This window comes from Equus asinus, chromosome 4, assembly GCF_041296235.1.
Source record: "Equus asinus isolate D_3611 breed Donkey chromosome 4, EquAss-T2T_v2, whole genome shotgun sequence".
Classification (NCBI taxonomy): Eukaryota; Metazoa; Chordata; class Mammalia; order Perissodactyla; family Equidae; genus Equus; species Equus asinus.
Window position 1 is genome coordinate 138,380,434 of NC_091793.1, and position 72,089 is coordinate 138,452,522.

The following is a 72,089-nucleotide window of genomic DNA, read 5'->3' on the forward strand; positions in this document are numbered from 1 at the left end:
TTCCTCCCCTCCCCTTGCCCTTCCCAGTTCCTGCTGAACCGCTAGGAGGTCTCAGAAACCCCCTTCAGCACCCTGATCCCGGCAGATACCCATCAGTTGGAGTTGATGTAAGAGATTAAACCTATTTGAAAGCCTGGATCTGGCAGGCTGATGTCTCCTAAGTCTAACAGCAGCCCAGCCTGTGCGCTGAGCCACGTTGTGAGGGGTCCTTACTGTCAGTTCAAAGAACAAACTTCTTGCCACGGCACGGCCGGCTGGCTGCCTGTCACCTCCTCAGTGTTCCTTCTGTTCCAGCCACACGGAGGTTCTCCTGGTTCCCTAAGCAAGCTGCATGCTCTTAGGCTTTTGCAAATAGTGTCTGCTTTGCTTGGAAGGAAAGTCCAATTCTTCCTCACTGCTGGTCTGGCCAAATCGGCTTTTCCTGCAAACCACAGCATCCAGCCTCGAGAAGCCTCTCTGGGTAAGTTAGGGGCTCTGCCTCGGTGTTTCTCCCAGACCTGAGTTCCCTGGGGACAAGGGGACTGCCTTGGGATCCTCAGCGGGTAGATCAAGGCCTCCTCCATTGTGGGCACTGAACACAGCTTTGTTGGGTGAATGAGTGAATTTTCGAGGTCACCACAGACTTTCCTATCCTTGCTTGTTCTGCTTCGAAGTCCCCTAAACAATTCCAATTTTTCTAGAAGATTCCTATAACAATTTGGAGTAGCAAAGGTGGGCAAATTTCATACAATGAACACCTAAGTAGCTTATATTCCTGATGTGGATGAGATTTTCCCTCGGTTTCCAGCATCGGTCCTGGCCCCCCGATGAAGAGAAAGCCCGGTTAGGTTTTAGTCTCTCCAGGTCTGAGCAGCCTATAATGCAACAGAAGCTAGATGCTGTGAGAACAAGTTTAGCCTGGAGTTTTCCTCGAGACCATGTATGAAAGACACCACGCGCACTGAGGTATAAGTGGATATTTCTGGACGGATTCTTAGACTAGTGCTAGATTCGTCTGGACCTTGCCTCGGGCCTTGCCTCTTTGCTCTTGCTCCTTAAAGTCAGTATTGGGCTTCTGGTAACATCTCAGTTATGGCTTTTTTTTCCTCCTCAAGTTCCTCGTTTCCCCCTCCAATAATTCTAGGAGAAAACACAAAATCGTCAATTTTATCATCTGTATACACGGGAGGTTAGTAAAGTCTTTAGTGTGTGTGTGTGTGTGTGTGTGTGTATTAAGATGGAAGTACAGTGACTTAGAAAGAAAGTACTGCTTTTTTCTAAAACTTAAAGGAAAAACTAAGGCTTAAAAACTCAACATGCTTTTAGCTTTTTATTATATCTGGCACATAGCAATGCTTACTAAATTCTAGCTACAATTCTTATTCTAACTGCTAATATTATTATCAGTAGTAATAGGATCCAGTGCTCGGAAGCTAGTGTGGGAGCCTCCTCTGCTGCCCCAGAGTCTCCATAGGAAGTGGAGATCGTGTCTATGAGCTGGAGCTCACCCAAGCTACTTTTGGGACAAACAGGATCATGTGTTTGGGACAGAGGTCAGCAGCTGTTCCCCCTCCATGGCATTCCAGAGTTGTGGACAGATGTATTCAGATTGACCTTCCTTATTCGATGAGTGTGGGAACCGGTGGGGAAGGTTAGAGGGAGGGAGATACAGCAGGAGGGCGGGTGAGAAGCTTCCCAAGGGGGCCCAGTGACATGCGAGACTGTTGAAAGCAATGCTGAAGTTAACAGTTCTGTTTCCTGGAGGTTCTATGCTAGGAAACATGTTAGGGGATGAAGGCCCTTGCGATTTTTCCAAAGGAGGAAAACCAGGCCTGACGGTTTTCCCAAGGCCAGGATGAGATTGTACTTCCTGAAGAGGTCAGAGGGCGCCTCCTTACCATTCTGCTGATTGCACAGCAGGGAACAGAAGAGGGTCAAGGCAGGTTCACTGCAAGATGTGGAGTGAAATACATTCCTCACCTTGCCCTCCCAACCCCAGTCATATTTAATTAACATTCCTGTTTCTAGGAAATCTCCACATGTCCCAGCGGCTTCAAAAAATTAAAAATTCAGCCTCACACAGGGCCCTTGGTACTTTTGTGCAATTCCAGCAATACAACGGGCAGCTGGTCTTCTATGAGACCAAAAGAACGTGGCTCTGTGAGACGGTCAGATTTTCCAAACAACAGGATTTGAGAATAGCACAGTAGACTTTCCTGATTTCTTTGGGTCCTGAGACTTGTAAGTTTCCACTGTCATAATGGTTTAGTCAGAGTCTGATTGGTAACAGTCTTTCTCACCTTTAATGATGTTGGTTGGTGTTTTCTGTATCTGCCACGCCCCTTCTGCTTTTTTTCCAGATTACCAGGAGAATGAACCCGTCGTCAAGAACTGTCCTGAAGCTCAGATCGGCATTGCCTGGGCTCATGATGCGTCCTTGCTGACAGTACACAAATTCTTGGTCTCATCAGGGGAAGTCCTGTAGGATGATGTCAAAACAACAGAAATCTTGCTTCTTCTTCTTGCCTGGGTCTGCATGAGTGCAGGCTCAGCAGGGAAGCAACGAGAACCACATACTCCTTACTGAAGGAATGTTTTGCAAGTGACATTTGGAATTCTCGCTGAATCCTTATGAAGTTGGTGCTGAAGGTCACATGCACCTATCAAGGAGATACATTCCTCTTTAAAAACTTTGCTCCTAACCACTGCATTGTCAATCACATAGTCAAGCTGTTGGCTGATGGGGATGGGGTCTACTTTTCCCGTGATGCTCGAATCTAGAGATCACTTTTTTGAGTCAGACCACATTGAGTTCAAATCCCTGCTTTGCTACTTGCTGTGTGATTGTGGGTAAATCACTTAACCTCTCTAAGCTTCTGTTTCCTTACCTATGAAATGGAGATACTGATGGTACCAACCTCCTAGAGTTGCTGTGGCGATTCAATGAGATGATGCATGCATAATGCTTCGCACAATACTGGGGGGCAGGGGGCCTCCAGCGAATGTTAGCAACTGCTTTTCCAACTTGGAGCCATAGGTCTGCCTCCACAGGTGGTTAAATGGTTTTTGGGTAATTGTTTTAAGCTACTTTTCATCATATTTTTCATGCAATCCTTCATAAAGCCTCCTAGATTGTTCCTGCAAATACATCTTTGTGTCATACTTGTTTACTCTGGGATTAGTCAATCAATATGGCAGTTATTTTGTGCTTTCATTTCTTTTAGGCATAGTGCAATGTTCGTCAGGCTTCAGTCCTGCTGGCTTGTGATATGCATGACTGTCTTAATTCATCTTTGCCTTTTTTTTTTAAAGGAAGATTAGCCCTGAGCTAACATCCGTGCTCATCTTCCTCTACTTTCTGCGTGGGACACCTACCACAGCATGGCTTGCCAAGTGGTGTCATGTCTGCACCTGGGATCCGAAAAAGTGAACCCTGGACTGCCGAAGCGGAACGTGGGGACTTAACCGCTGCGCCTCCCGGGCCGGCCCCCATCTTTGTCTTTGTCTATTTTTTGAATAAGTGTCTCATACCAACAGCTGGGTAATACCACACTACTCAACGAGAGAATCTCAGCGTCATTATTTTCCCACAATCACCATGTGAGCATTTGAACCTCTGTAAGGCAGAGCTTTGGGGAAAATTAGAAACTCAAATGAAAGGCAAGTTTCTAGCTGGAATTTAGATCAAAGAAGATCTTATCCTGGTAGGCTTGCTCTCCATGAGTTAGAGAGAGACACGGGGCCATCGTCGACTGGCTTGACAACTGCAAATCTTGAAGACTCTACAGTGATCCTTTGTAGTTTATACTGGTATGTGTTATTATTAAAGCTTGCGCATCAAGGAAGAATATTCTGCTAATTCTCAAACAGGGTTCTGGCGGTACTGATGCTGTCAAGTAAAATCAATCCATGTAAATACATGGGACGTATATTCAATGATCCATTTTGATTGATCCACCAAACATTTATTCAGCCCCTTATAATAAGCATGAAATAGAGATTCATTAAAGCTTGTTTTTATCTTAAGGGTGGAGAGATTCACACATCATGTGAGATACGAACAACTTATTGAGTGAGGTATTTTCATCTCCATTTTACACACGAGGAATCGTGGCTGTGACTTCCTAGGATCGTATGGCTACGAAATGGCCCAACTGGAATTTGACTCTAAGTCCAGGGGGTTCAAGTCCTATGCTTTTAGCCACTGGAATTCCCAGATGTGTGGTTTCTTCCCCATACCAACCAATCCTCTGACGTCAGCTCAACGTCCTTCCGTTCAATTCAGTTCTGACGCTATTTACCTGGAGCTGGTGTCAGATCCCACAAGTTAAGGGCTCAGTCCAACAAAACCACTCTCATTTCAGATGTCAATTGCAAATCCCAGGTTGTCACTTGTACTTCTGACTAACTGGCTATAAATTGGGTTCCCTCAACCCTCTCCTCAGGTTCAATAATTTGCTAGAGTGGCCCACAGAACTCAGGAGAACACTTACTTATGTTTACCGGTTTATTATATAATAAAAGATATGATAAATGATACAGATGAACAGTCTGAGGAAGAGAAACCCAGGGCGAGGTCTGGATTCCAAGTGCGGGAGCTTCTGTCCCTGTGGAGTTGGGGTGGACCAGCCTCCCAGCTCGAGGTGTGCTCGCCAACCCAGAAGTTCCCTGAACTCTGCAGGTCAGGGATTTTTTATGGAGGCTTCATCACGCAGGCATGATCAATTACTACCTCAATCTCCAGCCCTTCTCCCCTCCCCAAAGGATAGGAGGTGGGGCTGGAAGTTCCAGGCTTCTAATCATGGCTTGATTTTTCTGGTGCCTAGTCCCTATCCTGAAGCTATCCAGGATCCCACCAAGAGTTGCCTCCTTACAGCAGAAGATGCTCCTATCACCCAGGAAATTCCAAGGGATTTAGGATTTCTGCGTCGGGAACTGGGGTCAAAGAGCAAATAGTAAAACAAAAGATGCTCCTAGCACCTTTCTTGATTAGAAAATTACAAGGATTTTAGGAGCTCTTGCCAGGAACCAAGGACAAAGACCAAAGTATATGTTTCCTATTATATCATATTGTTATACTGTCTGAGATTCTTTTGTTTTCTTTCAGGATCTTACCCCCGGTGTTAGTTCCCATTATGTTTCAAACAGGCTGTAGAATTTGGTCACTTGTATTTTTCTCTGGCAAACCAAGTAGTCAGGACTTAGTCTACTTGTTGACTGTCAAGGTCATTCCTTCCATCATGATGCATTTGTCCTTGAATTTCAAGAGCATGTGTGCATTTAAGGAATCTGGAATTTCTCTAGAAAAATACAGGCACATTTTTATGAAACACAGTGTGGGTATGTCTCCCCAGGGCCGTCTGGGCCACTATCTGCTTTTCCTCTCCACGCTTCCGTGCATAGGCTCAACTAAGACGTCGAGGTAGATGCCTTCCAATGGAAAGGTAATGCATGTCCTCTTCCTTTTGTCCTGAAGAATCTACAATACTGGGCACGGTTGACAGGAGGGAGGCAGGATAGTGCTGTGATCAAGGCACGGCAGTTCAAATTAGAAAGATCCAGTTTCTAATCCTGGCTCCACTGCTTCCTGAGTCTTCTTAACTCTCTCTCAGAGTCAGTCTTCTCATCTTTAAAATGAGATGATAATAGCATCTTCCTTACAGGCTGTGTGAGCATTAAATGAGATCAGGCATGTGGAGTGCTTGGTCCATCGATGCTGATGCTGATCTATCCCTAGGGGAAATGCCTAGGCTCTCAGTGCTCCTGCACCAATAGAGTGTCCCTTAGTTCACCTCTATCCTTTCTACTTCTTAGTGTATGTAGATGCTATGGAATTTCAAGAGCAACTGTGAAAGGACTCTAATGAACTGAGTTGCTCCTTCAGTATGATGCATGTTAAAAAAAGGAGGGCAAATGGTAAAATTTGTGTTTCTTTTTATTCTAAAGAATGAAACCCAAATAGGATTGGTCAAGTAGTAAAATCAAGGACATGTAATTATTGTTCGTGACTTTGTATAAGTCAACTAACCTCTCTGGGCTTCAGCTTCCTCCTCCACAAAATGAAGGAATTAGGCCAGATAATTGCACGTTTCTTTCCAGCTAAATTTGATTCTATTAAGCACTACTATATACATAACATGAACTAGATGCTGTGCAGTCATCCTTAATGTGCTTAAAGATAGTTATGAACTTGCTCCTTAGCCTTTGTTATCCATCCTAAAAATGTTTGGGGAGTCTTTGTTTCTACTGTACGTATTCTTAATCTCTGTGATGAGTTTCAGAGCCTCTCATAGATCTGGGTGGTCCGGGGCTCCAGAATAGGGGTAACCTTTTAGAGAAGGGTACCCTACCTTCTGTAAATTGTCCTTGGAAAGACGTCAGGCTCTGGGTAAGATATAGTTTCCGCTGAGTGGAGAGAGCGCCAGAGGCAGGAATACGGGGTCAGATTCTAGAAGTGAATCTGCTCCAGGACTGGGGACATGGCTTCATCACTGACCTTTAGTTCAGAAGTGTAAGTGAATCATTTCCAAAGACAAATTGCTCCAAAGGGCAGAAAGATGTGCCAGTGTGGGAGGGTCACAAAGACTGTGTTTGTGAGAAAATTGAAATGTGGACAAGGAGGTCTATCAGGGGCGGAAACACTTCTGATCTGTCCTTTGTCAGATCAGAGTAGAGGGATGTGAAGCCTCCCTCCACTTAGAGCCAGGTCGTCAAAGATGTTCACTCTAGCATTTTAAAATAGCAAAAAGTTGGTAGCAACACCAGGGGATTGTTAAACAATTATTGATATGATTATAGGATGGAATATTATGCATTGATTACAAGTGATATTTATAGAGAAAACCTAAATGTCATGGGCAAATGCTCAAGGTATAACAGATAACAATATGCATATGTTGAAAATTATACATAAAACATTATATTAAATACGTAAAAATCTTAATAGAAAAACACATGGAAGGCAATGGACCAGAATATTAATGGTGTTTATATCAGGGTGATAAGCTTACGGGTGAGTTTTGTTTTAATGTTTATTTTTAATATTTAAAAAGACAAAATGTATCTTTCTCAAATTTTCTATAGGAAATATGTCCTACTTTATAGTCGGAATAAAAAACAATACAAAGTATCTCTTAATAAAACAAATACGCAATACCCCAAATTAGGGTAGTGACATAAAGCTTAGATTATCAGGAAAGGAGAAAAAAATTACTGGAATGGTTTTGAGAAAGCCACCGAGTACAAGATCCTGACCCAGGCTCCAGAGGATGAGGGCGGAGTCGGGCACACGGGTGGAATGACCCCAAGTGCAGAGACCCGGCCAGTGGGAGAGGGCTGCGGGGCCCGGTTGCCCGCCTTGGGGAACCTGCTCTGGGGCCTTCTTCCTGCCTCTTACTTAGCCTGGAATAATCGTTGTCCCCCTGAAGGACAGAGAGAGCATGAGATACCAAGGGTCTTTTGCTTACGTTACTATCCCATGAAAGACACACGATGTTTTCAACTCTCCCTTTGCTTAGGGATCCCCCTCCAGATGCTCCGTGGACATGGGTGTGTTCCTCAAAGTTCCTAGAAGTGAGTTGGGGGAGGTTGGCAGTGTGTGCTAAATGCTCCATAGGGCTGCATGTCCAACACAAAAGTTCAAATCCCAATCTTTAGGACTCCTTTCAGCACCCATAGGGATGTTTCCCAAATCCTCAATATTGTTCTCACTGTTGTCTCTTTGACACAGTCTATCCCATCCTATGAAAATCTCTCCTCTGTGCTTGGCTTTATCCCTTCTTTAGAACACCTTGTTTGTCTACCCTTAAATTCCTGCTGGGGTTCAAGCACCGGTCTTTCACAGTGCTGATACCCATCCCTGGAGAATAATTCTCGTGAGCCCATCGTAGAGTGACCACAGTCTTTTTCAGTGACAAGAAAAGGCTTGCCTTTAAAAGAAGAGGAAAAGTCTAAAGTCATCAAAACAATGTAATATCCTGTGTGAAATGTTGCAGTCACGATGCCTTGTGGTTTGGGTCCCTTGATCATGTGCCCGGAGGGAAGTAAGTTGGCGGTGACGGAGACACTCGGGCTGGGCAGGTGCGTCTTCAGCTCCCCTCACACTCGGGCTCCTCGAGGAGGAGGGGCTGCAGCCCTGGCCCACCGTTAGCACAATGATCCTCAGGCTGCTCCTGGCTCTCAACTTCTTCCCCTCAATTCAAGTAACAGGTAAACGATTTGGATTTCTTTCCTTCTTTAAGTTTGTCTTTAGAGGTCTTTGAATGGCTTGATTCATTTTAAATTTCAAGCAACTTGTAAAATTTGGCCATTTGAAATGTAGTTTTGCTCTCACATGTGACATGTTACTTAGAAACTCACCGATTCTCAGACTACAGTATATATCATATTTTAATGAACATTGTTTGGAATTAAATAGGATTTATTTAACTATTAATTAACAGTGCCCCAGGAATTTCTAGCTTATGTATATAGATATTTGTTTGCTGAAGAAAACTGCTATAAGTAGGTTGGCTCTGAAAGCTCTGGATTTAGATTGCCTAGGTTCATATCACAGATCCAGTTCTTACTAGCTGAGCTTAGGCTGGTATTCAAACTCTCTAAGCCTCAGTTTCCTTATCTGTAAAATGGAGATGATAATAACCTCATCTCAAGGGCATTGTGAGGATAAAATGAAAGAATCCATGTGAAATCCTTAGTGTAGTCAGTGTTTGGCCAGCAAGATAAACGTTGGTTGTAACTATTGTGTCTACCCGAATTGAATGAGTGCCAAAATGAATTCTGGAGTCGTCACAGAAGCTGATATGATATAAATGTTTTCTTTTACAGTTGGCTAAAATCTGTTTTCTTAGATTAAAATCCTTTAAGTTCCCAGTGATGATGATAAGGAGGATGATACGCCCGACAATGTTACAGAACCCCATTTCAGATGAAGAGACCACGGGGCAGGAATGTTAATTTGCTCAAGGATATACAGGTTCTAGTTGAGGAGGCAGGGCCTGGACCACCTTCGCCAGCCTCTCCAGCCTGTGCTCTTGACCATCATGCTATTCCTCCTAACATGATATGGTTTGTCATTTCCTAGCTCCAGATGTGTCCAAGCTGAAGGCATCTTTGGGAAGTCACAATTCTGAACAGAAAGAGCTTTGCTGGCCTGGAGTTTTGTTTAACTTGTTCTTGGAGTTAGAAAAGGGTCCCACTTGGCTCAAAAATTGGACTCATTGCGGTTACTGGACACGTTTCAATGAGGATAGTTATTTTTCCCTTGAAGAGACACTGAAAAGCCAGCGTCTTCAGTTTTCTTTCTCATTTATGTTGGTGACGTGGAAGCCACATTACTTCTTGTTGTTCTTAAACATCAAGTGCATGTGCTCCAAGGGGGATAGTTTCCCAACCTGCACAGTACAGTAGTTACACATGTGCCCACCTATTTCATCGTCTGATGTGCCAGTGAGCACATTACAAACTGTGTGTGTTTGTAAAAGGCGCTGATATCGTGAAAGAGGAGCTGGCAATGAGACAGGTAATGCCCCAGTATCGGGCGCCAGGCGTTTAGAGCTACCAAATAGATTTTAAAAGAAGCTTTTAAAATTTATTTTAACAGAGGTCTTTAAACTTTATTTTTAAGAGATCTTTAAAATGTATTGTTAAAGAATACTTGAAATTTCTTAATTCATTGGACAGTAAAGGATAGGCAGAAAGGAAAGTGAAGGCTTGCTCTGACAGAAAACTATGTAAAATTGGTAATTGTGCACAAGATACTTTTCTGATGTGCTTGTGGTCCACCATCGCCGGCAATTCATTCATTCTCTTTTGAAGATACTTTTTGTAAGACTCAAAGCTTTATATTTTTTCTTTAGCACATTTGTTAAAAGGGGAAGAGCCAAAGAAGCCGTTGGGGGGTGCCCGCATGCGGCAGCCTTGTCTTCTGCTTTGAGATACATTTACTTTTCAATGCCAGATCACCCTTGGCATAACTTGTAAGATTTGATGCTGAGAGGCCATCTAATGGAGCAGGAGACAGATTGGGGTGGAGGGGGCACTTCTGAAATGCCTCTTTCAGCAAGAAAACTTAAGAGAAAGAAAATAATTGCAACATACAAAAAGGTCTGATCCATTCTAATCAACAGGGCCAAACTTTCCATGTGCTTTTTGTTTCTCTTTCTGCATTCACCCTCCATGGAGAAATTATAGATCAGAGGATTCTCTGGTCAAAGTGTAATTGTCCTCCCTAGGCGTGTGAGAGACCACTGTATGTCTGTGCTGAGATGTGTGTGTGTGTGTGTGTGTGTGTGTGTGTGTGTGTATAAATGAAGGACAGTTCTTTTTTCCCTTAATTCAACAATTCTAACTCATTGGTTCGCAGCATAGCTTAAAATACTTATTCTATGAAGGTTAAGCCTGACTTGATTCTTCATGGTCTGAATGACACCGTAGGAAGATCTTTATGGCTAAATTAAAGAGGTATGATTTGGAAGAGTGAGGAAACATTAACTTGGACAATTCCTTTACCAAAGTTACATGTTCTGCACCAGATTTGGATAATTGTGCCACTGACATCCACAATAGAGGACTCTGCTGGACTTTGGGACATGGGTCCAGCTTAGAACTGCTGGCCCATGGAAGGGATGCGATTTGTGACTCATGATAGAAGGAGTGTGCATGTACTGCATGGCATCGTTCATAGGTTTTCCAGCCAGTATTGGTTATTTTTCAGCAAGCTAATCATCCAGCATGAAGACAAAATTCAGGAGAACACCACTTATTTTCCCACGGGAACCTTTCTTTTCATTTCTCCCCAAACCTTAGCAAATAAACCGTCAAAATGGCCAGTTGAACACGATTGATTTGTCCAGTGCTGCTGCATTTCCCTCAGCACTTCTTTTTCTGAGAGAGGCACAGAAAGCAGGAAAATGATTGGTATTTAATAAAAACTCATCAGCAAAGCAAGGTAATTAAACACTTTACTTTTAGCTGAGCAAATGACCCCTCTGAGGTAGTCATACACAAAGAGAAGTAATTTACGTCTGGTGGGCTTGGGAAAGCACCGGACAAAAATGGACTGGAGAAATGCAACGTAGTCAGCGGTTTGCTGTATCTTTGCAAATCCAGTACATGGCAGCCAGATTTTCTCACCGTTAAAAAATTGACTGGGTGTTTTGTCATTTCAAGTAACTTTGATGGGCATTTCAAAAAGTATAGACATTGCTTAAGAATCTGTTTTACTCTACTACCATAGCCTACCATAAGATACTACTTTTTATTTTATTTTTTTGAGGCAACCATGCAGAAAGGACTTTTACGTTAACGACTGTAAAATTAATATCAATGTATCAATACCAGGAAATAGAATGAGTCATTTTCACAGATAGATTAGAAATAGAAATGAATCTGTGGTCATAACGCTGAAGCTCTCACATTCAAACCTTTACTATAGGTGGGGGCACAGGGATCTCACTGCCTCTCCTTTAGACATAGACTGTCCTCCTTTTTAATGTCTTTATTCTATTTTCTTGAGTGGAGAAATGCCATATGACTACCATTCAGCTTTTATCGTGTGTAGATATCTTCCTTCAAGTGTTTCCTGCATGCAGTGTGCTGACATTTACAAAATGAAAATTTTTGTGCCACCAACATCCCAGAAGAAAATTCCGTTTGTGGTTTATCTTCTCTAAAACAGTAGCTCTTTACTAACTGGTATAGGTATTGATAAGGATACACAAGTCATTGCAGACATTCTTCTCTAAAAATCAGAGGGCAGGCACACCTTCAAAGCACATTTATTTCACAGCAGGTCATTGAAAAGGATAAAATCTTTCTTTTCTCCTTTTCATCTTGGTGGAATTTTTGTTTGCCTTTTCCTTCAAGATTTTATTATTTATGGAACTTTACAGAGGCTGGAAATTTTCTTCTCAGTGGATAGTTTAGCTGAACTTCAGGAGAAGTGACATCTCGGTGACTTTGTGATTAACTGAAGGGATCTCTGGTTTTTGAGCTGTGTTAAGGACTCTACATTTTTTGATGCTGATTTCTTTGACTCTTTTTGGTCAATGACATGGTATTGTCATCAAAAAAGTGTACATAGAACTTTCAGTCTGAGAGTTGTTGCATGAGTGTTGGTGCCTGAAGCTGGAGGGTAGGTAACCCAGGCCCCACGAGAAGTGGTTGGAAAGTAGGTGTCTAACTTCTTGCCTGTTGCTGTCATCCTGATGAGTGTGAACACTGGAAGAGGGGTGCGCCGGGTGGCGTCAAGTGCTACTCAGTTGCTTGTTCAAGGATGTGGAAAAGAGACTTTCAACTTCTTTGGCCTTGGCATCTCAATGCTAATTTCACAGGCATCTTGATTTAGTCTGTGTCGCCATGCAAGTTACGTGTGTTTATGTTTTCGGTGCTGGAAGGGCACCTGCACTGTGGTGGAGAATTTCTTACTTAACTTTGAGCTGCAACTTTATCTCTGCATCACCGTTACCGTCATCTTTTTCATTTGTCATCATCTTCATTATCTTGGGGACTCTGGCTGCCAAGGTAACTGGGTCACTGGTTCCTGATGGTGTCATAAGAGTCACCCACTCACAGTTCAGTCTGACCTCTGATCTAATCGTGAGCCCCTTTCTGCAATATCTGAGTCACGCTGTTGCTCACAATCCACCATGTAATGCACTGATTAGGGCTGTGACTTCTACTCATCACCCACTCATTCACGTAAGAATCTGAGTTATTGACATGCCTTACATTTCAACAATGACATAGATTCCCTCGTTAAGAACTTAGGTGGATGTTTGATTTTTTTTACTTGCTGAGAAGGTAGAGGGTTGTGCTTTTTATTGCTTGGGGATACTTGACACTTGATGAAGTGTCAGAACATCACCGTGGCTGTATTTGCAGCTTCATGTGACCTGATGACTTTCTTTGCTATTGAACACTACTAATAATAAGGGCATATAATTTAAGACCAGCTTTAGGAATGTTGAGTCCAGGAGTATTCCATTTCGGATCCACAGACTCTGTCCCATACAAGGTGGAAAAGAATGGGCACCTTTGAAGATAGTGTTTCCTTCCATCGTGAGGCTCTTAGGGGGACTGAAACTAGGTCTTAGCAGGATACTGTTCTCTAAAGCACTGAGTTCCTGTCTCTAAAGTGCCAGCTTCTTCTAATGCTTTGGTAAGACAGGTCTTCATTCATGTGCTCGTTCAGTAGGTATTTATTAATATCTTCTATGTGCTATTCTAGGTTCTCTGACGGAAACAAAAACCTAGTTTGAGCTTCAATGAAGTAAAAGTGAGAATTGTGAAATCTTTCTAGAAATATTTTTTCTTTCGGTTTAGGACCACTGTGAATGATTCTCTATTAACACTAATTTATTTTATGGAGAAAAATTATAAACAGAAGCACCCATACAATTGTTGAATTCAACCACAGACATGTAGAGACAGGAGGGAACTTAGACATCTTTCAACTGAGAGAAAAGGAAGCTGTGTTGATGGTTTCTAGAAGATGCTATAGAAAGATGACATTGCAATGTTTCCTGGCATTTTTGGATGCTTTTAGGCTGGGCCCATCTTACGTATCCAACTTATCTCCTTTCACACCCTAACATAAGATCCTCAACCCCAATATTGCCTCACATAACTGCACTCTGTGTTTACGACCTTTCTGATGCTCTTTCCCTCTTGGAATTCCCTCTTTCTCCCTTCCCACCCATCTAAATCCTATTTGCCTTTCACTTTTTGTTTTTAATGCCAGATCCACCTCCTTGAGGAAGCCTTCCCTGGGTAGTCAGCCTTTACTATGGACTTGTAAGAGGCATTCCAATGGGAGTGTAATTCAATCTAATAAATATTTATTAAATTGTCTGTTATATTTTAATCTCTATTGGAGTCTAAAGAAATATACAAAGAGGAAAAGAAAGAAAAAGACTTAGCACACAAGAACTGCTTGTGTAATTAATCAAATTCTCTCTGCTTTCACAGACTTTATGATCAGTTGAGAAGACTCTATGTGACAGGATATAACAGCTGGAAACAGATAAATCACACTTGGCAGTCCCTTACCCCACCATGCTGTTTGGTGGCTTAATGACTTTGCATATACTATTCTTGTCATCTGGAATGTCCCTTACATCACTCACCTGAAGAAGCCATCTCTGAGCCCCTAAATGGCAAAGTGAGGGACTTCTTTCCTTCTCAGGATTCCCAAAATTGTTATTGCGTGTTGATGCATCTCTTGTTCTCCTAGACTGTGTGCTGCTTGTGGGCGGGATCGTATCTCATTCATCCTCATAACCTCAGCACCACGCACAGCACTGGCAGCATTGTAGGTGCTCAACAAATATTTGTTGAAGAGGAAATGAATGGATTAGTACTAAAATAAGGAAACATAAATACTGCAGTAGAATTACTATAGAATAAAAATCCTTTATGGAGAGTAGGGATTAAGCTGGACTTTAAAGCTAGATAGGACTTGAATGGATGACGTTATTAATAATAATTGCTAGCTAGTATTTATTTTGCACTTATAATGTGCCAGGTACTGTTCTATCTGGCTTTCCCTGTATTAAATAATTTATTCTTCCCCTAAATCCTTTGAGGTAGTTGCTCCGATTATCTTACTTATAAGATGGGGACACTGAAGCGTGGAGCAGGTAGACCAGCTTGCCTGGGGTCACACAGCTAGTGGGTGAGTAAATCCAGACGCTCCTGCTCCAGGGTTCATGTTATTACCAACGCCATGTTGCCTCAGGATGGAGAAGCAATACAAGTAAAGAAATGAAACCAGGAATACGGTTCCACGTTCTCGGAACAGATGGCCAGTCTGAGTGTGTGGAGGCTTAGAGAGGTGCAGTAGAATCAAGTCAAACAAAGGACTGCATACTGGGAACAGAAGTTCACACTTCATTTTCAAGGTGTTGTGAAACAGCTGAAAGTTTTTGGAAGTGGGATGATCTAAATGAATGCAGACTAACGACAAGGAGCTCATGTGATAACACTCGCCACTTTGCCAAGAAGAGGGTAGTAGATTAGGATTTGGATGGCAAAGGTGGGAATAGAAAGAAGTGACTATTCTGGCAGATGTTTTGAAAGTAGAAATTCCAAGACTTAGTGACTGGTTTGTGAAAGAGAGAGGAGAAATCAAGCATGATGCCAAGGTTTTTGGTTCAGTTGGTATCACCAACTGAAGTCAAGATGTTGCTGTGCAGCTGAGTTTGGGAGAAAATAGTGTGTAGTTTCAGACACATTAAGTTTGAAGTAAAGGCTTGAGATGTCAGGAAAAATGTCCAGTATAAAGCTGAAGATACGGGAACTGGGAAAGAAGAAAATAGTTGGGAATCTTCATCCTTGGAATGAAGCTGGAGTCATGGGGATGGATGGCTGGTAGAAATTGCAGAAAAGCAGAGAGTTGAACTGAATCTGGAAAATAGCTCTAGTTAGGAGTCAGCTGAAGAGGATAATGAGCTAATGAAGGAGACAGAGAATGTGTCTGAAGAGGTAAGAGGCTAACGGAATGTCCCCAAAGCCGAAGGAGGAAAGTTTCAAAAAGAGACAGTGGTTACTAGCATTAAAGGTATAAGGAAGGAGAAGTGAAGAAGGGCTTTGGAAAGCCACTGGTTTTGGCTAAAAAGAGACCAGCTGGGACTTTTGAGTTTAGGCAGAGTAGAGGGAAGGAAGATAACGCTTCAAAGGGTTAAGACAAAGTAAAGGGGGACACAAGAGAGACAGTGAAAAGTAGAGGAAACTTCTCAATAAACTGAAGGCAGTTAGGAACGTCTGTCACCCAGAATGTCTCCTGTGTTTTATACAAAGCAGGTACGTAATGAATGTTTGCAAACTGAGTGATTTAATTGTGTTTCACATGTGGAAGGAGCCGAGTGCTGGTCTTGAGTGTGTGTGTGTTGTGTGTGTGTGTGTGTGTGGTGTTTCAGGGGTGGAGGGGTGAGAAGGCCATTAGGAAAGAGAAGAGGAGGAAGGAAAGGAAAAAAGAGAATGGAGGCAGTTTTCTTGAAGAGATAGTGGGGGAGATTTGGGACACCGAGGATGGGAGTTTTAGAGAAAGGAAGACAAATCTCTAAGAAGAATGGGGAGGAAGAGATGAGAGTCATGGAGTTTGCAGAGGTATGTTAGGATGAAGCCAGGGTGGATGAGTGATTCCATGCTGGCACACCTGATGGTAAAAACTTTTGTTAAATGTATGTGTGTATATACGTATGTATGTAAATCTCTCCGGACAGGTCATAATGTTAAACCTATATCCACGAGGGCCGCTGGGATAACGCAAGCCTTTACTTTGAAGACTCAGCCAATTATTTGTGCTTTAAATTTGCTGAGTCTTCAAAAACACACACTATGGCTGGGCTTGGCCTCAGCTCACGGCTGAGATAACAGGGTCACCAGGTTCACACCAACCCTGCCCAACATGGCAGGCAGGGCTCCAGTTTCCAGTTAGGGAAGTTAATCTCAGCATCTCCCTGTGTTTTTCAGAACAAAGGTGTGGCTGCTGGCCTTTGGCTTTGGGGAGGCCATGTCTGTTATTCCTTTTCCCTTTTGTTTTTCAAACTCAAAAGCTAAAGCCACTGATTTCTCAAGGTAAGGGAATGTGATGAGGAGTTTTAGTCTGTCACACCATGACTTAACTTTTCTAGGCCTTTATTTCCTCGTCTGAGATAGGAGAGGGTTGGACTAGAAGACCTCTTGAGTTATTTCTGGCTTGAAAAATGCTACTTAAGTGGAATAAAAACCTTGCGCTTTCATCAGCTCTAACAAGGCAACTCAACACCCCGCCCCTTTGTGGATGCTCTTATGATCTGATAGAGAAAATACGAAGAATTGTAAACCAGCCGTGGCTGAAATCATTTGGAGAGATTGTGAACTGGGATCTTAGACACTGATATGCTTAGAAATGACCGCAGGACTTTCGGGACAGTATTGCCTGTGCTCTCCTCTTTCTTCCTGTGTAATGTTAAGGCTCCACGCAGTAATTATTTTCAAACTTCCAGGCCATGACACTTACCTAGAAGCTTCTGAATGTGCCCCAGTGGCGCTGAGCAGACTCTTTGTAGGTGTTTAGGAAGAATGGGTTTAGGAAGAATGAAACACACAAAAAATGTACTGTGGTCTTCCTTACAGAGTTGTTCCTAATGAGAGCTCAGAATGATGGTGGCTCAGGAAGAAAATATGGTTCCCAAATTTGGTTACTGGATTAAAATATATATTTAAAAAACGTATTAATATAGGCGGTTCCTTGATACCTGTGGGATTTCTTCCTGTTACCTGAATTACTGTCATAGTATCTATGTAGAAAGCTATGAAGCCCTAGTTACCTACTGCAGGAAACCTTCCAGGGTAATAAAATTTGATTTTTGAAGTGGTTTGGTGGCTTTTGGTATAGATACCTCTTTCGTATTAGTTAAGATGCTCTGTCACGTTGCCCTCGTAGATTGTCCTTCTAGCATTAGGAGCTGAGAGGACGATCGTAGCCCTGTGTGTGGTAGGGACTGGGTCACATCACACCCAGCTTCATGTTGCTCTGGTTTAGGAAGCTTCGGTTCCAGAAGCTCACACACTGCACTGCTGGGCAGGGACAGGCTATGGTGCTGGCAATGGTTTTTAGCAGGTTTAATAATAGCTGTCATCCTAATACAGATGACATCCCAATGTACATATCTATCTCTGACTTTCTTGACCTCCAATCTGACACATTGAACTCGTGGACCTGTCCTCTAGGATGCCTGACCTGTCCCTCAAACCCAAACTGAACCCAACAGCTTTGCCCCAAATTTCCTTTCTTTAATCACCTACTTTTGTCAACGGTATCTCCACTTTCACCCTCACCCAGCCCATGAACTCTATGTCACTTTTGATTCCTGTTCACCGTCACTGAGCATACCCAGGCACCAACACCTTGTCCATCCTTTCCATCCCTGCTGCCGCGTCCACAGCTCAGGCCTAGGAGCTCACATGGATGCTATTGCAACAGCCTCGCAATCAGTCTCCGCCTCAGCTCTACCCTCGCTCCAAGCCAGGGCACTCCACACTGCGGTGCCAACCGTCCTGAGAGGCGCTTACCACCCTATTCTCAACGCAGATGTTAGCAACCTCTCCTGTTGCCTTTCTAGTAAAATCCATGTGACTTTTCTTGGGATTAAAGGCTCTTCATGATTGGTATCAGCCAGCTTCACCTACTTCCCACCTATATAAATGGAATGATCTGCTTGTTCCCAATAAATTCCTACACTGAAGGTCATCTCCTTCACCTTAGCCTGTCTAAATTTGCCCCAGACTTCATGGCCCAACCCAAGGTCAGTCTGCACAAATGCCTCCAGAATCATCTGGTCTCAAAACAAGGCCTCTTTCATGTGACTGTCAGGGACCCTCTATAGGGCTCATGCACCATATGTGGCTCTGGAATGTAGCTAATTGTGTACCTGCCTTAAGATTTATCCTAGAAGGAAAAGGCTGCATCTTTTACATCTTCCCATCTCCTAAGAACCTGGTAACAAGATCTCAATATTTGTTTGCTGAATGAATGAATGATTTTGCCCTGGCAGAAGTCAGAATACCAAAGAACAATTTTCTGACACATTAGAATTTCTTTTCAGAAAATACTCATTGATCATTTTGATAATTATTCTCTCTTAAGGATTAATGATTTAGGCCCAGGTGCTCAGATGGGACTTTTTGCTACTGAACGATTTGACTCCTGAGTTACTTTCTGAGAGTTGCACACAGCACAATAATTTTTTAAAAGGACGAGGACAAGTGTCCTCTATGCTGTAGTATCTGCCTGTGTGGAAACACAGATCAGGGTTAAAGGTGAAGCTTAGACTAGTGCTGACCACAGCAGCTTGTTTAGTAAATGTATTAATTAGGCTTCTATTTCTATTGTTACCGGTAATCATTTGTACTTGTTTGAGCCAAGGTCTCTTTAGATTTTGTTTAAAAATCATACTTTCTGTCAATTATAATTAATGCACTTGATTTAACTGACAGTGGTACACAATCGTGGGCAGGGCTGGTGGCCTGGCCTGACTGTTTCTCTCGACAGAAGTCACTGCTTCTGTCATGGTGGCCTCCTCTACACGACTGTCTTTCCTCCTGGTTTTGGTAACCTCGCCCTCCCCTCCCCTCTTCAGACCTTAGGGTGGTCATGACTGCTGCTGTGACCTCAGGTTCTAGCACCACCCCTCATGGTTCCACACCTCTGCCAGTAGTCCTTTTATAAATAAAGCTTCCTCCTACTGCCCAGCTTTGAGTGTGCTGTCTGCTTTCTACTGGGATCCTGAGTGACACAACATGTACGTATATACACCATGCTTTTTCAAAGCCTTTTTTTGGGTGAGGCTTTCCTTAAATCTCTATTCCTTCTGAAAATGGGGAGAGTTTCAAGATGATAGTCAACAGAAAACTAGATGAAATGACCACAAAGTTATTTTGAAAATGTAATCTGCATTATTTTTTTTCATTTTAACATGAATTTCAGAGAGTTCCTGGGCTATTCAAGGTGTGATAGATCATTCATAGCTTTGTGTTTATCTCCCTAGAAGCTCAGAGAGGATGGGGTAAGATGCTGTGGTCTGAGGCTGTTTTGCGCTCCTCTCTCTCACATCTGCATGAGGCCGCGCCACCAGCTAGAGTTACTGGAGCCGCAGACAGTCAAGTCTCCCTTTCCTCCCAGAAAGCACAGTTTGTCCTACCGATTCCTGAGCAAACACTGGATTCGCCTGGGGGGACGTCTGCCCCTTATGGAGCCTGGAAAGAAGCGAGGGGTCAGGTGTCCACGTGTTGAAGGGCGTCCTGGGCCTGCACAGGAAGTGTACTCAGAGGAAAGTTACGGTAACTTTACCAGCTCTGTGGTCAGGAGGGAGGTAATCTGTTCCAGGGGAACCAGCGTCACCTCCACAATATGGTCACAAACACCACAGGGCAAGGTGGGCCAAAATAGAAACCTTTCATTTTCTCCGGTTCCTGCCCAACACGTTGAATTCTTTTCAGACAATGTAAAAAAGGAAACAGCGTGATTAGGATCTTACAACCTGATTTTTAAACTGCAAAAGAAACTCTGATCGTAATGTGCAAAGATGGGACACAATAAAGTTCTTAAGAGGTTCTGAAGGGAAATCACGTTGCTAATTAAACATGTATTATATCTTTTTTATTGCTTCCTTATCTTCCCAAGGCAGAGTTTAGTCTTGAGAGCTGCCTACTCCACTCTCTGGTTCACCAGCCTCTATGTGCCATTTTTTTTCTCTATGGTGTTCTGATAAAGAAAAGGGAAAGTGAAATATCGTAAATTCAACATCACAAATAAACATATTTCACAAAGGCCCTGAAGTTAAGGATTTTCCCAATGAGGTTTAGACTGAGAAGTGACTTTATGTATTGGCTAAAGTTCATGTTCAAACTCTTTTGTAAACTTGGGCAAGCTGAAATGGAAGCATTACAATGGTATAATTATTGCTTGTGGATCTGAAATAATCTATGAGGCATTTCATGTGACCATGTTGCCTGTAGCCCTTATTTGGGGTCTACCTATGACCTTCAGGAAGCCTCTGAAATAGTAAGCAAAATGCTTTGTGTATGTGCATTAGGCACAAAGAAAGTTTGGAAACATACTTTTTCTAAATATGACTATGAAATCAAGTCAATCTTGCTGAATGCACAAAGCTAGTTTTCTATTCATTCATGATTTAAAGCATTACTCCTAGAATCATAAATAAATAATATCTTAGCTTTTCCACTATTTGTGTGACCTTGTTTAAGAGTCACATACTTCTTTTATTTTCAGTTGCCTCTTCTGTAAAATAAGGGATTGGCTTAGATTCATCTCAAACTTCCCTTCCAGTTGAGCACTTTTTCCAGATGGCACTCCAGCAAGATGGTGGAGAAAATAAAACTTATCTTGATCCTGTCCTCTTCCCGCTCCGTTTACTCCCCTGCTCTATGTTATTCTCCTCCCTAACTCTCACTTCTAGTACTATCCAACTATCAAGTCCAACTGTAAAGAGCATCTAGAATCAATCACTGAAACTGTGTTGGCATTTTGATGCGACCTGACAGAGGGAAAAGAACAACGGAAGTCATGAGGCATGAGCCAAGTCCCAAAGGACACTTACTTCTCCTGTAACTTTGAGCAAGTTATTTGACCTCAATTTCCTCATTTATGAAATGGGCATAAAGATGACTGTCCTGCTTATTTACTTCACAGGTTAATATGGAATTCGTATGAGATAAAATAGGAAAAAGTGCTTTGTAACCCTATGAATGTAGGCCACAGTTACTAATTTAAATCAATGTGTTTCCCACATTACAATCTAGGCTTCATCTTCTTTTGAAATCCAAGCATTAACTGAGCTTGTGGGGAGGGTCCTTTTAGCGTCAGGGTTCCTTCTCTGGTGTTTGGAGCCACACCTTAGAGATGGTTATCTGCTCCACCTGTGCAGAGAGTTGAGTTGGTTATTAATATAGTAATTGACCCATTTACAGTAGGTGAAAAGGGAAGGATTTCTTTTTTGTAATCAAGCTCCTCCCCCCATTCTTATGGAAGCACGCAAAAACTTTCAATTTTCCAGAAGTCAACTGTATCACAAGATTCACATATTATCTGTGGGAAATCTTTTAGCTCTCACTGCCTGCTCATGAGCAGTAGATAAGTACCTTCTCACCTCCAATCTTACTCTTCATGTTGCCTGTTGTCAAGGAGGAGTTGTGAGGGAACGAGGTTTGAGGTTACTGCTTCCTGTCTCCACACCTTTAGCTGGTTTAGCTGCTAGGAAAGGCTTTGAAAAGCAAAGCACTAAATTCATCATCAAAACAACTTGTCAATTCAGTTAGAGAAATGTCTGTCAGCCAATCTTTTGATACCAGAAGCAAATACAATTGATGGTCGACAATGTTCCTCTTTTAACCTGGTAGGTTTGAACTTGCCTAACTATTCACTACAGGGAAAACCAAATATTTACAGGGAAAAGGCTAGATCTTCTAAGAACAAATTAGCCTGAGAAGGATGCTTTCCACTCCTAGCATGAACTGGAAAGCAAAATGGAATCAAACAGAAGTTAGTGCAGGGAAGCTAAATAATTCTCTAGTTTCTTCTGAATCTAGATATGGCCTTAAATTTTACAATATGTCCTTAAATTATTTGAAATACTGTGGATTCCCTAAAACTCAGAGGACCAAAATACATATCAAAGTCAAATATCATTTGACATTCCGTCTATCAGTTGCTTTGACTTATCCGTGTCATTACTCCACTCCCATAGAGTAAGAGGTGTGCATTTCACACATGCTCCATCTTAAAAAAACAGGGGAATCAGAATTTTTGTGTCTACTGAAAGTCATAATGACACATACATTCAGTATCACTCAGAGCAATTGGTTATCTTTTTCTACCTCCAAGAGTGAATGTCCTTCATTTAGTGTCTCTCCAAAGCAGGTGTAGATTTTGAAGTCCTATGAGATGAGATGGTTTATCACTTAGGCTTCTCTGAATGATTGACATGAGCCAAGGTGGGACCAAGTGCTATAAGGATATAAATGTTGAAAAACAAGAGGTTCTATCACCCAATCCTGACTCAGGCTGAACCCTAAGCTAGGAGGCTGTTGCCACACAGCAGCACATGTTAGGCAAACTACTTCAAGCGTAGCACCTAATTTTAAAATGATCTGTATTGACATTGAAGAGGGAGAAAGTAAACATCGACAGATAAACTGGCTGTCTCTTTTTCATCAAATGACCATGTAACCGATATTTTTCAAGCTCTTTCCCAACAAAATGTTAGTACAAAGAGTCACACAAAGAAAGACTTGTCTTTCCTTGCTCAGTTGTGGAATATTCCATCAACCAGGAGAGTACTGAATATGTAACAGCCTGCCTAGATATCGGGATCTTGGATTGCTCTGCCCTGAGGAATTTCTCAATTTGTAGTGCTGAGGTAGGATGGACTCAGGAGCAATCTGATCAGCCGTAACAATGCTGAGGTTTAAAGTTGGAGGCCCCATGATGAACAGAAGGAAAATCTGTCATCCAGTTATCTTGCTTTATTGTGCTTCGTGAAGGAAAAACAGTTCCAGGAGAGAAACAGCACTACTTCTCCGTTCTGAGAAAGAGCAAACACTGAACTAAGCTCCAGGGGGTCAACTGTGCTCCCAGGGACCTTTGAGGTAATTCATGTTTTCTTTGCAATGATCCCTTAGGCTGGAAGAATGTCTTCTTCACAGCCAGATGTCCAAACTTCACTGCAGTTTCTGAGCTGTCTATTCCGGTCATGTAAGGAATGAAGAAGAGATGTAGGCAGAAGGAAAAGTGTTACTTACTGGTGGCTCTTTGTGTCCTGAGGACGGTCATTTTTAACTCCTCCTTGTCCCTCACTTACCACATCTAAGCTAATGCTGAGTTGTGCCACTTTCAGCCTGTAAATACTTCTTGAGTTTATCCACTCCTTTCTAACTGTTTTTCAGGCCCATATCACCTCTTGCCTAGACCACGACGATTGTATCCTAACTGGTGTCCATGTTTTCACTCTTGTACCCTTCACATCTACCTTGCACAGTTTTGCTAAAGTGATCGCATAAAATGAAAAGTCGCACATAGCACTTTCTGCTTTAAATTCTTCAGTAGGTCCTCATCACCTGCAGGGGAGGGCCTGAGCTAAGCTATGCTTGCTTTACCAATCTTGTCTTCTACAACTCAAGGTCCAGCAAAATTGAGGCAGCTGTAATTACCTACATCTGCCATACTCTTTCTCGCCTCCTTATTGCCTCTGCCTAGATTGTTCTTTTCCTCTCTGTCCTCACCTTTCCCATAGTACCCTACCTCCAAACCCCAACACACTCTCCTACCTCAGCCCACTTGTTAACACAAAGACTCATCTTAGCTAGGCCAACTTTTATTTAATAAAAACTTGTCAAATCAATGTATGCATAATCCTTCAAGAGTCAGGTCAGCAGTTACCTTCTTCAGAAATCCTTAGGGGGTCCCCAACTGCCCCAAGAAGCATATGCAGATCACAGGGCCACTATATTTAAAGTAGCTGTGTATGTATCTTTCTTTCCCAGCAGACTGTGAACTGCCCAAGGATAGAAACTGAGCCCTGTGCATCTTCAGGAAATCCATTCTTTTTTCCCACGTGCATCTCACAAAACCCTGAGTTTTGTGAGACATCTTAAGCAAACTACTGGAGTGGAGATGCTAGAGTGTCTCTCCCTTCCTCCCCTGCCCTTCCCTTTCCCCACCTCACTGTGGGTGCTGGGAGAAGGAAGCCAAACTGGGGACCCATCCAAGGCTTCTCTCCAGCCTTGCTTGGTTTCCCTGCCCATGCTCCTCTTTTTTTCATCTCTGCAAAGAGGTCCTATTCTCATCTTTTTTCTTATATCAGCTCTGAAAGGCAGATCAGGAAGAATTAGAATGTCCATGAAAACAGAATCCAAATAATTAGTAACAGAAAAATTATTCCTGGAGGGCTCAGTATGCAAAAATACAAATACCTAACCTGCACTCCCTGAAGAGGAGGGAGATGCTGGCATTCCTTGCTGGCATTGGTTCTTCCAGTCAGAACCGGCCCAATGAGTCTTTCTAAGTAAACAAAGAAGACAGCCAAGCAAAATAAAACAGAACAAAAAGCAAGTTGGATTTTCCTGTCAAGACAGGTTGAACTTTTTGATTCTTTATGTGTTTACTTTTCAGTGCTTTTAGGAAGTACTGTTGAATGAAAAACAAATGAACCAAAGTTGTTGAGACACAAATTTTGAACGAATTTTGAATGAGGAATTAATGAGAGGGTAGTTAGATCTAGCTGCTGGTAAGAATGATATAGTCAGATCACCATCTTTCACCTATTGATCATTAATGAGATTCTATTATTCACAAAATATTGTACAAAGAAGTGTAACACATCCCCCTTGATCAAGAGACTTGGAAATTAGAGGTCTAGAGGAAATACACACAAGTCAAAAGCCAAACAAATTGAAGCACATGAAATAAGGGGTGTTCGAAACGTAGAACCCGGCCAAATGGCAAATGGGACCTGAGAAGGAAGAAACTCTCTAGGCCGTGGAGTTAGTAAACAAAGTCTGGAGAGAGGAATGCTCACAGCGTGTTCCTGGGAGGCTGACTTAAATGGTCTGGAAAATTGGGAGGGTTTTGTTTTGAGGAAATGAGGCTGAGAAAACCTATGGTGGCCTATGAATTGAGGATAAGAAATGAGCTTTCAGCTGTTAAGCTTCTGGTTCTCAAACTTGACTGCAAATTGGACTCTCCTGAGAAACTCAAAAACTATGGATCTGGGTCTTATACCCAGATAGCCTGATTTAATTGGCTGGGAATCAAGGGTTTTTAATGTTCCCAAGTGATTCTAATATGTTGTCAGCTTGAGAAATCTGTTAGGCTATTGTGGTTTTCCATCCTAACTGAACATTAGAATCAACTGGGGGAATTTTTAAGACAATACCAAAGATGACCCACAGAATGGGAGAAAATATTTGCAAATCACGTATCTGATAAGGAACTGGTATCAAAAATTTGCAAAGAATTCTGTTAATTCGACAATAAAAAGACAACCCAGTTAAGTAAGCAAGTGATCTGAATAGACATTTCTCTAAAAAGGATATACAAATGGCTAATAAGCACATGAAACAAATGCTCATTAGTCATTAGAGAAATGCAAATCAAGCCACAATGAGATACTACTTCATATCCAGTAGGATGGCTGTAATAAAAGAGATGGACAATAACAAGTGTTGTCAAGGATGTGGAGAAATTGAAAGCCTCATAGACTGCTGGTGGGAATGTAAAATGGTGCAGTTGCTTTGGAAAACAGTTTGTCAGTTCCTCAAAAAGTTAAACATAGAGTTACCACATGACCCAGCAATTCCACTCCTCGTATATACCCAAGAGAATTGAAAACATATGTCCACATGAAAATGTGTACATGAATGTCCATAGCAGCATTATTCATAACAGCCCAAAAGTGGAAGCAACTGAGGAATGGGAAAACAAAATGTGGTATATACACACAATGGCATATTATTCAGCCATGAAAAGGAATAAAGTTCTGATACATGTTTCAACATAGATGAACCTTGAAAACATTATACTAAGTGAAGGAAGCCAGATCCCATTTACATGAAATGTCCAGAATAGGCAAATCCATAGAGACAGAAAATAGGTTAGTGGTTGCCATGGGCTGGAGGGAAGGAAGAATGGGGAGTGGCTGCTAACGGGTCTGAGATTTCTTTTTGGGGGGTAATGAATTCTGGAATCAGATAGTGGTGATCCATTCACAACTTTGTGAATATAATTAAAAAAACACCGAACTGTGCACTTTAAAAGGGTGAACTTAAAAAAAAAAAGGTGGGCTTCATGGTACATGAATTATATCTCAATAAGTTGTTATAAAAAAGTGAAAGAACCAATGCAAATGCCCCATGCCCTCCACCAACATAGACCAGTTAAATCAGAATTTCTGAGAATGGGACCTGGGCATAGGTATTTTTTTAAAGTTCTTGATGTATAGCCAGCACTGAGAACTATGTGGGAGATGAAAAGCTATTAGTGATTGAGTTCTATGCAGCAACCTTCTCCCCAAAGCAAAACAAAACACTTGAGTACATGAATTCAAATCCAGGTTAAATTGTAAGTTTTATTTTAATAGAGTCTTATTTTATTTGGTTTTTCCCTATGGGTGTAGGGAGTGTTGCTTCAAACAACCTTTTTTCTTAAATGCAAGTAGGTTGACAATTATCAGCATACCCCAAAGCAACAGCAAAATTTTTTTAATTTGTGTTGAATTTTGAGTCAAAGACATCAGTGATTTATTAGAGAAATTTTGGAGAGTTTTGGTTGCAAAGTTGGTTCTCAATGCTTCAGTGGTCTATTCCTCAGGGGGTTGAAGTTTACTCGGGGTTTAGTCCTAGCTTGGCTCACCATCTGCTCAGTAATTTTAGACAAATGATCTAATATTTCTCAGCCTCACACAGTCATTAAGGGAAAGGAAGGAATATATTGTCATGTGCCAGGAATGGGGATGTGGTGGGAAACAAGTGGAGTAGATGTGTCCCTTCCCTCATGCAGTTTATGATCTAGCTTCAGTGTCTTCACTGTAAAAGTGAAGAGATTGAAAGATGGTCTCCAGATTCTTTGCTGGTTCACTGGGATAGCATAAAGGTCGAAGATGGACTAGAGAGAGAACTCCTGTGGGCCTCTTCCATCTGCTCTGATTTAAGCGAACAAATATGGGAATTTCTTGAGAAGGTTGTTCTCAGAATTTGCTATGGAAGATGAATTAAACTCTTGGGTTACCTTTTCTCTTACCTCTTTATCCTACTCTTGGAATGGGCAAGAAACAAAGGCAAAATGTCTCCAAACATTTTAATTCCTTCACTAAAGCCTGTATTGCAACCTGAAAACAAATCTATCTGTGTATCTGTATCAGGTGTTAAAAGCCATTTCCAAGTGTTCCACTCAATCAGGAAATTGACACGATTAAGCGTGATTAACATCGTAGGAATCTCAGTACAGATTCAAAAATTCCAAAGGCGGAGCTGCGGTGCTCAGTGCCGACAGAAGGCCACATTCCGCCTTCTACGTGAAAACATGCCCCACTGTTTCATTCGGAGGAGGATGAAAATAATATTGAACTGTAAACTTTTAAACTCAGTATAATTATCTCCCAAAGAGCCCCTGCATCTTCATCTGCCAAGAGAAAGCCTTTGCTGGAGAGCTGTTTATTTTGTTAATTAATATATCTTGATTTCAGGAAAAAAAAGTCCTTATACCTTTGTTCTAAGCAAATGATTTTTCCCCTCCAGAGAACAAGATTTTGGTGAAGCAGTCGCCCATGCTTGTGGTGCACAATAATGCGGTCAACCTCAGCTGCAAGTACACCTACAACCTCTTCTCCAAGGAGTTCCGGGCCTCCCTCTACAAGGGAGCAGACAGTGCTGTGGAAGTCTGTGTTGTGAATGGAAATCACTCCCACCAGCTTCAGTTTCACTCAAATACAGGATTCAACTGCGATGGGAAATTGGGCAACGAAACAGTGACATTCTACCTCTGGAATTTGTACGTTAATCAAACGGATATTTACTTCTGCAAGATTGAGGTCATGTACCCTCCTCCTTACATAGACAATGAGAAGAGCAACGGGACCATTATCCATGTGAAAGGTAACACGCCACATCTCTATTGGTGTGCCCTTCTGGAGGAATGGCTTTCAACTGCAGTCTTGCAAACTAGGTCATGATTAGTGGTGGGTTGGATAAATCCCAAAGGGGATAGACCAAAGGGGAAGTCTACACATTCTAAGCTAGCGATATTTTGCATATTTTTATTCCTCTCACGTTCTTCCATAATGTTCCGAAGGAAGGCAATTTACTCGTGTCATTCCCATATCATTTAATCCACTCTCTTCTGTTTTTCAGAGAAACATCTTTGTCCAGTTCATCTGTTTACTGAGTCTTCTACGCCATTTTGGGCACTGGCGGTGACTGGTGGAGTCCTAGCTTTCTATAGCCTGCTGGTAACAGTGGCTCTTTGTACTTGCTGGGTAAGAGAAGCAGAGTGGCTTTCACATAACTTTTCCACTGCACATGCAATCTGAACATATCCAAGACTTTTGCCTATGTGGTTTATTTTCTGTTTAACATGTGATTATTATTATTTTCTTTTTCCCTGCTAGGTTTGAGTAGGTTCTCTTTTAGACTGTCTGACTTTACTGGAGATAAAAATCTGATGTGAGTTCTATTTTCCAGAAGGCACTGATTAGCATTAAGAAGCTAAAGGGGTAAATTAGGGTGGGGGTATTTGGGGCAGTTACTTTTCTTCTCTCCATTTTGCACTATTATTATGACATATGAAATAGTTTTAATATATACACATGTATAAAAATCTAAGCAACTCGGGAACGTAGGCAACTGAAGCGAATGAACAACTTTGGTTCAGGGTCAAAAATCATGAGAAATTTGGCTACTGAAATTATGCATTCAAACCTAGCAAAGAAACTAGGTCTGTTTATCTGAGTCATATTTTTATCTCCTCTGAAGCAGTTGAGTTTTGTGAGGCTAAGGATGGAGCTGTCATTATGAAACTGTAATGGGAATCAGATTCTTCTGAGCTCTCACTACCAAACTGGAGTTTACCAACTTTTGCAAATGTTCATGCAATAAACTGGGTGTATGTTTCTTCACCTCCTTCAATGCTGAAATTTTGGCCTAGGTTTGAACACATCTTGATGACCATATCTACTGTTCACAAGGGACCTCCTTACCCAAGTCTTTCCCATACTCAGAAACTTTCTATTCTTCTGTACACAGTGTGGTACGGAATACTTCATGCATTGATTCCATCTTGTCTTTGAATTTTTTTCTAGAAGTTACTTGCATGTATGAGTCATTTCTTCAACAAGAAATATATGCTCCTCAAGGATAAAGGGCTATTTCTCTTGATATTCACCATCCCTCTGGTATTAGGTACACTTACTGCTTAGTGAACAATTGATGAATTGATAACCCCCATAGAGGCCAAACTAAGGACTTAAATGAACATGCCTGAAGTACAATACTCATCTTTAAGGCATACCCCATACCTTTAACTAGTCCATACATGGGTCAGTGATTTCTGGAAGTCACACCATGTGAAACCCTGGGTTCACAGTCATGCCAATGATAGATCCAGCCTGGGATCCTTTTAAACTCTTGTTGTCCTATTGCTAAAGTTTACCTCTCGATTGTTCCCTACATGCTTCTCCCATTTCAGAAGACTCTAGTGGTCAGGTGGATGTTTGTCAGGCTGCCTATTGCCTAATCTGTCTCTTCTGCAGAGTAGGGAACAAAGTGGCTGCTTGTTCCTGGAAATCCTTTACACTAGATATCATTTTGAGGATTTGCCTACCTCGCCTTCTGCAAGTTGCCCAAGCCTGATGGAGACCTTTTTTTTTTTCTATTTTATTTTTTATTGAGGTTAAGATAGTTTACAATCTTGTGAAATTTCAGTAGTAAATTATTATTTGTCAGTCATATTGTAGGTGCACCACTTCATCCTTTGTGCCGACCCCCCACCCCTCCCCCCCTTTCCCCTGGTAACCACGAATCTGTTCTCTTTGTCCACGTGTTTATCTTCCACATATGAGTGGAGTCATACAGAGATTGTCTTTCTCTATCTGGCTCATTTCACTTAACATAATACCCTCAAAGTCCATCCACGTTGTTGCGAATGGGACGATTTTATCCTTTTTTATGGCTGAGTAGTATTCCATCATATATATATATATATATATATATATATATATATATATATATACACACACACACACACACACACACACCCCATATCTTCTTTATCCAATCATCAGTCAATGGGTAGTTAGGTTGCTTCCATGTCTTGCCTATTGTGAATAATGCTTCAATGAACATAGGGGTGCATGAACATAGGATCTTTTTGAATTGCTGATTTCAAGTTCTTTGGATAGATACCACGTAGTGGGATGGCTGGGTCATATCGTATTTCTATTTTTAATTTTTTGAGAAACCTCCATACTGTTTTCCATAGAGGCTGCACCAGTTTGCATTCCCAGCAGCAGTGTATGAGGGTTCCTTTTCTCCACAACCTCTCCAACATTTGTTATTTTTTATTTTGGTGATTATAGCCATTCTAACGGGTGTAAGGTGATATCTTAGTGTGGTTTTGATTTGCATTTCCCTGATGATCAGTACGATGCCATCCGTATATCTTCTTTGGAGAAATGTCTGTTCACATCCCCTGCCCCTGATGGGGAGCTTTTATGTGGTGAAATATTGCCTAAGTTCTTCCTCTGAGGCCAGTTGAGTTCCTTCATGTCTGAATCTTGGTGTCTTCATCCAAGTTACCTTCCAGCCTTGAACCTCTGTAGTGTTTGCCAGTGATTTTAGAATTTAGAATCTTAGTTCTTGTTTTTATCCTGATCCCCTCGGGAATCTGAACTTCTTAATTTAAAGGCAGGTGCAGTGGCTTTTCAGGTAACCTTCCAGGGCAGGCATTCTCCTGTAACGTGCTGACCCAGGTCAATGTAATTTACTAGCTTTGCAGGAAGCTGTTTTGGGAACTGCTTTAACTTTCAGTGCCCAGAAGGGGACTGCTCATCATTTAAAACTTATTGTAAGTATGCATTAGAAATATCAGTTACTATCATCAAGGCACTAATTTGCTAAGTGACTCAAATCATCCAAAGGGACAACAGCAGCTTCTCATTTTCAATGAATTTAAACAGTTTACTTTCAACCCTGCAGCGTCATAGACACTATGGGTTTTTCTTTGGCAGCGCTCCTAATCCCTAGCGACGTTCATCTTGCTTCATCCTGAGAAAACTCACTTTGGTCTCATTCTGTCTCACAGGCTCCCTGTAATTTGGGAAGTCCCATGTTTGGCATGTCTTACCTTCCTGTGGTCTCTTGTAGTCAGTTAGCTTACCCAATAAGAACTACCTTTTACTTGCATCTCAAGCCTAGGTCTTTGTACTCTCTGACCAAAAGGGTGTGGAGCAAATATATATGTATGTTTCATAGAATAACACAGCATTTTACCCTGGGCTCATCTTTTTTCTGCTGCTGTCACTATTTAAGCAAACAGCACCTTGCTGAGCCAGGCAGCCAACTCATTAGGGACCCCTGGATTTTCAGCCAGTTCCTGGGTACTTTTCTGGGATCCTGTTTTTGGCTGCTCTGCACCATGCCTTGGTGTAAGCTGCTGTTTTCCGGAACTTCCTGAGGGCTTGTGATGTGCTACTGTAGGCAGTTCTAGGCTGAGTGGGTTTCTGGGAGCAGCTGCAGATTCTATCTCAGTTCTTGACCTGTTGCTGACATTTAAATAAAGAGCTGCCTCTGCCAGCCTGCCCCAGAGCAGCATCTGTTACTCTCACTCAATCTTTCGTTCACTCAGCTGAGTGGTAAACCTATTCTCTTTCTTAGTCTAAAGGAGCCTTTTTAGAAACAGGGTCTTCTCCACCATAAATCACTACGTTGGGAATGTGGATCGTGTGCGTATAGGCATTATCCGCCTTTAATCTAGTGGAGTCTTGAAGACCGTGTCTTCAGGTGAATCACCTGCGTACACCTTGTGTCTTGCTGCTTCTTCCAGGAAACAAGTGGGTAGGGGCGCGGGTGGAGGGAAGAGCAGAGGAGGAGTGGTCTTGAAGTCACACATCTTGAGCAGACATTGAATGGGCAGGATAGATGACCCAGGCACACACACACAGAAGGGGAGTACTCTGCCCACAATATGCGTATGCTAGATGCATGTGGACACTGGGTTCTGTAGACTGTTCCCAGCCACACATGTGTCAAGTCTATCCCACTGCTGTGTTTAGAGCTGGGTGATAATGACCAAATCCACTATCCGGTAACGGCCTGAGGGTAAGCATGGGAGCTGACTGCAGCAGAGCTTTCATAGTCTTTGTGCGACCCAGAGAACCTCAGAGTCAAGATGTCTTCATTATTGGGGCCTCTCTACCAGCTATAGTTTTATTTGAGTGTCCAGATGCAAAGATTGTCACTTGGGAGTCTGGCAAGGGGAATCCTTAGAGTTGGAGTAAGTGCTGAAATGCCTCCCAGGGTACCATCAGCTCCTTCCACACTGATCTGGGCCAGACATTTCCTCGCTCTTATTCCTGCCCTGCCATAATCCTGTGCCCAAGAGAACTCTAGTCTTTCACTCATAGAAAGGATGTAGAACCAAGATGTTTGAAGAGCAACTTCCCTCATCTACCGGTTTCCATGGCTACCTCTCTCTGAATGAGTCCCCCAATTATGTTTGTTTAATGCTATCCTCTTGTTAGTTTCAGCTAGATAACCCATCCATCCTCTCAAATCCGAAATGATCAAAGCTGAACTTATAACCTTTTTCAAATCTACTTCTCCTACTGCCTTGCCTTATGTTTGTGGAATGGAACGCTATCCTTCTAGTCAACCAGGCTTAAATCATCAGTCATCTTTTGAGTATGAGCAAGAAAGAGGAGTCAAGTAGTCTAATGATATTCATTCTATTTTGGTGATATATTTTCTGTCCATTGCTTCGTTTTCATTCCATTCTTTTTCATGATTGGACTCTTTAGATCAGGACTTTTCAGTCTTGGCACTATTGACATTTTGGGCTGGATAATTCTTTGTTGTTAGGGGCTGCCCTCTGCATTGTAGGATGTTTAGCAGCATCTCTGTCCTCTAGCCACTATATACCAGTAGCATTTCTCCCAGTCATGACAACCCAAAATGTCTTCAGACATTGTCAAATGTTCCCTAGGACAGCGGATAAGGGAGTTGAAGTTGTCAAGGATGAGGCTTAGGAGGGCTGGCTTGGGCAACTTTATATGGTAATGTCACTCACTCAGAGGAGAAACTCTGGGAGAGGACTAGACCTTAGGGGAAGATCTTGAGTTTCTTTTTGGACTTGCTGAGTTTAAAGGGCCTTTGAGGTCTAGTCCAGAGATGTAAATTCGGGGGAATAGGTGGTAATTGAAGCTGTGAATGTGGATGAGGTTGCCTAGGGAGCGAGGATGTGTGAGCAGAGGAAAAGGTGTAGGACCAAGCTGTGAGGCACTCTAACACTGAATGGCTAACTGGAGAAGGATGAGCCTACAAAGGAAGCAGGAAAGGAGTGGCCAGAGAGGTAGGATGAAAAGGGGGACGGTACCATCTCACGGAAGGCAAAGTGGAAGAGTGTTTTAAAAAGGAGAGAGTAACCAATAATATAGAAACAGAGAATGTTGCTGAGAGTTCAGAGGATGAGGACTGAAAACATGCTGGTTGTATCTGGTGATGTGGAGGTCAGTGTTTTTCCCTTTTTTTAACACTGACTCACGCCCCTTTGACAAGGAAGGTGTCAGGGGCTCGGGGAGCAGTGCATGGGAATAAAGCCAGGGCTAAAGTCCTTCACTTACTCATTCAGGTGTTCGTGTCACTCATGCCCAACATATCTACTTATGCATTGGTCTTACATTCCAAGAAATAGATATTTTTTTCGAAATATAGAATTTGCAATCCAGAAATCTGAATGGCTTTCTATTTTAGAATTTTTATGATTCTTTTATCAAACGTGTAAATTTTACCATCACATTGGCCCAGGAAAGATGCTTCTAACCCCTACTCCAACTTTGCTAAGATCCCTGGTGAGTACAGCTCTTTCTCTGGATCAGCATTGTCCCCACATACCTCATCCCTGGCAGAAATTCATCCAGAAGGAGCTGAGTCTGAGGAACGGAGATGAGTGACGCTGTTGTCTTAACAGAAATGAACATACATATAAGGGAATAGGAATGCAACTGGTTGTCTAGAACTATAACTCCCCGTTAATTTGGACTCCACTGCTGTGAATTTATGATTATTCCAGACTCTGGAGGGCTGAAGATCCTCTTGGGTTGCTTATGGAAAAATGACTTGTTAAGCAAACGACTGATGGAAGAAGATTGCAATAGGGATGCTGAACCTTTTCCAAGGAGGAAGGGCCTTCTGGAGTATTTACATAGCGCAGTGGCCGGGTTAACTAGGTATGCTTTGGGGAGTCAGGGCAAATGACAGCATTGAGCGTAACATGGGTGCGTTTCTCTAAGATACTTTTTGGTTCCGATTTTTCAAGTTGATTTAGTCCAAAGTAGTTCGGTTTGATGAGTCAGTATCCAAGTCCAAGGTGCGCAGTGACCTCCCGGGGTTCAGCTTCCTTTGACAGCCCGTGTTTCAACAGTCGCCCCCCAAATCTTAGAACTCCTCCCACGACCTCTCCTTCCGTGTGCCCGGCCCCCTTCACAGTGACACTTCTCTCTTCTGCAGATGAGGAATAGGAGGAGCAGGACCCTTCAGAGCGACTACATGAACATGACCCCCCGGAGGCCGGGGCCCACCCGAAAGCACTACCAGCCCTACGCGCCGGCGCGGGACTTCGCGGCCTACCGCTCCTGACACGGACGCCTATCCAGATGCGCGCCGGCCGGCCCCGCGTCACCCCTGGACACCACCGCTCTGGATAGGAAAGGACTGCCCCCCTGTCGGCCGGCCGCCTCGGGCTCCTGCGACGCCCCCTGTGCCAAGGGTTCTTGAACCACCAGCCCAAACGACACCATCCTGAGACTCTGAAATGAAGTGAGAGAATAGGACTGTGGCAGGCCATCCCATGGAGTGCCACGACCCCAATTCAAACTCACCATGTATTTATTGACTTGCTGGAGGGGTTAGGGTGGAGAACAAAAAGGGAACGGATTGTTAGCCTTGAAATCTGCCTCCAGCGTCACTCTTTCTCACTCACCTTAACATTGTGGTTGCGAAGAGTGATAGCCAACGACTTTTTAGACGAAGAAAGGTCAGAAAATCATTCTATTGGGTTCAATGGGGGTTTAGGGCAGGGATAGGTTAGAGAGGGGGAGGGGGCGGGAGATGGAAACGTTTTAAAGCCGTTAAAACACTGTCTCTCATTCATGAAATGAGCCACTTAGTTCCTATTTAATGCTGTTTTACTTTTACTTTAGAAAGATGTAGACATTGTTTTTGATGATTTCTGGTCGTGTTTAGTCATTTTGACCGATGGAATCCCTTCAAAGCCCCGCGAGGCAAACCAGCTTGCTTTCCTCACTCCCTGGGGTGGGAGTTTGCTGTGGTCTTCACGGTGTGATTTCAAAAGCGTGAAGTAGTCCTCCCACACCAACAGAGAATGTGTCAGGAAGCAAGGCCACTTGATGTCGACATTATTTGAATACTACGAAGGGTTCTTTGTTTAGCGGCTCATTACAGTCAAATCACCAAGGGGGCTTTTCTGTTCCATGTGTTCAGGTTTGCACAGTTGTCTCCTCTTGTCTGTGTGGAGATCTGAAGTGGGATGCTGAAAGGGTATCTATAGGAGAAGTCATGATACTGTGAAAAACGGATGTTAGCATTCATCAGGGGACCGGGGAAGAGTCCCAAGAAACTTCTTCTGAGGGAGGAGACTAGAAGGGAATGACAGGTTCTTGCCACGTGCTGAGGGGTGGCTGGCATCTGGTGGAAGTTTTCCAGAAGATAGCAGCCAGCAGGAGCCGTGGTGAGGGCATCTTTGCAGGGACTCTGTGTGCTTTAGGGCTGAGCTCTGTGGGTTCAGCTGCCTGTTTACCCTGGAGGTCCATCGCCATGGAAGAATATTCTGGAGGGTGTCTTTGGAGACAACATCAGGGTCCCCAAGAGACACTGCCAGGCCTGACCCCGGGATGACCGTGGATATTCTTCCGCCTCCAATGTGGGTTAACTGGAGTATGCCTGGAGGCCTTGAAGAACGGCTGTACTGCTGCCCTTACGATCTGCTTAGTGCTTCGATTTGTTCCCATGGTAGAGGAGGCTGGGTTCTGGAGGCAGGTAGATCCCGGTCAAGTCCCACGACTAGTTGGCCTCAGGCAAGTCACTGCCTTCCTGAGACTCTGGTTCTTCAACTGTAAATGGAGATAATGATCACAAATATCTGTCCCTGTCCTATAAACCCCATGAGGGCATGGCCCAAGTTTGTCTTTTGTTCTACTTGTCCCTGACACTTAGTACCTGCCCTGCATATAGTGTTAGCTAATATTATTATTGCCAAATACATAAATTATGTATAAAAATTAAACTGAGCAATGACCTGAGAAGGGAGAGAATATTATAATACAAATTTAAACCCACTACCCAGGGATGAGGGGATATAAAATTTGAGAGCCTCTGTGTCCTATCATTTTCCTGTTTTGGAATATTTGGGCTTGTGATGAAATGTACAGCATTCCGCCTCCAACTTTTATGTATATAAAGAGGTCTTTAATTTTTTTGTACTATGGGGAGGGATAGGAATCTTATGATTCCAGACAGAAACTATTGTACTTTGGTTGATTTTTAAATGAGCTTCCATTCCATGAGTTTAATTAATCCAAACAAGGTCAAACTCAGCAGTACTTGGGTGATGAGAGCTGTTGAATTTATGCCGGCACGTGTGCTAAAGAGTTCCTAAATCTAAGTTATCAAGTTGGATTTGAAAATGGCAGAGCTGGAGAACTTTTAGAAAGGGCAATGGCAAAAAATAAATAAATAAAAAAATAAAAATGGAAAGATTTGATCTTTGGCAATAAAAGCTTTTGTTTTCTGATGGGAAAAATAGGTTTACTAAAGATGAATCACACTTTAGATTTTTCTTACTCACTCTAAACAGAACCAAGGTAAAAATGTTAATAGGGAAGTCCATTTTCACTATTAGTATGAACTAAGAAATAGTTTAAAAACAGTGGTTGGAGCAATGCTTTTACAGTTTCAAATATGGCGATTATGAAGAAAACAATGTCATCTGCTGCTATTATTGTAAGAGTCTTATAATTAATAGTAATTCTTTAATTTTTGATTGTGAGCTCACTTATTTTGGGCTGACTATGCCAATTTAAAGAGACCAAGTGTACATTGTGCTCTGTGTATTCAGTGATAAAGTTACCGAATCACCATGTGCCTGTTTTTAAATTTGTGGTTTAATATTGTCTTTCAGAGCAGGTATGTTTCACTTTTGGCAATGAATCTGGAGAAAACTTACTATTTAAGAAAGACGTGGGATAAATCCTTTTTATAAATCTCCAGTTTAGCCTTTTTTAAAGAAAGTCTAGACTTTCAGATACGAATTTCACTTTCAGCAAGGTAGACCTCTGGTGTGTTTGCTTGTCTTTAGTCACAATTTCTCATCAGACTGGTGGTTTGCATCTCTGAGCTGCCGGGCTGGGCTCCCTATGCATTCCGTGAGATGTGAATGCTCTATGAGAGAGATCAAACTCCAGCCTTGACTCCCTCAGTCCCTTGGGTTAACTAACTCAGCTACTAGTTCTCAGGGCTAATTTAATGGGGATGTTAATAGTTAAACGGATGTCAGATCCTCATCTCAGCCTTTCTTCCTGCTAGACAGGAAGCAGAGCAGACCCGGGGACTGATCCCAAAGTATGAAATCTGACTACGTGCTAGAGGTTGGAGATGGTGGCAGTGATGGACCCAGAACCAGGGTCGTCACCGCCGTAGACCTGTTATTAACCCAGGACAAGGACAAGGACAGTGGCAAATCCTAGGCTGAGTGAGTCCTTGGTATTTGCAAGAGCATTGGTGAAACTCAGGAAATCTCTCTTCTGGGTGTACGCATACTTTCTGACATATTCATATTCCTCCTCAGACATCACAGGCATGTTCCCACCTCAGGGCCTTTACACAAACTCTTTTGTCTGTCTGGGATGTTCTTCCCCAGAGACCTACCTAGCTGGCTCCCTCATTTCCGTTAGGCCCCTGCTCAAGTGTCACCTTTTACCTGAGTTAAATTCTCTCAAACCCTGTCTGCTTTTTTTTTTGCTTGTTTTTTTCTCCTATAGAATTTCATCAGCTCTTACACTAGATTTTCTTACTTATTTAGTTGTTTATTGTTTATTTCCCCCAACTAGAATGTAAGCTCCATGAGGGACAGAACTTGGTCTGCTTCCTTTGTTGCCACATCCCCAGATATATCCCACTGTTCTGTGCCTAGAATAGTGCCTGGCAGGCAATACATATTTATTGACTGAATGAATGAGTTTCACACGCCCTTATGAATTAGTGGTCACTCTGAATGTACTGATCACACTCTGACAAGGAGAGAGCCAGTTCTGTTTTCCACTTTCCTATTAATTCGTTCACAAATTCGTTTCCTGTGTGAAACAACAAGTAAAACATATTCACAGCCAAACCTAGGGAAAGAAAACCTGATGGATATAAGTTCATTTACACTTTAGCATTTTTTGTGCAGTGAGGAAAACCAATACTGTTAGAATCATCTTAAAAAATCATGCTAAATAAGTCGTAGTCAAGAGGAAGTTGATTTCCCACTGAGGACCCCAAATTCCCTCTTAATGGAGTATTGACTCAGCTTTAAATGCCTATAGCCTAAGACTTCTGAAAATGTCGCCTTTGTACTTAAAATCCCATGCTACCCGTGGATTGCTGCTCTTCCCCCAACACTCCCCCCCCCCCCAATTCTATAAATGCCTTGCTTGGCTATGATTCAAAAAGAGTTCTAAGACAGGAATGCTGGGGACAGACAATTTCTGCTTCTTCACCTGTCATGCTCATGTCATAACTGAACACTCTAATGGCTTGCAAGAGTGTAAAAATAAAAGAACAACAATAAACAAAATTATGACACTTGGAACACGTTGAAAATTTGAGTCAGACATAATAATCATCACACATGCACACGCACACGCTGCTGTCGTCTTGTGGGCAGGGGAAGGCCCTTGAACCAGGGACACAAGAGCTGGTCTGATAATTCACGTAGCCGCTCTTATTTATTTCTATGCAAATTGTGCTTTGAGGGTGGCCTGAAGTCAAATAGGCGTGCAATGAATTCATCTCCACGCTGGCTCTTTCCTTTGTTGCAGTGGAGCTCATTAAACTTAATAAAAGTAACTAAAACTTGAAAAAGGTGAGCCTGTATGTCTTCTACTCCAAGAAAGACTGAACTTAGCTAGCCACTCATAAGTTCAACTGGACAAACCAAATCAGGTGGAAAGGGTCAAGAGTGGTGAAAAGTAGCCGTTAAATGAATCCTAGTTCTGTGAAAAAATTCTAGTGCCTTGAAATTCAAATTCAAACTGAAATAAATGCAAATCTCCTGGCTGCATCGAACAGACCTCCCATCACGGTCTAGCTACGTAACTACGTGGATAGTGTAACTGCCCGCAGCTCTGAATTCACTTTTTTTCTCTAGTCTGATAAAACATATTGATACGTTTTAAAGCAGTCCCCTTTCTCCTCTCTCATCTTGTCTGGAAGAGAGATAATAGATAAGTGAGAAAAAGCAAAGAAATTTCTGGATCCATCATAATAGGGGCCTGACCACCACACTAAAGAGCAGCTATTGGGGTGGTCTGGAAGCCATACTAGAACCTTGTTTGGAACTTATTGGTGTCTCTCAAACTGGGGAACTGCCTAACTCTCAACTTTTCAACAGCGATGCTCGGAAGAAGGACTCTGAGTGGGTGGATCTCTCGGCTTTCTCTGATTTGGTATCCCAGAGGGATGTGTGCTTTCCCTTGGACAATTCATAGGCTCTCTGCACTTGGAAACCCAGGCCACTGTCCAGAGCAGAATGTGGCACTCTTTCTCAGTGTGCCTTTTGTTCTTTTCAGGGTGTGAACACTGGGCTCCACACGTCAAAAACTCTAGGGATGAAATATGGATGATAACCCAATAATATTTCTTCTTTTCCAAGCTGACCTCCTTATCGAGCCTACTCTAAATATCAGAACGTGCATTTCCCAGGCCCATTTCCCTATCCTATTCAGCTGTGTAAATTCTGTGAAACATTTTGGGGTGTTGGGAATTTGAGGGGTGAATTTATCCAGGGTAGGGGTGGGTCGGGTGCTACTTACACTTCCTCTGGCAGAGCTATCCCAATGGCAGAGTTAAACACTCCTCTGGATCCAAAGAACAAATATGAGAGCTGGGTGGAAATGTCAGTTGAGACAGAAGAGCAGCAAACAGCTTTGTTTTCCTATAGTTGTGGTTTTACTTGGTGATGATGACACACGAAGATGAAAATGTGCAGCATGAACTCCAGTTGTTATCTGAGTGAGCATCTCTGCCAACACTGAAGGATATGTGTGGGTGTCACCTGCAAGCAAAGAGAGAGAGAGAAAGAAAAAGAGGCCCTGTTTCGGAAAGAAGAGCCAGTTAATCAAAGATCAACAGTGACAAGTGGTGCTGTTTATTTCATGAGCTTTGTATTTGATTTCCTTCCCCTCGCTAATCTCCAAGTCTGAATTTAGTCTCTGGACTAAACATGTAAGTGTCTGGTGACTGAGGAAGGGGATGGAAAGTGGGCTGGAATGGGCATCATGGCAGTTACCATAGTTATTCAGCCATTTCTTTAGTCACCTGGGCACACATTTAGCACTTAATATGTTAGCTTCCAAAATGTGAATTTTGCCAACTTTTGAGAACCTGTGACGTATTACACAAGGGTAGACAAACTTGAGGTTGCTGTTGGGGACCCTTTTTCACTCCCAACCTTGTTCAACTCTCCTTCTGCTTGTTTCATGTTTCTTCCTCCTTCCTTCCTCTTCATTCGTTTGAGAGCTCCTACCCAGCTCTACAAAGTGAGCTAGGCACTGGGGATGTGGCTGTGAGCAACACGGATGTTATTATCTCCACGCTTACCGAGTCTAGAGAGTAGACTTTGTATTTCCCTTTTTTTTTTTTATACCCCGCTCCTCAGAGTAACCTGTTAGTCTTAATTAGGGGCTCAGACCTCAATGGGGCTAATTGATAGCCTTTGTCTTGTTGGTTTGCCTGAAATTTATTTCTTTGAGATGTTCTTATTTAACATCTCTAGGACGTTTACATCTCAGATCACGGATTGACAAGTTTTTTTCAGGAAAGGGCCAGATAATCAATATTTTAGGCTTGTCAACCATATGGTCTCTTGCAGTCACCCAACTCCACCATCGCCATGCAAAACCAGCCACAGACAATATGTAACCAGATGAGCATGGCTGCGTTCCAGTAAATCTTAATTTGTGGATGTTGATATTTGAATTTCTTGTAACTTTCACACGTCACACAATATTAGTATTCTTTTGATTTTTTCCCAACCATTTACACACATAAAATGCGTTCTTAGCTCATGGGCTGTTCAGAGGCAGGCGTGAGCTGGATTGGCTTGGAGGCTGCATTTGCTGACTCCTGACTTACGTGCAAGCCACAATTTTAGCTACAAGCTTGTCTTTGAGTTCCGGCCATCATCTGCATTTTTAGGGCTGGGAGGAATCAGTTTAAATGTGTGCAAAGGCTTCTTGGGAGAGGTGAATGTTAGGTACCTGTTTTGAAAGAAGAACATGGATCAATGAAGAAGAAAGAAGAAGGAACTTCATCTGAGGGAAAGTCATTTAGGTAGAAGAAATGGGAAATTGTAAGTAAAGATGAGGAGAAGCTATTTCGGGATGATATAGTCTCCTGTACATTACTGCAAAAAGCCTAAAAATCTTGCAAATTGGTGGTTACTCTTTCCTCAAGTCCTGTTTGCCCTTTCTCCTCTTTTCTAGGCATCAAACCCTTTTAACTTCCAAGGAAACAAAGTAAATTTCTGACAAGGGGCAAAATATGGCCTGTGTCTTATATAATGCACAAGACCACTTTCCCTGCTAATTCTCCCACACACCGCATACTCAAATCCAGCTGGAGGAGGGTGCAGCAGAGATCAGAAGCAGCTGTCTCAGAACTGGCCTCCTGCTTTCTATCCATCACGCTCTCTCAATCTGTGCTTGGCTGCCATTTTATGGTGATCAAGAGTGACCCCCCAGAATCCAAACTAAGGCTCAGTATTTCACTGGTAACTGGTGAAATGAGTTTTACTCAGATAAGAAAAGCACTGACCTGACCCTTACCATCCCTCACCTCCACTCCCGACTCCAGTCTGCAACTGCTGGTTACACCCAAGGTACAAATAGTCCCTGGAAGCAGCCCAGTGTGTGTGGGCACCCCAAGCCATACACCCGTTCACACCATCTGGGCAATTTGAAAATAGGGCCAAATGTAGCATTTAGCCTGATCTGTCCAGCCAGGATCAGGAAATTGCCTCTAAAAGGTCAGATGATGAAGACTATTGTGGCAACAGTCTAGGATGACAGTAATGAAAAAAGATTGCGGCAGAGTGGATTTGTCCTGACTTTGTACATGGCAATCAAGTTCTGGGTCTGGGTGAACCGCCTCGGGAGTTCCAAGATTTTTCTGCACCAACGTGCAGGGCCACTGTGCACATTAAGGCTCTGTGCGCCCTGCTCAATGGCCCCTAGCCAAGGAGATGGGGGGAGACCCAATCAGGGTTCCCTTACTAAGCTCCTCACCTGCAAGAGCTGTGTTCACCTGGAGAGGGCGCCTTTCTCTAATGCCCCCTCTGGGCTGTTGAGTCCCTGACAGAGTGCTTGCCTTTGGTCACTGGGTCACTGAGCTCTTTGTAGAATAAATTAGATCCCAATTCTCAAAACAGGAATTACCTAGAATGGACCACAACTAAAATAAAATAAAACCAAGAGAATGGATTGTTTCTTAATGCCATAAACAACTTCTCTCTTGGGTCCCATGTTTAGTCTTTTCTTCCCTTTGTTTCTGCACACGTTAATTCAGTTGGTCAGCTTTTCCTCACAAACACCTGGTGGGGTTGGCTTTTAGGAGTAACGTGAGAAGAAACTTCGTGGTTCAGACCTCAAAGGAAAAACAAGTAAGTTTTCGTGAGGCGGAGAACGCCAGCTTTGGTGTTAGTTCTCGGGATGTCCCTGGAACTTTCAGTCAATGGCAGAGTCTGCTCTTATTTTGTAGTCATCAGTAACCCGAGGCGGCTAAATTAAATAACCTAAGTCTGATTCCTATAATAGTTTTCATACTCCTTATTATAACTCTTCTAGGATAATCTTCCCCAAATAAATGCCATTGTTTTGGGTTTTCTCCCACCACCACATGCCTAAGTTTTACAGATATAAATATTTTGTGTTTGATATTTGTCATTCAGGATTATTTGGATAAATCTACAGTTTTCTATAACTCTTAAATTCAGTAATTTATCAAAATTGTTTCCATCACTTTCTCTTAAGAAAATAATGAATTTTATTTGTAAGTTTAGGCTAGACATGTTGAAAACTTTGTGGAACTTGTGGGTTTTTTGTGTAGATTTAATTTGAAATGCACCTTCGCATTATAGCATGGAAAACTGCTACATCATTTTAAAGTCTGACATTTTCCAAATAATAAAGTTCTTGATGACATAAACTTTATATTATGGAGTCTTCCATAGTGAACTGTATTTTGAATATGATAGGTGCTCAGAACATTGTAACTAAATGAATAAATGGATGGATAAATGAATATCTTTCTTTTGATAAATATCTGCAAGCTGCCTTGGTCTTTGACAGATTAGATGAACCAGGTACTATGAAAAGACGGGAAAATTGAGGACTACTGATAAAGAGTTACCATTTCTTCAACTGCTGAAATGTCTTCTATTAATTCACTTTTTAAGATACTGTTCAGACATCCAGAAGCAAAAACTGTTTACCTTTCCTTGGCATCAAACAGGACTCTAATTGTGTTCACGTATCTACCCTCCAAGTGCTTCTGGGGAGTCCCAGGGAGCATGTAGTGATTGGCTGGAGTCAGAATATTGGTCCTACTCTTCACGTTAGTGATTGTTTTAAGCATGGACACATTACAAGATTCTGACCAGCAGCCATGACAGTGTGTTCTGAGGGGCCTGTGGGAAAGTTTCTCCTTACTCTTAAAAAGAGATCTGTGGAAATAAACAGTCTCTTTTCTGCATTGCTTTTCTGAGTGTTGTGTCTGCAAGCGGTGTCTGGAATAGCTATCTTAGGACCAGGAGAGGAGTGCGCCTGAGAGGAACATGCTGAGGTAGGAAGAGCAGAAAGAGGGAAGGAACCTGGGTCTTGATGACATTGTTGAGCTTCAGATTGAACCAACTGAAGAGATAAGTAAATAGCTTTATGTTGGAGACAATAAATAGCTTATTATTTAAGCCATTTTGAGTTGGATTTTCTATTGCATGAAACTTAAAGAGTTCTAACTGTAACTCCATGTTTAGTGATGTATATAAATACTCATAGATTGTATTACTTGGGGATACAAAGAACTTGACACAATAGTATCTTGTCCTATTGACACGCTCAATTATTAGTCTCTGATAACTCTGAATACCTAAATGTTGTTACCACCCTCAAGACAGCATCCATATCTGCTGATGTATGAAATTTGGGCAACTCGCTTCTTTGAACACATCACCTATTGGGGGTGTTATAGATCACAGAATAGCAGAAGATATGAGGCCCCCACAAGAGATCCTTGAGACTTCCTCCTTTTCTCTCTTCTATCATATGAACCTGTGGGAAGGACTACCACCCGGAAGGAGCCTGGGGATTTATCGGCATATTTTGAATTAAAATGTGTACGTGAAGGTCGGAACATTGGCTTACTTCTTTGCAGTATAGGACAGCACACACCAGTAAAGTCTTTCAAGATTCTTCTGGCTGAGTGGTCTCTTTCTATCCCTGTGCTCCTTAATGCTACTCTGAAATCCAAGGGACAATAGGAGAGATAGGTCTTAGTAGGTGTAAAACGATAAATGTTTTTTTTTTTTTTTAAAGGCTCCAGATTTTTATTGAAATATAAAATGAAGGTCAGAAATAATTAAAAGTAAAATTCAAAACGCTGAATCTTCCTCTACCCCTTATTTTTAAAATGACCTATCTTTTAATAAAAAATTAACACATGTTCCTAATTTATTTCAGAAATAACAAAGATCCTGCTTCTTAGGGACATTTTCAATCATTTCTTCTAAATAGTATCAATATTTATTTCTCACCATTTTCCCACTTGTTTATATTTTTGTTCTCATTCCTTCTACACTGAATATCCTCTCTGTTATTGTATGCTATCACATGTGCATAGACAAAACTAAAGCAAATTTAGAGAGTATGGAAAACGATAAATGTTTTAAAAAATATATTAAATTTAAAAATTCAAAGTATACTTTATTTAAAAATATAAATTAAAAAATTACATTGTTAATTTAGATCAGTGGCTTAAAATATATTTTTTAATTGGCAGATCCTTCTCCATTTTTCTTCTAATGAAATCTCATCTGAAGGTTAAAGTATGTTTACTGAGTTTGGACTTTCTTGGTTTTCAGTCTCTTAGCTTCTGGCAGGGGCTCCTCAGGTGACACTGATCTTCCTTGGGGTTCCTGGGATGACACATTAACTTCTAGAGTGGCTTTGGGGTTTCCTGGAGCAAGGTTGTGTCTTGAGAAAAGAATGCAAACTGAGCACACGTGTTCAGTATAGTGCTAGACACTGAGAAGGACAGAAAGAGATTTAAGACATAGTCCTGACCTCAGAAATTTACTGTCTGCTTGGGGAAATAACTGGTCATAAACAGCACGTACTAAGCTCCAATTAAGTGACATACAATTCAAGTTCAGAGGTGGAAGATTATTGTGGATTGGCATTCCAGATCTAGCTCTGGACTGGAATAAATATTGGTGTATATATACCTTTTCAAACTTAGGTGAAGTAGAATTACTTTGAGGAGGAGTATTTGCATTTTTAATTTTTAGAAATATTGTCAATTTGCTTTGAATAGAGGTCACGCTGATATACAGTCCTAGTCAGCCATGAACAAACTCTTTTGTTTTTTTTCCACTGGGAAAGATTCGCCTTGAACTAACATCTGTTGCCAATCTTGCTCTCTTTTTTCTTTTGACTCCCCAAAGCCCCAATACATAGTTGTATATTCTAGTCATAGGTCCTTGTAGTTCTCCTATGTGAGCTGCCGCCACAGCATGGCTACTGACAGACAGTGGTGTGGTTCCATGACCATGAAACGAACCCAGGCTGTTCAAGTGTGAGAGCGCCAGAACCACTAGGCCATCAGGGCTGGCTCAAGACAAACTCTCATGCCAAGGAATTCGGAGTTTATCTCAAGGACACTGGAAAATGAATAAGAGAGATATATTCTAAATCTGCATTTTAAATTATTATAATTTATAATTAATTGCCTTACATTATGGAAAGCTACAAAGTGAAAACTAAAAGTCTTCCTCCTGTCGCCTCCCTACAGTTCTACTCTTCATTTTTTATAGTTTCTATTTACGTCTGTAACTCTAAATGTATTTCTATTTCTATTTCTTGATTTATCAAACTTCAGTATTTATGGACTCTCCACAATAAAAGATGAAGAATTTATCTTGCTTCCGCTAACTTCCACCCTCTCAAATCTTAAGTACAAGAGGGACTCGATTATATATGCATTTTGGAAAGAAAATTTTGCTAGCATGTGTAGTAAATCAAGCAAAAACGTGGGATGGAGGGAGGGGTTAGTGGAAGGTTCTTAGTTGGGTAAAAAGGCAAGGATGGTGGCTGACTATATGTTATTAGAGGGAGAAAGAGGATGGCTCCCTGGGTGCTGACTGGTGCAATAGCAGGTGGTACTTACACCCTCCGAGAGAGAGATGCAGGAGGAGACTGCAATTTTTCGGAGGAAGAAAGATGGAACTCCTCTTTGGACATGTTGAGTTTGATGTGCTTGTGGGAATCCAGGTAGAGACGCCTTACGAGGCAGCTGACATGGAGCTGTGGCTCTCAGGAGTGAGACCTGGGATGCGCGAGAGACTTGTGAGTCAGCTATCCATCTGTAGTTTATTCTTTTTCTCATTCACTCCTTCAACAACTATTTATTGAGTGCCTTTTATGAGTTACAGGCTGGGTATAGAAGGGTGATAACAGACCAGTTTCCTCACCTCATGGAGCTTTCAAGCAGGTGGGGAGATAAACATTAACACATAAACTTACAAAAATATGTATAATTACAGACGGAAGTAGGTGCTATGAAAAAAGGATGTTTATGAGATAGAATAACAGCGTGAACCAAATTTAGAGTAGGGGGTGGGTGGAAAACATATGAGCAGACAAGGCTTCTCCATGCCAAGGCCTGTTAGGGAGGTCCTGAGCAGAGGGCATGACGTCAAGGGCAGGCCAAGCTCTGATCTTTGTGGAGCTCAGGACGAAGTACCAATCAATGGAGACCCACTAATTGTCTAAACGTCAGAAATCAAGACCACAGAGTGTTAATAAATATATTCTATTTCTCTGTCTTGACACATATACCGTCATGAAGGTGAAATAGAAAATTATGTGTAAAGTAAGATCAAAAATTGGCAAAATATCAACAATTGAATTTATTTATTATCACACGTGTCTGGGCCTTCTGTTAATGGACTGAGATAACTGGGTGAGCAACAGAATTAAGACAGATACACTGTTCTATTTCTTTAGCTGGGCGCTGGTCACTGTCTAGTCTGAAAATTCACTGAGCCGTACACGCGCGATATGTGCATTTTTCTGTATTGTACTTTAGCAAAAAGTTGAAAAAATTTATCATGCACTTATGCCACAAAATTTCTTTTTCTTGTTTGTATTTCAGCACAAATTGTAGGTATTATAATCCAGCTATTAAGCGTGATTTGTGCGTTGTTGACTGTGATGTTAAAGGAGACAACTTGTCTATGTTCACTGCAGCTCTCGGTCTCAGTTGAGCCTGTGCCTTGCTCTCGAATGGCTGGAAAATAGTCTCGAGAGGAGCTAGTTCAGGATTATTCACAGGCGAATCCTCTCCTTCATAGCCCTGCAAACAGTTTGGTTTTCGTTCTAATTTCTTTACATTTTATTAAAATGCCACTTTTGTTGCATTTTTCACGTGTAGTCTTTTTGTTTAGAAAAATAATTCACTCTAAAATAAAAGTATTATAAATTTCTCTTAAAAATAACACATCCATATTTAGATCTATTTCTTTTTATAATAAAATAACAAGTAATAGTTCATACGAAATAACTGTAACCAGAGCAAGTACAGAAGTAATTTTGTTTTCTGACAAAGACCACAATTTGCTCTCTGTTTGACGATCTTCGGTTGTTTGGCTCCGTTCTTCTAGTGCATCCTCTGTCTTGTCTGAGGTAGGTCTCCTTGCTGTAGCAGCATTTACTTGGCATTCCCGTCATGTGTTCAAAAGCAGTTGTAAGGTCAAATTTGCTACGGTTTTCATCAATATTTCTATCTGTTGGCAGATTCGTAAGATATTGTGTGTGATCTTTGAGTTTTTCCAGAGAATGTCATCATTCTCAGCATCTTTGAAGTCATATCTCATAGCGCCAAAGACAAACAATGATTCATATGTGACTTCTGTAATTTTGGCCAAAATTCTGGCTTGTATACATTTTTCTTTCCAACTGTGTTAGTGTCATTTTCATAGACTTTCCTTTGACAATTAAAAAAAATCATTAAAATAAAACTAAAGTTGTTTTATTTAATTTCTTGAAGATTTAAATAAATGGCATTAATATTTTTATAAATATTATAGAATTTGCACTTCTACCATGTAATGTCCATTTAGTTGGCCATGTAAATGTGATGAACACTAAGTGTGCCATCCAGGTCCCCTGCAGGACGAAGACCTCATTTCTGCAGCTGCTGGACTGGTTGCTTCTGATGATTCCCTCTCCAGGAATTGCTCCCTGAAGGGCGCTGCCTCACCCAGGGTTATGCTTTCTCCCTGAGAACAGCTGTTTTTCAATGGTGGTCAGTATGGAGGTGTCACCGTTGGGACAATTCTGAAGGCCAACCATCCCTGCGCCAGAGCTTCTGGTAGTATTGACTGAGGCTTCTGTTTTAACTGCAAACCCATCATGGTTCAATTTCTCTGCATTCCCAATCCTGTCTCCCTCACTGCCCCTCCCCACTGAGTGTTTTTTTTTCCTGTAAAAACTCTAAAAACTTTCCGAGTCTCAGAGTTTGGTCCCAGGAAACCTACTCTATAGTTGTAGAGAATCAGTCTTCAAGCATGTTGTCTAGACTTACAAATTTTGGAGTCATTTAAATTCTTTAATATTGCAAAGTGTTCTAAAATAGCACATGGAACAGTTACAAATACTGTGCTAATTTGTGCGCGCCTCTGAAACTACAAATCGGAACTCAAAGAGAAGCCGGAAAAGGACGTTCAGCAGTGGTGGGAGTGAGACCTTGCTGTAAAGGAATCTATCGCATTCCTGCTGTCCGAGATGAAGAAAAGAAAAGGTTGATTTTTCTTTTCCTTTGATGAAAAGTTTCTGACACTCAATCCTCCCCACCCTTGGAAGCTGTGCCCATGTCTGAGATTGGGAGAGGTGCCACCGACAACCTGCATGGCATTTGGAGGCAGTCGCCCCGTCTTTTGAGGTCACAAGACAAGAGATGTGGAAGAGCATTTCCTGGACCCAGATCTGTGGGATCCTCAGGGAAGAAGGCTTTTTCCTGTGGGGTTTTCAGAGTGAGAAGAAAACACAGAGCCCTGGAGAACACCAACAGCTGAGAAAAGGACTGAGGGAGGTAAACCTGAGGAGACCTGGGAGCTGCCGAGAGGAAGCGAGAAGAACTGTTAGACTGAACCACGGGAAAGGGCTGATATTTGACCTTTGACAAAAAAATTAATACACAAATTTTTAAAGAGCAGTTTTAGGTTCACTGCAAAATTGGGTGAAAAGTACAGAGAGTTCTCATATGCTGCCCCCGCTCCCAACCCCACACGAACTCCCTCACCATCAACATCTCCCACCAGATTGGCATATTTATTACAATCAGTGAACCCCCATTGACGCATCATTACCAACCAAATCCACAGTTTACATTGGGGTTCACTCTTGGTGTTGGACATTCCGTGGGTTTTGACAAATGAGTAGTGACATGTATTCATCTTTATAATAGCACACAGAATAGTTTCACTGCCGTAAAAAAAATTCCCTGTGTTCCACACACTTATCCTTTCTTCCTCCAAACTCCCAGCTGTTGGACTACTTTCGATTTACAAAAACTGTTACTTCATAAAGAAGAGAAAGGATCACATTTATTCTAAAGGAGAAGAAAATTCTAGTCTGAGATTGTGGTGAACAGCGTTCCTTTGGTAAGTAAGATGAGGAATGAAACCAGCTCTTTGGATTTGGCACCTGGGACCTTAACGGGCCCAGTAGCATGGGATGGTGGGGCTGGAAGTGAGGTCCTAGCAGGGAAAGTTGTGATGAGTGAAGAACAGGAGGTCAAGAGAGTAGAACGTATGGCAAGAAGTTTCCTTGTGAAAGCAGCTTCCTGGCACCTGAGCTCCTTTACTGGTCTGGGAGCTCCTTGACGGTATCTCCAAAGTCCAGCAGATATGTAGTAACCGGGCCATGGTGGGCTCTGAAATGCTCATTGATTGGGTAGCAAGAGGAAAATGATAAGGTAAAGGAAAGTTTGGTGGTTGTTGTCAGAAGGCAAAGGTTCAGACTGCTTAAGGAAACAGGGGATCTACTCGAAAGGGAGAAAAGAAAGCTGAAGGAATAGGAGAAAATAATAGATGGTGAAAGATCCGTGTGCGATGAGGTGGGGTGGTAGTGTTGGGGAAGGTGGCAGAGTGGAGGGTAGGGGAGAGAGATTTAGGGTTGGGTGGAGCAGTGAACCTTGGCCTGGAGAGGGATGCTGGTCTCCTTCTCACACATACGCATGTGTACAGAGTGCACTGAGCATCCATTATTTTTAGAGTGTGGGGAAAGGCCATTTCGATCACCTACTCCTGACCTTTTTGCTGCGTTATGCACTGAAAGGAAGGGAATGGACTCTGGGGGATTTGTTTTCTGCAGAGCAAGCTCTTCTATTCTTCTCTTGGTGCAAAATGCTTGGGGTGACTTGATATCACAGTGGCAAAGACAGATCATCAGAGCTTGCACCATGCTCCTTTATGTGTGGGCAGAGCTGTTGACCCTTCCTTACATGGGTCAATTGGTTTTGTGAGGTTGCTGTCTACACCTACAAGTAGTGCCCAAATGTGAGTGCTCTCTCCTCCCTCTGTGCCTTTGCTCCCATTCTGCTATCTACTCATATGTAATAAACCATCCCAAACTTAATGGCACAAAACAGCACCAATATATTATTATTATCTCTTACAGTATGAGGGGCAACTGAGCTCAGCTTGGTAATCCTCACTGGGGTCTCTGGAACCATCTTGAAAGCTTCCTCATGTAGTCTGGCAGCTGGTGTTGGCTTCCAGCTAGGATCTCAGGAGGTGCTCTTAGCTGGAGGCTGTTGGCCCACATGAAGCATCTCCATATGACCTGGGACTCCTAATAACATGGCAGCTGGGGTACAAGGGCGAGGATCCCTCGAGAGATCCAAGCAGAGGCAGTTCACCTTAGAAGTTAGAAGTGAGTCAGTAAGACCAATTCATATTCAAGGGGAGGAGTCTTAGCCTCTATCTCAAAACGGAAGGAGGAGCAAAGAATTTTGAAATAGCCATATCCCAAGTCAACAATAAGGCAATGAAACAAAGCAACATGGAAAGAGGACAGAATTTGGAATCAGGAGACTTGACGTGGTGACTAATTTGCTATGTAAGATCCTTTTAACACTCTCTATGTCCTTATAAGCTTGGAGGCGGAGCTGTCGAAAGATAATATCTAGGTCAGTGTTTGCTGGGGATCCCTCATTTGCCTTCAGCATCTGTGTAGCCTGTGTTACCCCTAAATGCCTTTTGAATGCCATGTATATATGTATAGCTTTCATACACTGGCATTCACGAAGCTAGCGTTTGAAGGCTCAATAATAGTATTGTGGTCATGTTTAGAGAAAGCTTAAATGTATCGAGCACTGTGCATTATACACATGGTTTTATCCAATCTTCACAACTCTTCTATGTGATTGGCTTTATTATTATTTTGTTCATTTTATAGGCAATGAAACTAAGGCTCAGGGAACTGAAGTGACTTGTCAAGGATTCAAACTGAGGGAATTTATTTCCAGAGCCACATTCCTAGTCATTTTGCTTTATGGGATCTCTTTCTTTCGACTTGTTGAGAGCCATCAAGGCCATGACTTGTGGTAATTTGTAAGTGTTCCTAGGTGTGAATAGGAAACTTTTCCCCTGAGGTTCATCCGTGGAGGCAAGTCACTTACCTAGAGAATGAGCTATGTCAAGAGCATGCCAGGGAAGATGTCCTCTTCTTGTGAGGACATCTTTGTTCCTTATTGAGAAGTGGCCTGAAAGTAAAGATAACTGCCAGAGCCGATGCTGTGAATAAAGACGTCAAGGCTCTTTTGGTTGCAAGTGACAGAAACATGACTTGTACCAGCTTAAGCAGAAAAAGGGGATTTAGTAGCTCATGTATCTAGGATAGGGAGGGGACAGTGGAACGAGGGCCCCTGAGTTCCTAGGATTCTCTCTCCCTCCTGATTCTGTTTCTTTCTGGATGTAAGCTCCATTCTCTCAGTCTCCTTTCTCTACAGATTTTCAGCCTGAAAAATATCATGGAATTGTTATGACTTGCTCAGCTTGGGTCAAGTGACAATAGGAAAGGGGTCTTTTGTTGGAAGAAGGGGAGCAGAGCACAGGCATGGTTTCATTGTCAGCTGAGCTCAATCCCGTTTGTGTCTAACACTGGTCTGAGAAATGTCTAGTTCTTCATAAGAAAATAGAAGTTTTGGAATGTCACATTGCTTCATTTCCTAGGAAAGTTTTCATGAATCCTCCTCCATCTTTTTCTTTCCATGTAGGATATATTGTGGACTTGTTTATATTACACATCTGAGCCACCACCAAATGCAAGTGTTCTCAACCTTTTGATGGATCGTGGATGCTTTGGGGAATCTTTTAAAAATCATGAAATTTTTTCTCAGAAAAACACATACACACCAAATTTTGCCTCGTGTTTCGTGGTATTTATTATAATTTTGGACCTGTGGAGAAGTATTCCTGAAGGAGACAGTGCAAAAGCTGCTCTTTAAGGACAATTTTATGTCATGGTGTCTGTGACTTTGTGCATCTTCTCAAAGGTCAAGAGGTCTACTGTTGGTTGACCTAGGAATGTGTATTTTTGAATCTGTCCTCATGTTGAATCAATTCATAAGAGGATACATAAGTCTGAAGTCAGTTCTATTCAAACATAAGAAAAATTTACTTAATTGTTTATGCATTTCCAGACATCATGTATTTGACATACTGTAGACAAGATACTGGGATATTAGGTTTGACCATGAATTTTTTTTCAGTCTTGAAAGCCTTCTGGGTAGAAGAGAGATAAATGAGTTTTGTTTTTTGTGGCTCAGAGATGTAGAATGAGGACCGATGAGTTGAAATCCCAGAGGAACCAATTTTAGCTCAGTAAGATTGCTGAAGTCTGTCTCCCTTTCACTCCAAAATGGCAAGAGACGTATGTTTAAGGCAAGAATGAGGTGTTTGGCTGGGCTCAGGAGGGGTGATCTGTTTAAAATGTGGGACCAGGGGCCGGCCCGGTGGCACAGCGGTTAAGCGCGCACATTCCGCTTTGGCGGCCCAGGGTTTGCCGGTTTGGATCCCAGGTGCGGACATGGCACTGCTTGGCAAGCCATGCTGTGGTAGGCGTCCCACATATAAAGCAGAGGAAGATGGGCACGGATGTTAGCTCAGGGCCAGTCTTACTCAGCAAAAAGAGGATTGGGGGCAGCAGTTAGCTCAGGGCTAATCTTCCTCAAAAAAATAAAATAAAATGTGGGACCAGTGTGCATGTTCCTCAAATTCCTCACCCCAGGCCAAAGGGTTAGGGAAAGATGCCTGGTCTATTAATGGGCACATGACTCCCAAAGGGTATTCACCTATCTGACGTCAGAGCCTTCGTTAACAACTCACCTCTTGTAAGAGGGACAAATGGTACCAGGTATCTCCTCCTGAGCTCCACTTCCAAACCTCCTAAGATGGTGGTGTGGCAAACGAGGATCCCTTGCTTCAATTCACACTGCCCCTTGCTCTTCCACCCACACAGGAAAGGCAGGAGAATGAATTCCTAGTAGAGATGGCACTCTCTTCTTACATACCATGATGAGGTAATTATCCTCGTCATGTGGTAAAACTAACTGATGTCAGAGTTGGCTATATGCATGGGATATGTCTTATGTATCACTTCACATCTCCTCAGCCTCACCTGTCTCTTCTTCCTCCCTCTGTTGAATCCATGAGCTTCATGCAGTTTCAAGCTGACAACACCTCATCTCTGATGCCCTCCGAGTACACCTCATCTGCTCTGGGGTTTCTGACCTGATACCTTAGCGCAGATTCCTCGGGAACACACTTGGTGCCACACATGCGTGGCAGATTATACTATGCCTCCCAATATTCACTCCCTTCCTGTAATAGAACTATACGTTGAAACTCATTGTCAAGTGGGTTCCTTTTTAGTACCTCGCAGTAGAATAGACGGAGATTTCATCTCTGCCTCCTTGACTTTGGGTTTGGCCATGTGACTTGCTTTATCCAATGGAATGTGAGTGCATGGGGTGTGAGCAAGAGCTTTAAGTATGCTTGTCTGGTTTTATTTGGCTTCGTGTTTCTGCCACTCTCCATGAGAGAACATGTGCCAGAAGTTTCTGGTCCATGAAGGAGAGACATGTGGAGCAGACTTGAACTCACAGCCTGAAGCAGAGCATGGCCAGCTGACCCACAGACCCAAAAGTGAGAAAAATGAATGTGTGTTTTTGTAAGCCACTGAAATTTTGGAGTTGTTTGTTATGCAGCATTGTTACAATAATAGTTGGCTGATATATGAATGCAACCTGAGGTGGGCCTGGGATGAACTTTTAATCAGTGGGAATTGATTTCCCTTTTTCTACCCCCAGATTGCATACGGTGTCCCATATAATTCCAGGAGATGGAGTAACCAGTTACACACAGTAGCTGCTAATTTAATAACTCATCCTTGAATTGGCTTTCCCTCTTTCCTGGCTTTGTGTCACCTGCCACCATTCCTGGTTCCTGGATCTCATGCCCCAATAGAGTGTTCTTAAAGAGGTCTTTGTTTCACACTCTTCTTTCTCAGGAACTCAAGTTAAGACTCTATACATTTTCTTCTAATTTTCATTGGTTACAGATTTTTATACATTGCTTGGATATTGGAGGTTCGAGATTGCTCACCATCCCTAACCCCTTCACACTTTTGTTGGCAAGTAGACAGCCAAATTCTTTCAGCCTTCTTTGAACAAGCCTTGAGGGCTTGAGAGTAGGCTATCCATGTGTAAGAGGGCTAATGAGCACATACCGACCTGACCGAGCCTAATTTTTATTTTCTCTTCCTATCTGCCTGAATGCGCGGCCTCCTCTGTTAGTCAGTAATAGAGCCCTTGCTGCCATCCACCCCTAGTCTCTTCCTCCTTGGGAAGTTGGCAATTCCAACAATAAGGACACACTTTGGAACTCTCGGAGGACCTTCCAAAGATGAAATAGGCTGACTAGGGAAGCAAGGAGTTTCTCATCACCGAAGGAGAGTTAAGACAGTTGGATGATCATTCATCAAGTATGTAGAAGTTAAATAAGTGAGTAAATTAGTAAACAAGGTCATAGCTACCATTGGTTTGTCTCTAGGCGCAGTGTTAAGCACCTTAAATATATAACTTCATATCTTTGTGATAACCCTGAGCACTGTCTATTTTCTCCTCTTTCCTCTCTTTTTCAGTTGGGAGAATTGAGACTCAGGAAGGTTAATTAACTTGTCTAGGGCCATGTGACTAGGAATGGCAAAGCCAGGCATTTTGGCCAGCTTTCAAGCCTACCCTCTCTTCACTAAACACATGTCCATTTCATTGTGGGCTGGGAGCTTCAACCATCTTGACCTTAAGGTTCCTTCTAATTCAGAGATTCCACAGGTTGATAAGCTTTCGTGTCAAGGCATGGTAGCAAAAAGAGAGGAAACAATACTGTATGAAGTTTCCTTTCCACTTGTTTTTCTTTTCTTCATTTTTTTTGGGGGGGTGGTGGTCCAGAAATTGAAATGATTAACACATCTTCATAACTCTTTTAGCAAACAAGTGATAATGGTGGTTTTCACACTCAAATCAAACCCAGGGTTGTTTTCTGACTCCAGACGGGCCTTTGCGGAATATAGTCTTTCATAAATGAGGTGGAGCCTGTGCTGGCTGCCAGAGCTGGAGTGGAGAGAATGAGCCATGAGGACCTGTGGGAGGGTGGGGGTCACACTGTGGGAGGAGGAGGTGATGTTTAGAAAGACAACTACCAGCAGAGAGATCCTACACCTGGGAAGAATTATAAAAGTACTAAATATAATACAAAAGGAAAAAAGAGGGGCAAGGGAGCTGGGTTTGGCCCAAGAACTCACGATCTGACTCACAGAGACGTGAAAACACTTGAGCGAGGGGAAGAAGGCGTGTACCTCGGGCAGCTACGAGAGCGCACGCAGAGGACAGCACACTTGTGACTTTGAGAGGATGCTGGAACTTTTCATGCCCCAAATAAGGAAGTGAATGCCATTTAGACTACACTAAGGCCTAAAATGTGCTAAGTGAAAAAACTTACTCTGCACTCTTTTTATTTTAGCATGCAAACCAACGCCTGCCGAAGCCCACATTAACCCCACGTACACTGCGGAGGACGGGCACATAAAACTGCCATGTGACTTGAAAAACTGAGACATTGGATCTTCAAAAATCTAGAGTAAAGGGACCTCTGATTAAGACTTCATTTCATCGCATTATTTCGCAATAAAGAGTAATTAAATATAAACTATGATTGATTAATTACCTTTATGAAAACCTGCTTTGTAGGCCGAGGTGGGTAAGTATTGCTGCAGTGGAATGCATGACTTTGTCGTCTGGATTCCTGCTAATCCTCTGTTCCCTTGAGCTCCTGCATACTGTACTATATTATACAGAGTGGGCTCGACCACGCCGTTTTTGCTCCAATAAAACATTGTTTTGGAAAATCTGTTATTCCCTGCCTGTTAACAGAAATTCAACATGACAAAAATTAAAGACGGTGCTCCAAGAATAAGATAACAAAAATAGGAGTGTAGAAATGGAAGAGAGGGGCCGGCCCCATGGCCGAGTGGTTAAGTTTGCGTACTCCGCTTTCGCAGGTTTGGATCCTGGGCGTGGTCATGGCACGGCTCATCAGACCATGCTGAGGTGGCGCCCCACATAGCACAACCAGAGGCACTCACAACTAGAATATATAACTATGTACTGGGGGACTTTGGGGAGAAGAAGAAAAAAAAAGAAGAAGAAGATTAGCAACAGATGTTAGCTCAGGTGCCAATCTTTAAAAAAAAAAAGAAAGAAATGGAAGACAGCAAGCCAAAGATAAAGTTGTACCCGCTAAAGACAGCATTTTGCAAACAGAAAACAGATAGAGGGTTGAAAAGTTGGGGAAACCCTACAGATGATATTCCTTCAGAGAGTTACCGTGTACACTAGCATATTAAAGGTTCTGAGAAGTCCTGTAATGAAAAAACCCTCTGATTTATCTTTTAAACAAGTGTTTCCCAACTAATTTTGATCCTTTTACTTTTTTCCTTCTAACACACAATGTCTGTTACTAACTCATGGAACTAGTGCTCTGCATGCATTTTGGGGTGTGGTCCACGATCCTTCTTGGCTTTCCCCTTGGCCTCTATAGAAGCTTGCTAACACCTGTCTTATTTAGTTGAAGCTGAGAATTGAAATAATAATAATAATAATAATAACTTAAAATTGTATAGCACTTCTCAGTTGAGGAAATGCTATCACGTGCACTTTTTCTGTTGATCTTCATGACAACCCTCTGAGGGTGACCTTATTGTTCCAGTTTTATCGATGAGGAAACTGAGGCATAGAGAGTTTAAGTGGTTGTTACGGTAACACACGTAGAAGAGAAAGGAGTTGAACGCTGGTCTTCTGCATCTAAATGACAAACCCATATCATTCATGCTATAAAAATGTTTTTTTAAAAGCCTAATCAGTTTGAAGCCATTTTTTTTTTAAAGATTTTATTTTTTCCTTTTTCTCCCCAAAGCCCCCTGGTACATAGTTGTGTATTCTTCGTTGTGGGTTCTTCTAGTTGTGGCATGTGGGACGCTGCCTCAGCGTGGTCTGATGAGCAGTGCCATGTCCGCGCCCAGGATTCGAACTAACGAAACACTGGGCCGCCTGCAGCGGAGCGCGCGAACTTAACCACTCAGCCACGGGGCCAGCCCCTAAAAATGTTTTTTTAAATGAATCAATGTACCTTATTGAACGTATATAATTGGCTGGGATGGGGATTGAAGAGAGAGAAGAGAGAGTAGTGTGCAATGGACAAACATTGGGGAGACTCCTGGTCTTTCTCTGGACAACCAGCACTCTCCGCCAGAGTAGACGGGGTGATGTGGAGAGTTCCTGTGATCCGTAGGCCAGTGTCCGGCTCAGGGAACTGCCCTAAAGAACAAAGTCTTTTAGGAAGAGAGGAGGAGGCTGAGTTACTCCGGAAGTTCAGACCAAAGGGTGCGGAATCTGTCTGTCTTCAACATCTCCAAGGGACATTGGAAAATAGTTTATTTTATTTATTAACATGGATTCTGTAATGAATCCACATTTATCATGATTTGAATGATTCAGTTAATTTTTTTTGTTTAAACACTTTAATCATTAGGAAGAAAGGACACACAAACACCACTCCTGACGAGCTGGATATTTTATTCCTGTATTTGGTAATCGGACCGTGGAGAAAACAAGAGCAAGAAAATGTGCTGGTTCCCAGAAGGATTTCCAAATAGTCATAGCCAAAAGTTTTAAACAAGAATTCTTAATGGCATGTGAAATTTAAAATTTCACAATATTCTCAAAAATCGAAGGTTTAACTTCTAATACACACGCATGGGCCCCTGTGTGTGCGCATGTGTCAGTGTGTGTCTGTACAGCCATGTGAAGCACGATGTAGTTAGGCTACAAATCCTTGATGAGCCAAGAAACATAAGTTTTAGGTCAAGCTATTGAATTTGAGGATGAGAGAAATTTTCATAGTATGAATCAAAAAACAGTCATAAAAAGGAAAAGACTTATGAATAATGGAGGGGAGAAATTCAGGTCAGGCTATGTCCAGAAGCCATACTTTTTTCTTGCCTCAAGTAAGGAGATCTCTAAAAATATATTCTTTATAGATGTAGGAAACACTTTTGTAGAGGTCTTTTGTAGGTGACCATTTGCAGATAATATTCCAGAACATATTTCCCTGTAGGAGCTTTGCTGAATTTTCCTGAATTCTCAACATTTGTGTGGACGTCTGTAATAATGCACAGGAGCATATGAGCTACGCCACTGGAGATGTAGTTAATGAAGCAAGTGGTCGAATTAGAAAGCCTGGGTTAAAATGGCACTTCTGGCAGCAGAGAAATTGGGAATGCGTTGTAATTGGTCTATTGCTATTAGATTTGATACAAGAATGGGGTGTGGATCAACATGTCACATTGACATGCATGCATTCAGAGGAGTAAGACAGAAGATTGTAGTTGGGACTAGAATGTTGAGAGTTTCATTAATACTCTTTCCCCTAGGATTTCATTCAGCTGGCAGTGAAAGACAACCCTGCCTTAGGAACAAATTGCTCACATCACAAGAAGTTTTCTAGGCTGTCCAGGGCTGGGACAGGGGCTCCACCACGTGATCAAAACCCAGGCTTCTCCTATCTTCCTGTGCCACCATCTTTATAGCACATGGCTGTTGTCCTCGAGGTTGCATGCTATTCGCTTCATTTCTGGGTATCATAATCTATAGAATACTCCAGAAGAAGGGTGAAGGGTCAGGAGCCTTCATGAGTTTGTCTTCTTTTTTTCTTAAAATTAAAAGTTATTTTAATTATAAAATACATCATATGTACAAACGAGCCCGAATAATGCAGGCGTAGTGAGTGCGTGTGTACATATATACCTGTGATTCAAAGGGAAATAATATGATGCAAAGCTGCGTACACCTGTTCTGGAATAAGAAAGAGAATGTAACCTGGAAGCTTCCCGTGTCCCTCTGCTATTCCATCTCCCTTTCTCCTTACCAGAGAAAAATAGTGACTTTGTGTGCTGCTATTTTCTTGCTTTGTTTTTAATTTTATTATATATGTCTGTATCTTTAAACAACGTATTTTTTAGTTTTGCGTATTTTTGGCCTTTATGAAAAGAGTCATATTGTATGTTTTCTTCTGCAACTTGCTTTTTTGCTCACTATTAGATTTGAGATATTTATCCATTTTGATACTATTCATTTTCACTGAATTATGATTTTTCTATTGTTTGACTATTCATCAGTCCAGTCTCCAATTTAAGTTGTTTTCTGTTTTTTTCCTGTTTTAAGGAATGAGGCTGTTATCTCCTGGTGCATGCCTGGAAGGTTTTCTTTAAAGAATATATACCTAGGAGTGGCATTGCTGTGTTATAGATTATGTTAATTTTCAACCTCTCTAGACAATGACAAATTGTTTGCAGTCATTGTATCAATTTTCTTTCCCACTAGCAATGTTTAAGATTTCTCTTTCTCCACAGCATCACCAATACCATTGTCATTTCATTTTTGCTAGTGTGATGGGTGTAAAACAGTATCTCAATATGTTTTACTTTGTATTTTTCAGATTATGAATGAATATATTCTCTTCCATTTTTAAGCCCCTAATTAGGAGTCCTTAAGCAAAAAGGAGAAGAGCTTTCTTGGGTTGGATCAGAGAGTCTAAGGAGGGTGGGACTTTCCTAGATTAGAAAGGGCTGGCCCTTAGGATGGTAGGAAGCAGAACGGTCTGCAGATGCCTCAGGAGAGGTGACCCGCACACTGCTCTTCGGCTGTACGTGCTCCCGGTCACGTTCCATGGTGCTCCAGCACAGGGTCTGCTGCGAGGCAAAGGCTCGTAATATTTGTTCAGTGAGTGGGAGTCTGCAACCTAGCGTGGAATGACTTGTGATGAATTCTAAGGATAACAAAAAAGAAATTTTGAAGAGCTTCCTAATAGAAAGGAGGAAAAGGAAAGACGAGCCTACTATTTGGCAGGGATTTTATATCAAATGACACTAAGAAGACAGAATTAGGAAATTCTTAATTCATTTCCCTATTTGCTGGAATGAAAAATCACCTTTCAACTGAGATGTGTAAAATAAACGTGGTTAAGAGAATCGCTCAGGGTAAATGGACTGGTTAGTCTCCATCTCTCTTTTTCTGCCCCGCTCCGTGTCCTGGGAGGCAGCCCTGAGTGCACTGAGTGGATGGTATCAGGGCCCTTTGCTAACTGGCTTCTAGTTGGGTTTGGACAGTGGGAGGCCGTGCCCAGACCTGAGAGCTGGAGAAGAGAGGGGGGCCGGCTGTTTCTTCCCTGCACCCTCCCCTGCTTTGGGGCCTCATTCCTTCACATCTACAGCATTCCACCCAATGGCCCCTCCTCCTGTTCCAGTTCTAGTTTGCAGAGGGCTCCAGTAACATTTCTTCTCTTGTCCCTCTGGGCCTAAGGGGGTGTGCTAGCTGCTTTGCCCTTCTGGATCTGCTTATCCCCAACCGCCCCCTGGCTCTGTGCCTAGGAGGCTACCCTGTATGGACTTCACCAAAGGGCTCCCTTTCGTCTGGCTTCCAGGTGAGTTCAGCCAATGAGAGGCATTAGCAGGATTCCAGAGAGTGGGGATGGAGAGAGGGAGATTGGGGTATTTATTCTCCTGTCCTCCCATCCCTGTCCGTCCTCTCTCTCCCTGCCATGCTGGGTTGGCTGTGGGCTGTGGGCCTCTACCAAAGGCCACACACAGCTTCTGACGGGGCTCTTCCATAATACAGCCTCTGTGGATTCTGGCAACATCTCCCTCTACTTACTCATGCAGGCTCAGGGGATATTCGCCTCTCCTGCTCTTACTAGCTCCAGAATACTGCACTATCTCTCCTCGAATATCCTAAACACTGCCCACAGCTTTCTAAGTGGTCCCGTCCCTCAATTACCCAGTTTCAGTGTGTCATCTGTTTCTTGCTGGTACCGAGATTGACTCAGGGTCTCACCAGCTTCCCATCATCTCTCGTGCTTCGCCATTCCCATTGTTGCCTTAACTCTGTCCATATCCCTGTAAGTATTCCTTCTAGTCAGATCTCTTCATGTTATCCCTCCGGGGATGGGGAGGGGATTGTGTGTCCTGCCAGGGCCCAGACTGATACACCAAGTGAAGACGTAGGAAGACGTTTCCTTAAGGGCGTTCACATTCTCAGGCACAGTCAGATTGTAACCTGTAGAACCAAAATCGCTTGCATAGGAACTCTAGGATTTATTGTCAATAATTTTTTTTAAATTGTGGAGAATAGGAGGTTTGGTAGGAAACTAGAATTGAACAATTGTGGTTCTTGAAGCTTTTAAAAAAGGGAGAAAGGTGGCTTCTAGAAAATCCATATCCACGAAGACATAAGCTCCCAACAAGATGCCAGAATGAATTATTAAACAGATTTTTTATGATTACATAAAAAGGAAGTGGTTATCCTTAAGAAGCCAGCATAGGTTCATTAAGAGAAATAAGTAAACAATTTTTTTACATTTTACATAGAATCTTTAGTCTAAAGAGATGGAAAATTGTTGGCCCATAGTGTATAAGGATTTCAAGTAAAATTTGACAAACATCTTGTGACATTCTTGTGAAGAAATGGATGCTGGCTGAGAGATGTTTGGGTGGATCAAGTGATCGTTGAACACTCGCCTCCTAAAAACGACTAATTAATGATTAGTTTCAACTTGGAAGTGAGTCTCCAGGGGTATTCTCCATGCCTCTGTCTCAGTCATTTCTCACTTAAAAAATTGTTTTTGGACACTGATTTGAATAAGCACATAGAATGCATGTTTATTATTCACAAATCTGATAAACTGTTGGGGAAGCAGATAATGTTCTGGGCTATAAAATCATGATTTCAAATTACCTCACCCAGTTGGAATTTTGGACTTAAACTAAAAGATAAAATGCAGAAGAGATAGGCATAAAAACTGGAAAGATAGCGTCATCATTCACAGATGACACGATTGCATATGTAGAAAGTCCAAAGGAATCTACAAACTATATTAATATATGAATTTAGCAAGGTCTCTATACAAGGCATATATAGAAAAATCAATTGTGTTTTTATATACCAGCAACAAACAGAGAATAAAGTAGTAAAAGATATCATTCACAAAAGCATCAAAAAAGACTAAAGACCTAGGAATAAATTTAACAAAAGATGTGTAAGACTTTTACCCCCAACACTACAGAATGCTATCGAGAGAAGCGAAAGAGTGCCTAAACAGGTGGAGGAAGAGAGAGGCTAATGGGCTGAGAGACTCAGCAATGTAAAGAAGTCAGTTATTCGTGAGTTAATCTATGGATTCAATGAAATTCCAATCAAAATACCACAGATCATCTTGCGGGGATTACTCAGGTAATTCCAAACACATATGGAAACACAAAGAACCAAGGATAGCAAAGGCATTCTAGAAGAAGAAAGTTGGAGGATGTACACTACCTGACACGTCAAGACTGATTGAAACAGTGTGGGATTTGCAAAAGGGAGGCACACTGACCAAAGGAACAGAACAGAAAGTCTAGAAACAGAATCAACATACACGTTACCTGATTTATAACAAAGGAGTCACTCAACGCAATAGGGGAAAGGATGGTCTTTTCAGTAAATGGCGTTGAGTCAATTGGATACCCAAATGGAAAAAACTAGATCTTGATCTTGCCTCCTACCATACCCCCAAATTTAATTCTAGATGAGCTGCCAATCTAAATTTCAAAGGTAAAATAATAAAGTTTTTAAAAGAAAATATAGAAGAACAATTCCATGATCTTGGAGTGGGCAAGCATTTCTTTAAAAAGACATTTAAAAAACCTAATTTTAAGGGGAGAAAAGGGATAAATTGGACTATATAAGTTAGGGAATTCTATTTTATCAAAAATACCATTGAGAGAATGAAAAGGCAGCATATTTGCATAGTGATGTCCTATCCAGCAATGAGAATGAACCAATAATAGCCACACATGACAATGTGGACGAATCTCAGGAACAGGGTCTCCTGGCAAAAAGAGTACATATTGCATGACTCCAGCTACATAAAACACAAAAAGAGACAAAAATTAATCTTTGCTGTCAGAAATCACGGCCGTGGTCGCTCTTCAGCAGATAGTGTCTAGACCGGGGCAGAGAGGGGCTTCTGAGGTGCTGGTCTGTTCTCTGTTCATCCATGTGTTAGGTACACATGCATTTAGTGTGTGAAAATTCACTGGATTATTAATTCACTTTTGATGTGGCACTTTTCCATAGGCATAGAATTAATAAATAAAAATTTTAAAATTAATAGAGATTAATGTAAAGTTATGATTAAAATATAAACAGATAAATTGCACTAGTTTCAGATCGTGGAGTCAAGTTAGTTACTGTTAGATGCCACAACAGACAAACTCTGAAATTTTTGTATTTTAACACAATAAACATTTCTTGCTCATTTCTGCAAAGTCTGACGCAGGTTGTGAAACCTACCTTTATCCAGAATGCGTCTTCCAAGTTCGCTGCAGGAGGGGACAGAGCCGTGGAGGAGGCACACTGTGCCTCAGCCTAGAAATTACACGTGCCATTTCCACGCTGAGAAATAAAAACCTGGTCCCAACCAAACTGCGAGGGAGGTTGGGAAGTGTCGAGAAGCAAATGGGATATTTGGTGAACACTAATGGTGCCACCCCGGCTTAACAGTAGTTGATTTGAAAACTACCTCGGTATGTTTGTCAACTACACGTTTAACTTGTGCCACTGTGCATGTGTAATGTGGTTGTTAAGCATAAGGCAACTCTGGAAAGCACTGATGAAAGTACAGTGTTCAGGAAAACAAGGACGTGGTTTTCTGCCCTCAGGGCCAGGTCACATTGGAACAGCTGTATTCAGTTCTGGTCACATTGGAAAAATGGTATTCAGATGATACAAAAATTGTATCATTTTTTAAGAGGGCCACTGACAAGCTAGTATGTGCCCAGAGAAGGCTAACTGTGAAGCTGTATCAGCCTTGATAGGCTAGGATATGTTGCAGTAGCGAATAGCCCTCTTCTTAATGGCTTAATGCAATACAGGTTTACTGCCTACCGGGTCTTAGTCCAGCAGATGTTTGACGGGTAGTCTTCCACGTGATGATTCAGGGATTCGAGCTGCTTCCGTCTCTGGCTTCCGTGTCTCCTGGGGTCTCCTTGGAGCCCTCTGTTGGAACCTCTGCATTAAGCAGGCCAACAAGTGAAAGAGAGCAAGGAGGATATCCTGGCACATTTGGCCCAGCGTGGAAGTGGCACACATACATTCCGCCCTTGTTTTATTGGCCAGAACCCAGTCCCATGACCCCAACCTTACCTGGAAGGGGGTTGGGAAACGGGATGTTCCTGTATGCCCCAGAAGAGGAATTGGGATCGGTAAGCATCTGGCCAGCTCTGCCATGGATGGTGATGGATTCAAAGGTATGTGGAAAACAGTTGAAGGAGCTAGAGAGAGTCAAACTGGAAAAATCAGGGCTGTCCACAAATATGTGAAAAGAGGCACATGATAGTTTCCTCAAATCTTTAAAATGCTGTTGTGTGGAAGAAGGAATATACGTATTCAGGGTAGCTTCTGAAGGCAGAACTTGGAACAAAGAGCGATGTTTTATGCAACAAATTTTAATCTGTTTAGTAAAGAAAGATCTTGCTGTCAATAGCCCTATTCATCACAGAATAGATATTTTGTGAGTGTTAATAAATAATAATTTAAATGTTTACTATGTGCTAAATTCTTTTTTTGAGATACAATTGACATGTAACATTGTGTAAGTTTAAGGTGTGCAACATGTTGATTTGATACACTCATACATTGCAAAAGGATTGCCACCATAGGGTGTAGCTAACGCCCCCATCACATCACATAATTACCACTTCTTTTTTGTGGTGAGAACATTTCAGATCTTAGCAACTTTCAAGTATATAATACAGTATTATTAACTATAATTACCCTAATGTATGTTAGATCCCCAGAACGTACTTATCTTATAACTAGAAGTTTGTGCTCTTTGACCAACAACTCCCCTCTATGCTAAATTCTTAAGTTATTTAATCATAAGAACCACTCTTGAGGTAGGGCTATCCTAAATATCCTTACTTTGCAGATGAGGAAACCAAGTCTCAGAGAGCTTAAGCAACTTGCTCAGGGACACACAGATGGTAAGGGGCGGAGCCAGGATTTGAATCTTGGTCTTTCTGACGCCAAAGCTGGCCGACTTCAGCCATAGGCCATGCTGTCCTTAGGGAATTTTGAATCAGGTAGTGTGGCTAGCAGTTCAGCAGGGGAATTTTAGAGGATTTCTTTCTTGTGTCTGAACTGAACAGACGTGGAAGGTGTTTCATGACTGGAATGTGTAAAAAAACTTCTGGAACATTGAGACGCTCTGTTAAGTAACTAGTGCTTTTGTGTTGGATGGTGCTGAGGAAGCTGAGAAATCACACAGGGAAGCAGGGTTAAACAAAATCCATTGCTGGTCCCACCTAAACTTTGGCGTAAGTGTGTGGCTGCACAAGCGATGAATAGCATTCGGTGGGGTGGGGGGGTGGAAATGACCCATGGTGCTATTTCCTAGCAGGAGGGTTTGGCCAGTGCTAAGGAAAATCTTGATACAGCCACTGCCAGGGGTGCTGCGGGCCTCTCATCGGATGCTCAACACTGCCCCCTGCAGGGCTTGGGCATGCAAATCCTCTATCTGGCATTGGTTGTAGTGATCTGTTTAGTTCACATTCAGTCACACAAAAGCAGGCTCTGGCAGCCCCGGTAATTTTGTCAAGTAGCCATGGAGATGCCATGTTGCTTCAGAAATTCATAGCCTATGGAGAGGGAGTGGATTCTGAAAGCATTGGGAAAACATCATAATTCCTTGTCTCCGGTTTGTATTCATAAAAGTAGTTGTATAAAACAAATGCAACTGGACCCCTGTCTCCACTCCAATTAAGAGACTCAGCTAGTCCAAATACAGTGCTTCCAGTCCTGCATCTTAGAACGAGCAAGGTTTTAATCTTGAGTCAAGCGGCCATTCGGGAATTGCTGCATGCCAAGAATGAAACACTGAGAGAAAACGAACCCTCTCTAGTTTGTGGAAATTTATACCCTGTCTAAAGTGGTTCAGAGGTCACCACAGGCCACAACAGTACAAGATGTCATTTAAATGTAAAACAAAACAAGTGTTCACCCACCAAGAGGAAGAAGAGTAAATATATTTAGACCACAGAGTTGAACAGATTGCCACACTTGGGCAAGAAAATTGCTCCAAGATTTCCAGTTGCTAAAGCTACAAAAGAAGCACGGAGTTATATATTTTTTCATTTTCTGACAACAGGAAGCAGATAAATCCATCAGCAGATCAATTTTTTTCCCCCTGAAACTATATGAAATCACGAATGAATGGCATGGGGTCCTTGTACAAAACACAAAGCTTTCTAGAGTGAGCAGGATGTTAACTTCAGTAGCACGAAAGACACTCACACAAACCCTTTGGACGGCCCTTGAGTCAGCCATGCGTAAAGACAGAGGGTATAACTTTAAGAAGCGACAATGAGATCATTTTTGCAACAGGCTTTGTTGATAGAGAGCAAAAGTTCTCTTTCCAGGGTCTAAATTAGTAGAAGGATAGGACGTGAAGCCCTGTATCGGGGATTCTCCAGCTTTAGTAGTTATCTCGGGAGCTTGATAAAAAGGTGGGATCTTAGGCCCTTTCCCAGAACTTTGGATTCAGTAAGTCTGGGGCAGATCCAGAAATCTGCATTTTGAACGCTCACCCTGCCACCTTTTTGAGATGGAGGTTGTCTGGGGACTGATATTGAGAAACACCAGTGGGATGACGTAAGTGGATTTGGGGCAGGTGCAGGATCAAGGTCTGTTTACAATGAGTGGAAAGTTAACTGGAAGCCTTTCACAGCCTATGTGGAGCCAGAGCTCATCTGGAAAGAGAAAGTCTGAGGGTCTAATGTGGGCAGGTACAAGGTGAGACGCTTTCCCTGTGCTGATTCATTTAAGGAATCAAGGAGCTGCGGGCAGTATTCCTCTTCACAACACATTAGACTAGATATCTATTTAAAGTACCTGTCATGAATTGCTTAAAGCAAAAAGTCTACCGTATCGTTGTAGTTACAGAATTATGTAAGCTGGGTGTTATGACTGGAGTCCAAAGAATGTTAAGTGTGTCCTCCAATGATTCCATTTTTTCTATTGCTTACGGTTATGAAACACAGAAGTTTATAGGCTATGTCCCCACGAAAAGAATTCATGCTTTGAAGTTCTTTCTACGTCTGAGAAATCGAAACATCCCAGTGGTCTTCACGAACCGGAGGGACACAGGGGTGATGTGACAGGCAGGCAAGTTGTGGGCCAGATCAGAGAGTTCTGTCCACTTTTTCCATTGCTGCACCGTGGGCTGTGTCCAGGTTTGGAAAACGGAAACAAAACAAACAAACGAAACCCCACCCGGCTCTTTGGGTCAAGGAGCGGTTCACTTTTTGGGTTTCGTGTTGCTGCACCCCCGTTCATGATGGGGCACAGGTCAGAGAGCGTGCATGGAGGGAAAGATCCACGACTGCTGCTGAGAGGCCAGCGCCCGTCCCGACCACGGCAGTATAACGTGAGGCCGTTGGAGGTCCAAATAAGAGATTTCCAAGCCGCGAGTCCTATTTCTTTAAGTTTTCATTATAGCAGGGCAAAGTTATAGAAAATAAGGAAAACTGCAGTCTTCTGGATTCAAACCAATGGAAGACTAGACAATGGCAATGTATACACATTACACCCATACCAAGCCGAAAAGTTAAAAATCTTATCGGACACTTGTTTGTCCTCACAACACAAAACAATTAATTGGACCACTTTCCCCCCTTCCATTAAATGGCTGATTAAGCAGCTGTTTTAGCTCCACACTCTGATTTCCATTATTTATTGTTTAACATTTGGCCCCGATAATACTATTAATTCTAAGTGCTAAGAATACGTTTAAATCAACTAAAAATATTTCTGTAAGGTTTTACTTAGGGGATTTTTCTCTGCTTGTCTTTGATCCTCCTAAAAGCAGGCAGCCAACTTATTGACTCATCTATTTTGGCACAATAAAACGACGAATGGTTTTAAAAGCTGGGAAAATGTAAAACTTCAGAGAAATCAAGCTCGTGTCGAGCTTATAAGGCTGTTTATGTGCTTTCTATGGGATGCATAGCTTCATCCTGTGGAAGGATTTCCTTCATTCTGAATTCCCCAAGGTTCTGATGATTTCCCTCTTCCTTTGGCACCGTTTGTGTTTAAAAAATAATGCCCAGGAGAAAAATAACCATGTTGCTGTTGCTTTGTGGACACACACGTATCCTCATCCAATTCTTTCCCCCTTCCTCAAAGGGATGCGATGAAGAAGTGAGTTTAAGCACATCATCAGAATTGCACAGTAAGTGGTCAGGAGTCTTTCAAACGGCACTAAAAGAAGCTGAATTAGCAGGGGAGGAAAGCGCAGCTGGGCTCCATATTGCATCATCTGGCCTTCCTCTGCTGAACAAAGAAAACTATTTTGTGAAGTATTTACAGATGCTCTTATTTCAAGTGACATAATGCATTTGTTTCAATGGAGGTTTTTAATCTGCAGCTCTGAAATTTTCCTTAGGATGGAAAACCCCATAACAATTCATTGTACCCTGGAGTATATTTGAGGGAAAAGAGTTGAATCTTAAAGCTAAACTAGCAATTTGGGTAACCTCAGGGCTGATTTTTCTGGGATGTTTCCATTTTATATGACAACACAGAAGTTCTGCCTCTCTGTCGAAAGGAAAGAGCTAGACAAAGGCTTTCTGTAGCCATGAAGCTAATGGTGCTGTGGGATTCCAACACTGTAGGCTGAGGGTTTAAACCGATATTCTTAGGAACTGTGAAGTTTTTCAGGAAAGCAAGGATCAAATCGGACTTGTAGGGGCCAGCCCCATGGCCAAGTGCTTAAGTTTGCGCCAGTTTGGATCCTGGGCACGGACATCGCACCGCTCATCAGGCCACGCTGAGGCAGCGTCCCACATAGCACAACTAGAAGGACCCACAACTAAAAATATACAACTATGTACCCGGGGGCTTTGGGGAGAAAAAGCAGACCAAAAAAAAAGACGGGCTTCTAAAATTAAAGCAATTGTTGTCATTCATTAGGTTATTAGCTTATGAGTTTGAAACTTTCTTCGAAAATCTTATTTTATGCAGAGCAACAGAGATAGATGACAAAAAAATCTAAATATTTCCAAGTTTAACCTAAAGATTAGTGATAAATACATTGCTGATTACTTTATGACCAGGAGTCAATTGCTCAAGAAATAGTCCCCAGGGGGCTGGCCCCGTGGCCGAGTGGTTAAGTTCGCGCGCTCCGCTGCAGGCGGCCCAGTGTTTCGTTAGTTCGAATCCTGGGCGTGGACATGGCACTGCTCATCAGACCACGCTGAGGCAGCGTCCCACATGCCACAACTAGAAGAACCCACAACGAAGAATACACAACTATGTACCAGGGGGCTTTGGGGAGAAAAAGGAAAAAATAAAATCTTAAAAAAAAAAAAAAAGAAATAGTCCCCAGATTTAATAAAGGAAAAGAAGAGACGCTCCTCAAGCCGGTCCGCATAGTGGATGTGCTGCCCTCACCCTCGTCTGTCATACAGGAGAGAAGCTCCTGAAAGGAGAGACGGCGAGCTGTTTAGCAGGCCCAGGAGAGAGGGGTATCTGCACTGAAGTCTCTCGTACCTTTCTGATTCAGAATCTTGGGGGAATTTCTCTGTGTATCTCCTGGCCTTTACTTGACAGACCAAACTAAACAGGAAACCAGGAAGGGTTTGTTCAGATATTTCAGTTTAGTTTTGGTTCCCAGTTTCTCAGAATTGATAGTCAACAATGTTCCCCTACATGGTGATTCACCCCTCCAACACCCTCGTGTCTCTTCAGCTTCATTTCTTATTAAAATAGAATAAATTCACAAGAATTTATTTATTATCTACTCAGAAAATGTCCTGCGCTGGGTCCTCTTTCGGGATCTCCGGAAGTGCGAGCTCGGATCCTTGTCAACAAGGAACCCGGATTTTTACATCCTTACAGGGTCCTTCTGCTCTAGCCAAGTCAATTCACTTGCTGTCCACACACAAGATGAATTCTTTCCTCTGGAAAGTCGCCTGAGCTTCCCCCCAGGAATGCTCCCCGCCTTGTGCCGGCCGGCCGTTCACATCCTTCAAGAGCAGCTCAGCATCCAGTTCTTTCAAAAAGCCTTCTCAGGTGAAACTCACCCCACCTTACTCTCCTGTGTCACCTCTGTAACTGTATGATAGTTTTCACTTGGTGTGTTCTTTATGAATTCTTTGAACCTGGGGATCACAATCTATTCATTTCTGTGTCCCTATTGCTAAAAAAAAAGCCCATTAAGAAAGTCCATAAAAATGATAATTACATTCCTTTGTTATTTTCAGTGGAAGGGTTGATCTAAAAACCTAGCCTGCCATTTACTGGAAATCAAAGTAGAATCTTTTGCAGGGATATCTTGTACCCTGATCTACTTATCACTTTTCCCACATAACATATCTTTTGCTTGAGGATATAATGACAAGAAGCCTCTAAGAATTTGGTAATAATTTTTAAAAATTTGTTTTTGGTTGCTATTTATGTATGTGTATTTGAATATGAATAAAATCATCGGCAGCATCTTTTACTGATGCTACACAAAGATAAAAGCGACAGTACCTGTGTCTATGGATTCGGGCACCCATTTCCATAATTCCCTAAGCTCT

The 72,089-nt window shown here is 42.2% G+C and overlaps 1 protein-coding gene across 2 annotated transcripts; it reads left to right on the forward strand.

The window, feature by feature from the left end:
• Nucleotides 1-8,002: 8,002 nt before the first annotated feature.
• On the forward strand, nucleotides 8,003-39,356 carry CD28 (CD28 molecule). Of its 2 annotated transcripts, XM_070508432.1 has the most exons (5): nucleotides 8,045-8,187; nucleotides 9,062-9,499; nucleotides 27,775-28,131; nucleotides 28,387-28,511; nucleotides 34,756-39,356. In XM_070508432.1, the coding sequence occupies exons 3-5, from the start codon at nucleotides 27,804-27,806 to the stop codon at nucleotides 34,882-34,884; spliced, it is 582 nt and encodes a 193-aa protein (XP_070364533.1). In that variant the 5' UTR covers nucleotides 8,045-8,187; nucleotides 9,062-9,499; nucleotides 27,775-27,803; the 3' UTR covers nucleotides 34,885-39,356. The 2 variants fall into 2 exon arrangements, with proteins under 2 accessions (XP_014691872.1, XP_070364533.1); XM_014836386.3 differs by lacking the exon at nucleotides 9,062-9,499 and having other exon boundaries at nucleotides 8,003-8,187; nucleotides 34,756-39,350.
• Nucleotides 39,357-72,089: the final 32,733 nt, after the last annotated feature.

What these genes read in the sequence shown, in the direction of transcription:
- CD28 (XM_014836386.3), top strand. Translation starts at nt 8,133, where the DNA reads ATGATCCTCAGGCTGCTCCTGGCTCTCAACTTCTTCCCCTCAATTCAA. An exon ending in CCCCTCAATTCAAGTAACAG is followed by an intron (nt 8,188 to 27,774) that starts GTAAACGATTTG and finishes TTTCCCCTCCAG; the next exon opens with AGAACAAGATTTTGGTGAAG. An exon ending in GACCATTATCCATGTGAAAG is followed by an intron (nt 28,132 to 28,386) that starts GTAACACGCCAC and finishes TCTGTTTTTCAG; the next exon opens with AGAAACATCTTTGTCCAGTT.